The sequence below is a fragment of the Pinus tabuliformis genome, chromosome 2_1 (genome assembly GCF_031772625.1).
Source record: "Pinus tabuliformis cultivar Carrire ecotype Pingquan chromosome 2_1, CPIR1, whole genome shotgun sequence".
In the NCBI taxonomy this organism is placed as follows: domain Eukaryota; kingdom Viridiplantae; phylum Streptophyta; class Pinopsida; order Pinales; family Pinaceae; genus Pinus; species Pinus tabuliformis.
The window spans coordinates 554,606,229-554,678,317 of record NC_142299.1 but is presented as its reverse complement, the minus strand read 5'-3'; the positions used below and the strand labels follow the sequence as shown (position 1 = coordinate 554,678,317).

Here is a 72,089-nt window from a genome sequence, read left to right as displayed (position 1 = left end):
TTTAAGTTAGTTTCACTCATGAAATTTTTATTTTGAGAGATGTGTTTCCTTGGTCATCTACAAAATCAACAATTCAACTCAAGCAAAAAAGAGAACCTTTATTTTTTTACATTTTTATCTTGCCTCTTCTTGGACATAACTCTTTCCTTGTGAATTATAAGTCTAATCTCAAATGTAAGCCTTTAATAAGTTTTCAAGAATGAGAACACAAAAAACCAAATTTTCTTTTATATTACTAAAAATAAATATTTACACTGTCATATGCCACAGCTATGATACATCATTTGACCAAATTTTACTTGTTAGAAGCATCTTCATTTAAAAGGGTACTAATAGAAATTTGCCAAGGCTTATTACAATTCACTTTTGCAATTAGAGGAAACATAAGAACCTTGAAAAGTACATATTTAGCATGTTTAAAAAAGATAGTTGTGTATCTTTTAAACGAATTATACGTTTTCTTTGAAAATTAATTTATTAAATTAAACACAAATATAAATCAAAGGATAAGAACTCAACTCCACATTTGTATTTCTGAAATAGATTTTGATTAAAATAATTGTAAAGAAATTAAATTAACATCAGTTAGTTAAAATAGAGGATTCAAATTTATGTGTAAAATCATTACAGAAAAAGGAAAGAAAGAACACAAAAAATAAACCCATAATAAAAGAATAAAAAACACATTTGAAAATTCTATCCCTATAAAGCATCAATTTCCAGCTAATTAATTTATAAAGTGTAAAATTTCTGGCAGATTATGATAAACGTTTCTCGATATATTTTTTAAATGTATTGTGTTATATATTTTAAATGTATTGAGTAATTGTGCTTGCAAAAATTTTATCATCATAATCATTTGCGATATTATAGTTATTTTTATTATTGAAATGTTTGTTAATTAATAGAAGTTATGATCATTTGTAGAAATAAATGGGATGTTATTAAGTTGAATATCAATTTTCACATAAAATAAGTTAATGCCCAAATTCAACTCATTTAAAGTGTAATTGCTATATATGATATTTATGTTTGGTTAAAACAATTATATAACATATACACAAGATAAACTATAATCAAAATAATTTGAAATTCTACCATAAAACATAAAATTGTAATTAATAACAAGAATATATTAATTATAAATAGTTGTCATTTTAAAATACACACATTGAATAGTGGTGGTTACAAAAAAGAATACATTGTCATTCATGATGTCATGGTCATTTACTAAAATAAGTGAACTTTTATTAAATTTAACATAGATAAGTTATGCAAGCACTCAATTCATTTGAAGTGTAATTCTTGCATTGGATACTATGCATGCTTAAAATCATCACATAATTTATTGGTATAAAGTTAGTCTAATTGTTTTTTTGTGTTCAATAATTTATAGACATACAAACACAAACCAACAAACCAATACATTACATAAAATAAAAACACAAATATTTAAAGTTATACCGTCATAAAACATGTATTTGTAACTAATTGTCAATATATAATGATTATAAAATGATTATAAAATAATTTGATTCTTAAAGATGCATTGAATAATGATACTTACAAAATTGGATGTTGGATTGTAGCAAGTTTAGCAGAGACAACAATTAAAAAATGGAGATTTAGTTGGAATGTTAAAACCAGGAAATAGACAAACTTAATAACAACAATCCAAGTGGAATTAATGATCTACTTATTGCAATCCAATAGTTTGTACAACAATTGGTCGACCAGAGTGAGAAAATTACTGCTGATGAAAATAAATTTCAAGATAGACTCATAGTTCAAGGGAATGAAAATATATCCACTATAATTCAAAAGGCTCATGAAGAATTTTCCCAAGAAAAGAAAGAGTTAGAACAAACATTATATCACAGAGCCCAATATTTTTAATATTTTCCCAATATATTTATCATCAATATGCAATCAGATATAAACTCAATAATTTGTAAATTGAGAATCGTTCTCACGACAGGTAACTCAACCTCGAGAAAAGTCTACCCATGAGAATTAGGTTTTAAAAGAGAAAAATATTAATGCAAACTACATTAGGAGGAATGATAGTGGTTTAGAGAAGGAAGGAGAGTAAAAGTAGAAGATGTCAATGTTATTGATTATTTTCATGGAATTGTTATTAAAGTGCAACAATTAGAACATCAACTATGAGTATGTCAAAAATTGTCATGCTACATATCACTAGCCGACAATGTACAACATTTGTAATGTTTAAAATAATTTGATGCCCCTAAGACATCAATCAGTTGAATTTAAGACATGAATCATAAATTAGGTTGCATACCTCCACCTCCTCCTCCTCTCCTTCACCTCCACCTCCTCAACCACGTCCATCTCCACCACCTTCTCCTCCTCCACCACCTCCACCTCCACCACTTTCTCCTCCTTCTCCTCCTCCACCACCTACACATCCCCCACGAAATCTTCCACCACCACCTCCACCTCCTCCACCACCACCTCCTCCTCCACCACCTACACATCCCACGCCACATCCTCCTCAACCACCTCCACCTCCACCTCCTCCACCACCTCCAACTAATCCCCCTGCCCCTCCACCTCCATCATCAACTCCTCTTTCTCCTCCTCCAACTCCACCTCCTCCTCCACCACCTCCTCTTCCCCCACCTCCACCTCCACCTTCTCTGCCTCATTATCCTCTACCTACACCTCAACCACCTCCACCACCTATGCCTCCCCCTCTTCCTCGTCCTCTGAATCTACCTTCTCCTCCACCACTGCCTCCCCAACAACCTCCTCCACATCCACCATTACTTCCTCTACCTCCACCCCCACCACCACATCCTTTACCTCCACCTCCACCTCCATGTTCAAACTATTGTCTCCACCACCACCATCTCCACCTCCTCCTCCACCTCCTCCTCCTCCTCCATCTCCACCACCACCTCCTTTACCTCCACCTCCACCTCCACCTCCTCCTCCACCATATCCACCTCCTATACCTCCTCCTCCTCCACCTCCACCATCCAACACCTCCTCCTCTAGCTCTAGCTTCCACTCCTCCACCACCACGACCTCCTCCTTCTCCTCCTCCTCCTCCACCTCCTCCTCATCCTCCTCCACATCCACATCCACCTACACCTCCTCCTCCACCTACTCGTCCCCCTCCACCTCCACCTCCACCCCACCGCCTCATCCCCCTCCTCCTCCGCCTCCTCCTCCACCACCTCCTCCACCGCCTCCGCCTCCTCCTCCTCCTCTACCTCCACCACCTTTGCCACCTCTTCCTCCTCCTCCACCACCTCTTCCATCACCTCAACCTCCACCACCTCATCCTCCACCTCCACCATCACTACCACCTCTTCCACCTCCACCTCCACCACCACCTCCCCACCACCTCCACCACCTCCTCCTCCACCACCTCCACCTCCACCTCCTCTACCACCTCCAATGCCTCCCCCTCCCCCTACACCTCTATTGTCAACTCAACTTTCTCCTCCTCCACCTCCACCTCCTCCCCTCCTTTTCCTCCACCTACACCTCAACCATCTCCACCACTTACCTCCCCTTTGCCTCCTCTTTCTAATCTACCTCCTCCACCACCACCACCACCTCCCAACGACCTCCTCCACCTCCTTAACATCCACCACCATTTCCTACCTCCACCTCCACCTTCCACCACCCTCCACACCACCCCTACACCACCTCCACCTCCTCCCTCTCCACCTCCACACCACCTCCTCTACCTCCACCTCCACCACACCATCCCTCTCCACCTCTACCTCTTCTCACCTCCAAACCACCACCTCCTCTCCTCCCTCCTCCTCTCCAACTCCACCTCCACCTCTCCCACCTCCTCCTCTCTCCTCCACCTCCTCCTCCTTCCACCTCCTCCCTCCTACTCCTCCACCTCCACCTCCACCGACACCCTCCTCCTCCTCCTCCTCCTCCTCCTACCTCCTCCTCACCTCCTCCTACTCCACCTCCACCACCTACAACTCCACCTCCTCCATAACTCCCTTCACTACCTCCTCTCCTCCACCTCCAACTCCACCTCCTCCAGAACCTCTACATCCTCCTCCCTCCACCTCCCCTCCCCACCCTCCACTCCCTCTCCTCCTCCTCCAACTCCAAACACAAAACTTCGTAAAACCAAAACACAACCAATCTTCGTAAAACCTCCACTAAGTAAGGTGGAACACCAATAATAATGATATTATAATCTCACATATGTGGACTCAAATGGAATTACAAATATCTTCCTAGTCATTGGACCAAATGATGTTAAGGTGGTTGAAACACAAGATTACTGTTGGTATTCCTTCAATACCTTGGCCGCTAAGATGTACGTCTAATGCATTTGTGTATTTCTAATGTATTGGCACACTAAGATGTATTTTGATACCTTCATTCTATTTCAACTATTTCAACTATTATAACAAAACAGAAGTTATGATTTTCAATATCAAAGTTGAAAGACCTGTGAACATTAAAAGAAATTAAACACACCTCACAACATTTTCCTCTTATATTTAAAAAAAAAAAAAATAATTCTAACTATTTTAAATTTATTTGTGTATTAAAAATTTCAAAAATATATGATATAAGTGTCAAATTCAAATTCTTACATTATTTCTACATGTTTATATTTGAAAATATTAAAAATACATTTCAAAATATAATTTACAAAGTTAAATTTATTTGTATATTAAAAATTTCAAAAATATATAATTTTAGCACCAAATTCCAATTCCAATAAAAAAAAGTTGAATCCATTTTCATATTAAGATATAGTTAAAAAAAAAAGACATCAAAGTGTATCACCCACCCAAAAAACTTTTCGAATCTATAGTTTGACAAACCCCCAAAGAGATGCATGTTTACAAGAATTTATATGAAGTCAAGGTTGTAATCTCCATTTTCAGATCATGATTTTGTGCCTACAAGTATCTATGATTGATGCCTTGTTAACCATAATCCAAAAATTCAGTCCACACTTTGGCCTGATATAGTAATTGAGCCTATATAGTACTTGAGGCTGAATCTTGATGACGAAAGTTTTCAATGTGTTAACAAATCTATAATAGAACACCAAAAATATCAATAAGTATTTCTTATAGTTGCAGAAAAAAAATTATAAACAAGTGATCAACATTTCAAATGTGCAAACAAAATTATCCATAAACTCTATGCATATTTGTAGGAAAATATACACCTTACTTTATTTTCAAAGAAGATGCATAGTTTCAAATGTACAAAGAGAATTATTCACAAACTATAGTTGCATGGTTTCAAGTGTACAAACAGAATTATTCACAAACGATATCTATAGTTGCACAAAAGAATTATAAACCTTACTTTAAAACAACCCTGGAAAAAGAGGCCTGATTTCAAATTTGCAAACAAAATTATCCATAGTTGCCGGAAAAAATTATAAACCCTAGTTTAAAACAAAGTATGGTTTAAAATGTGCAAACAAAATTTTCCAAAACGATATGCATAGTTGCTGAATTTTTCTATTAACAACACTTTAAAACAAGGATTCCGCAAACAAAATTATCAATAAACCAAATCCATAGTTGAGGGAATTTTTTATAATCAAGACTTTAAAACAAAAATAACACAGATCGAAGAAGAAGTAAAACAAAGATCGAAGAAGAAGACGCATGCGTCAAGAATGTTAAGATAAATTGAATGGACAGAAATGGCCTCCTTACCTCCAACGTGATTTGAAGTGGAATTATGAAGTGCTAGCTGCGGTGAGCGTGGATCGAACACACGATCTTCATATATTCGGTCTGAGGCAGTCTCACGCTCTCCAAACAAAGATACAGAGCCGCTCTCCCAACAAAGATAAAGAGGAGCTTGGATCGAACACAGGACCCGACAAAGATATAGAAAAGCGTTGATCGAACAGAGGACCTTTATATATTCATTCTGACCAAACAAAGATACAGAGGCAACAACATTGTGGATCCAACACATGAGGCTCTCCCAACAAAGATACAGATACAGAGGCAACAACATTGTGAGTCGAACACACGACCTTCATATATATCATCTGACTTATATTCAATCTGACTTATGGTCGAACAGATTCATGTAACACGTCTTGAAACAATTGAACACATCTTGAAAAAATTGGCGACAGATTGCCATTTTGAAATCCGCGTTGAACAATGATGAAACGGCTATGAATAAACGGCTCGAATTCGGATTCCTCGGATCCCCGTGGAAAGTGCTAGAACTCCCTTAACTAAATGCTATGGTTCAATCCAAGAAATACTAATTACAACAGCCCAAAAAGGCAAAAAGTTACCCAAAAAGCAAAAATTACCTAAATATAGAATAGGGAATATTAATTAGATTCGTTAAAGGTCTACACACAAAAAGAAAAGTAACATTAAATTAAAAAAAAAAAAACCAAATAATTAACCCTAAAATTTTAAAATGCAAAGTAAAAAATTAAAAGTTAAATTTAAAAACAAAAAGAAAAGTAACTTTAAATAAAAAAACGAAAATAATTAACCTTTAAATTTTAAAATATGCAAAGTAAGAAATTAAAAGTTAAATTTAAAAACAAAAGTTAATTTCTTTTGAGGTAAAAGATTGACAATTTCAAAGTTATAAAGGCTGAATGGTTGATGAGAAAGCAAAAAAAATTAAAAGTTAAATTTTAAAATAATATTTATTTGCTTGTAAAGTAAAAAATTGGTAGTTTCAACATAAAACATAAAATATAGAACCCATTTCTACCTAAATTTTAGCTTGAAATTGGCATATAGTAACCTTGTTATAATAAATAATTTAGAACATACCTCAAATGTGGAGGAACAATAAATTCAATCAAATCTACATGACACATAACCCTATATTGTGCATACAACACTTTGTTCTCAATAACTTTATGGCTTTCTTGAATATGGATAGTAGACTTCAATAAGAGTATTTAAATTTTCCTTTTTGACACCTTTAGATTTTGGTATATGTTGTCAATGGAGATACTTCGTTCGTTGAATATGAGAACCAAATTTATGAAGTTAAAGGGTTTAGTTGGTACCAATTAGTTAAACTTTGAATTGAATATGTAATAGAAAAACAATTTACATGACTCTTAGCATACTTTTGTGTGAGATTTTGTAGGATAAAGCAAATGTGATTACTCCATTATAACTAAAAAGGTATCACACTATTACAAAATCCAAGAAAATTGAAACAAACATAATTTTTTGTTACTTCAAATTATATTCTTGTTTCAATAATTATAATTCCTAATATGGACCAACTAATCTCCAAAATTTGTTGTTCTCAAGCATTACTATGGAGGTGTGAATCACTTATTTTTTCTCTAACCTAGAAATGATTACTTATCTTCAATTTATTCCTAGACATGTCCATAGTGGAACAATCCTTGAAATTATCATTATCTTGCATAACCAAATCCTTTTTCAAATTATTAGAGAAACTCTATTATTACATGGTATATTAACAAAATATAAAATATTGTGCATAATATTTTTATACATGATATCATGATTCTCGGAATGTTATAATAATTAGCTACGCTAATTAATAAATATTTTAGGACAATAATAAATCAAAAATATTTTTTTAATATTAATTATCAATAAGATTATAATAATAATTTATATTTGTTAATATAAATATATTATATACCATTTTGTATTTAGGGAATCTAATTTATAATTTAATATTATTGTATTATGAATCACCCTTAACAAAGAAAAGGAATATTGAAGAACTACAATATTTCACAGGGACCATCATTAAAAATAAAACACTAGATATAAATAATATTATTTCTAATAGAATAAATATTATATAAATATTATTTGCAAATAAATGTACAATATTACTTATGGAGGAATTGGCCTTTTCATTACACTCCACCAATACAATTTCAAGAAATATTGTGATCTTTCATTGACTCAAATTAGCTAGAAAGAATTATGAGAAAAAGGCGATTTTTTTGTCTGTTAGGCTACATGAGAAAAAAAGAAAAGAAAACCTCTAATATCAATTTTTCAAGGATATTTATTTTTTGCATTTTCAATTTTTTCTAACTTTAGCAATAATTGCTAATTTAATATTCTATCCATACCTACGTTGATATGATAAAATAGAGTAGAAATAATTTTTATATGTTATTGTCTATATGCCTTTGCATTATCCTCTTTATAAACACCATCATGCATGCCATTACCAATTTTTTTAATCAGTAACTCAGAGCAATGGATTCCATTGAATGCTTTTCCATTATGATCATGTACCATCAATGGAGAAAGGATTCTATGATGTACCACTGATGAATAAGAATTTTAATCTCTCTCTCTCTCTCTCTCTCTCTCTCTATATATATATATATATATATATATATATATATATATATATATATATACATATGGATGCTAGCATGGATCTTGGTTTCATATTTCAACCAGAGAGGGAGTGTTCAGGTAAACAAAAAGAGCACTAGATCAAACAATTTAACGCCCAATCAATACATTTGTAAGTGGTGGATCAAGTTTCTTAAGCCCTAAGAAAATAGATTTATCAATATATTTAAATTCAAAATTTAGGCATTCCATTGAGCTTTCAAAGTCTTAAAATACACATTTTCAGTACCCCTTATGCAAAATTATTCTACAATAGCCTTTGTACCCTAGTGAAATTAGGCAAAAATTTGTCCTTAGGTGGTGGACCCGATCATGTTGGATTGATGAAGGAATATTCTATCCATTGGCATATGGGTTTTAAATTTTTTAATTCATATCATATTCTTCATCTATTTTCTCTTAAGCATAATGCTTCATTTTTTTTGGAGAAATTTAAAGAGACCAATTGAAAAAGCAATAACAAAAAATTTTCAAAACCAAAAAAAATTCAAAAAAAACCACTATCTTAGTTTACTATTCATGTAATAGTTGATTAGTCAATAGCATAACCCTTTAGAACCGATCTAATTAATGGAAAGTTGTGGATATAAAGTTTACTGAAGTTACATTTAGTACATAAATAACCATAAAACCATGAATATTAATCTCCGTGATTTTTTCCTACAAAATCAGAAGAAAGTATATTGGAGAAATTGAAATTTTATGGGAGATTGAAAAATAGTTCCATGAGCGAAACACATGTGTGAAACCATTTCCATAAAACCCTAATTTTATGAGGTGCAAGGAAATTAGTTTAAATAACAACCTTGTTTTAGAAATTAAGGCAAATCACTTACAAAAATTATGGACTGTAAATGTCAACGTTAATTGATTGTTTGGTCATTATATAAGGATGGGAAGTCTTGCTTCTATGAATTTATTCTTTATTTTATGGGGACCTAATGGTAAAAAATATAAAAAAACTAACTTAATATTTTGGATAATCATCCTTAGTTACTGTTTGGATAAAAATTCAACACCCAATGTTTCGAACCCTCAAATTTCAACTTTCTGAAAAAAAAAAATCTCCCCTAAAGTTTTATATGCATTAATGAAGACTATAAATGAATTCCAAGAGTAATACAAAAGAGAAAGGTTTTCTAGAAAAGGTTAGACTTCAAGAAAAAAATGAAAGCATTGGAGGTTGATTCAATGAACTTAAAGACAACCCCACCCACATGGCTCCTAAAAATTAAAAAATAAAAGATATTTTTCTCCAACAATTAGATACAAAAATTGTAATAACGTGAGTGTAATTTTTAAATCCCAACACCAAAATTATTATAGTTCCCAAAAATTAAACAAAAAATTCAAGAGGGAAAGGAGAGCATGCTCTAGGTATTGGAATGTAAAGCAAATACACAAGCCTAGTATGAAAACTTAAAAAATGGAAAGAAGATTATTGAATACTTAAATGTGGGTTGTTCTCTACAAATTAATCTCAATACCATGATATAAGGGTCACTGAAATAAAGAGCCCATTTTAAACCAAATGAGAGGGGGGAAATGGCTACCATAAATCCTTGTCCTTGAAAATTGGGGTAAATGGAAATTAGTAGCTCCTAATTTTAGGAGATATTTTATTTTTTCCAAGTCTCCCTTAAAATAAGGCATTGCTGACCTCCATACCTAAGTTTCTTATAAAATAATTTTTTGCCTACTATTAATAATTCACAATGATACAAACAAGTATTTCAGTCAAAATTTCAAACCATTTAATTTCATCCAAGGGCTAAATTTCACTGCTAAAATTTTCCACTAAGATTATTTTTTGTTGAAATATGCATGTAAACAAATATTATTGTAAATAATCACAATATAACTTGTAATAAAAGTATAATTTAGTTAATTTTTATGTTTCTTTTAATCTATAAAATGTGATAGATATAATGGGGTACTCCTTTCATAATTATCATGGATTGGATTTTATTTTCACTTCCATCCATTTAATTTATATGGATCCATTTAATTTATATGGCTTCCCTAGTTTGTTAATTTAATGTTAATATTTTATTTTAACTTAAATTGATTATAAATTGCAAAATAGATATGCCTACAATTATGCTAATCAGAAGAATAGATCTTCCATAGTTATAATTTAGTTATTAAGTTGATAACATATATTTAAACCCCATGGAATCTATTTGAACAGTCATAGTCATATTGACATATTTAAGTGCTTAACTTTTACACTAATATTTTTTGTTGTTGCTGTTGAAATATGCATGCACTTTTTTTTTATAAATAATCACAATATAATTTTAAATAAAGTTATAATTTAATTAATGTCTATTTTTTTTTAGTCTATGAAATGTAATAGAAATAAAGGGGTAACCTTTTTGATGGTTATCATGTATTCAAATTTATTTTCCCTTTGATTCATTTAATTTATGTAGCTTTCCTAGTTTGTCTTAATGAATTTTACTGATGTTATGCAAATATTGAATGCATTCCCGTTTATTTCTTTAGAAGTATAATCTGAAGAATACAAATAAAAATATAATGAAACCATTATACACATATTAATGTTTCGCTAACCTCATTAAAAATGAAAGCATCCGTTTGAATGAAGGCGAGATGCGCAAGACACCTTCCACGTGATTTGGAAGAGAATAATATTATAACATCAAAATATAATTTTTTGATGGTTATTGATAAATTAATAAATATATTTTAGGAAAGCAATAAAATATAAGAAAATATACTAAAATAGATATACAATCAATGGAAAAGATAATAATTTTCATTAACAAGGTGATAATTGTTCAATAACACACATTGTTCAGGATAGGTAACACCTACATCACCTCCTATTGCAACTCTTCTACTAAAAATGATCATTTTCTATTATATATGTACAATGAAAAATTCCTTAGTTCACCCTATGATAAAAATAGGCCATGAAGGTTAGTTAAACTTGGACAATGACCATCCATACGAGATATTCTAATGAAATCCTTTCTCGTCTTCTAAAATTATTGTTCTTAAATTCCAATATTAAATTTTCACTCTATTCTCCACTAGTGGAAATGAAAGCTAAAATCTCGTGAATCTAGAATAGATCTCTTCGCATACATAATATCGTAATATTAAATGATAATTAATATCTTGGCCAAGAATATGAAGCATTTTTTAAGAATAAAAGATTCTGTTTTTTTTTTTATTAGCCCCTTAAACAATATTAGTTCTCGTTTTATTGTTTAAGGAACCATTTGTTTGGGAATGATTGGTTTCATCTAATTATCATTGATTTAAAAAGTGTTTGGTTAAATTTAACGTTGTTTCTTTAATAAGAAGCCTTATGTTCTTTTTTTAAGTTTACTTGAGAAACATAGGATATTAGGAATCATATATGGATTTGTTTATTATTTGGGTATTCCACATCTTTTGTGTAATTATTATTAATTTTTTATATATCTAATGGTTTACAGAAAAATTTTAATTTCCAGTTCACTTTCTAGCATAACTTGAGATTCTTCACTTTTTAGCGAATCCACTATTTATCTTGTATTTTATTTCAAAATATTTATTAGGAAACAGAAATATGTTCTACTTGGATATTTGTATGGAAAAGTGACCTATGTTATAGCTTTCACCTATTTGTATTTTATTTCAAAATATTTATTAGGAAACAGAAATATGTTCTACTTGGCTATTTGTATGGAAAAGTGACCTATGTTATGTGACCTATTTGTAAGGGGAGTCTCTAACACTAAACTCACTATCCTACAATAAATTGGTCAAATGATCATGATGGGAAAAATATAGAACTAGGAAAAACACATTGGTGAAATGCTGAATATGAACCGGTATGAATGCGAAATTTCTAGTAAGCCCTAGTTAGTCCTCCATAAATCTTTAAAAATCTTCCAACAGATGGAAAGTACCTCAACACATACAAAAAATGAATCCTCCCTCATCACACATTCAATTGTCCCTAGAAATAATTCAAGTTTGGTATGTTGACTCTTTAGATGTAGACCTGCAAGGGATTTTTTATAAGCCTACAATTAACCAAATATATATAGGATCAGTTAATAATCTAACATAATATTCCAAATTCCAGCACAAGCTTTAAAAGAACAAGGGGATATAATTTTTGTCCTTCTAGATGATGAAAAAGAAGAAGAAAGGGAAGCATAATTATACACAACCATTTAAGTCTGACCTTTTAGTACTTGTGACATAATCTCATAAGAGTATAGCAAGCAAAGACTCACGAAGTTGGAAAATAATAGGGACGTAAACATATACAATAAATGGAAATGGAATATTTCTAGGTACTCAACTAGAAGACACACAACAACAATAGGATATATGCTCAATTGCATGAAACTTTTTGGAGGATATCGTATAAAGGGTAGAAAAGAAAATAAGCCTAGAAAATTAGAACAATTTCTAGAATAATGTTTTGGGCTTGACGTCTTGCAATTTCTTGGACATGGAGAATATGTATTCATTGAAACAAAACTATAGAAAATGATGGTAGTTCATAAAAAACAACAACATAAAAAATCGACTCCAAACAAACTCAACATTGAAAGAAGCTCATCTTAGGCATAGGACCAGGTAATAGAGAGAAGAACATGAAATGGAGATTTGGTTGGAATGTTATAACTATGAAATAGAACAACATAATATAAAAATTCCAATAAGAATTAATGATCCACCTTTTGCAGTGCAATAATTAGTACATAAGTCGGTCGACCACACGTTATATATGCCTATAATTATGCTCATTTCCATAGTTATAAGTTAATTATTAGGTTGATAGAGTATATCTAAATGCCATGGAATATGTTGGAACATTCATAGTAATATTGACATATTTCACTGCTAGAATTTTCCACAAAGATTTTTTGTTGTTTTTGAAATATGCATGCAATTTTTTTTATGTAACATACCTCCATGGCCTACCAGGAAATAACCCCTAATTCCACATAATTTAAAAAAAATCCTTAGTTATAATTAATATTCCCTGTCCTCTTCTTCTAGTTGGACGGTCACATCACGTTCAAGAGATAACCTTATACCATAGACCCATTAATTCCTCTTCATCAAATGATTTGATAAATACAACAACAGTTGGAAAAAAAAAGGAACCCTAGCATGCAAGCATCAAGCCCCGCATGGTATCAATATCCTCTACCCTTAGATATACGATTATAATTTACTTCGTACTTGCTCTGCATGCCTCTATGCCAATAACTTGTCTCCACAATAATAAATCCTAGTTACTATAATGCGTGCAAAAACTTTATAAATTAACTCAGATAATAACATGTAACACTTTCCTCACATCTACTCTTTAATCAGATTGTTCAAAAGTGTTTTCATCCATTTAATAGGCCCTTCTGCTACATAAGGATTCATTAAGAACACATGCATAGTAAGAATCCATCATTTCCATCATAAATATTACTCTTACCTACATTATACTATGATAATCTATGATCATCTACCACTATCTTCCATGTTAGCTAGAGGCTTTATATAACAATAAAATCTCCTTCACTGACATAAGAATATTTCCATTAGATTCATTCTGTATCATACCCATTCATGTGCATAGAAAATAAAATAAACCAAGATTAATAACATATCCGATATTTAACCAAATAAAGTAATCACATGAAGGGAAAGTGAGTGACATACAACCATTCCATGCAAATGAAACCAACTAGATCTCACTTGGAGGGAGGATCACCACCACCCAGCCATGAATCACCTCTAATTCCCCCCGAGCCGAAGATCTTGCCAAGGATTAACTATCTCAATTGATCGATGCACTCGGTAATTAATACCCTCTTTCATGATTTAGTTACCATTAAAAACATCCCACTTTATGGATTTTTTGAATTTCTAGATCTGATCCAGAAAAGCTTGTCTTTATCTCCCACGACGCTTTTCCGCATAAAAGATTTCCTTTATCTCCCCCAAAGATTTTATGTCCAATGAATACTTATCTCCCATCCATCTGATGGATATCCAATCGATTGAAGCTTATCTAGAATCATATCTCGAAGCTTATCATGAAAGATTCATCTCTATCCCATTCCTTATGGGATTTGGCAAGCATCTCTTCTCTCTTGGTGCTCCACCCTCCAAGTGATTTATTTTATTGAAATATTTGATAATACATTTGCTTTTCATATTACATATTACATAGAATTCCTCAGCTTAGGTGTGGAATTATTTAACCCACAAAGGAGGGTATCAAACCTAGCTTTCCTCATCTTAGGTCTACAACCTTTAACACACAAGGGAGGATATTATACCTAGCTTGAACTTGTCTGAGGTTTACAATAATGTAGTACAGAATGGAGGGGTGTTACATACACCACCCCTTATATTTTACACCATCCTCGATGTATCACTGCATCATATCCTCATACATAGGTAATTGGTTTCTAAATCAATAGCTTTCATGGCTTTTCCATCTAATGAAAAATTTCCCATGTACATTTTCCACAAGGAGTGCTCCCATCATCTCTCCTTCCATAGATACAACGGTCTCAAGGAGTGCTCCCAACATCTCTCCTTCCATAGCTACCTGTCACACATTCTTTTCAAACCATTTGTGAGAATTTATCGATGCAAAGTTTAACTATGATAAATATGATAATTTGTTATTATTAAAGCGGCTATTGCTTGTCTCTCTACATACAATACATCAATTAGCATATTTTCCACATTAATGTTCCTGCAAAGTTATAACATATTATTTCACATCATAATATATATTCATCATAATTGTATGTACGCCAAACTGCGATTAACCATAGTTACTTATACCAGACTTACTTTCATTTTTCTAGGTAATCTTGAGGTTTCTTTACCTAGCCATACATCCATCCAATTACTATTGTATACCCTACACACAAGGTATGCTATACATACCAATACACATTTCATTTTAAAACCTTGTAGCATATGTAGTCATACGGTCGCATATGTACTATTGTACATAGTCTAGGTGTGGTACAACCTATAATACCATCCTTATGGTATCACCTACATGACATAAACTTTATCAACATATTTCTCCACCATGTTACTATCATACCAACATTCATTTTTCATGGTTCATCTATGTAATTAAGAACTTTTTTATGTCATGTGTAAGTCAATTCCAGATGTCATGTGGTTACAATATTAGATGCATTTTATTGGATTCATGCATATTTTCATATCAATCATACCTTCTTATTAATGTTCTAAAGTAGATTATTAACCTGTAGTTGTTGAAGTTTAATATTCATGATATCATTAGTTCGCCTCGTATATTTTACTCTTGCATTATTTATGCCTCAAAAATGAGTTGACCATACATAATTCCCTATAGTTATACATAAAGAAAATTTACTACTTACGATCCTACACTCCTTGTAGTTGTAAGTGTTTATGATCTCAAGGTATTGACGTGTTAGTTCATTCTTAACATTAAATAACCCTTTACCAAAGTTGAGTTATCTATTTATGAATTCTTGTTTGGATCACGCAACATTTCCTTATGTTGTCCAGACACCTTACAATTTCCATACAACTATACTTTCAAGGGCACCAAATGCTTTTAAATATTTCAAACATTGTACCTTGTTGGCTAGTGATATGTGTTTTAACAATTATTGATCAACTAGTATTTGATGTCCTAATAGTTGCTCTTTATTACTAAGTCCATGAAAATAATCAATATAGTTGCACTTTATTAACAATTCCTTCTCTAAACCATTGTCTCTACTCGTGTTGTACTTGGGATTAATATTTTTATCCTATAAAACGTAATTCTCATGGGTAGACTTTGCTCAAGGTTGAGTTACTTGTCGGGAGTACAATTCTCAAATTAGAAATTAATGAGTTTATATTTGATCACATTTTTGTGATAAATATTTTGGGAAAATATTAAAAACATTGGGCTCTGTGATATAATGTCTCTTCTAACTCTTCCTTTTCTTAGGAAAATTCTTGGTGGGCCTTTCGAATTATAGTGGATATTTTCATTCCCTTGAACTATCACATTATCCTGAAATTTATTTACATGTGTGAATCATCAATTCTTCTTCGATTTTTGATATTAAGTTTTTCTATTTCTTGTTTCTAACATTCTAACTAAATCTCCCTTTATTGTTGTTGTCTCTACGAAATCTGGCTACTATCCAACATCCTTCTTTTAAATTTTTTCTTGGTTGGTCTCATAGAATTTTCTGGGTCTTCAAATATTTGTTTATATCAAGCATGCCTTAGGTCAAGTTTCTTACTAGATGTTTCTTTTATCCTTTCTTTATTTATGGAGCTCAAGTGTTACCTATAGTTAACTCTACTAGAGGAACTTGTTTGTCAGTTCTAGGTGAGGTTAAGGTAACATCTATTTATAAATTAATTTTCTCAAGAATTTCCTTTAATATATCTTCTGACATAGTATTCTTGTATGGGACTTCCTGAGTATCAGCTTGCTTGGATGACCTTTTACCTTCATAATCATTTTATTCTGCAATTGTTGTGGTAGTCATAAAGGGTGAATTAGAAGTCAATTTGATGTCTAGCGCTCATTTTTTTTTCTCATTGCATTCACTCAATTGTCGTCAGTTCTATGTTTGTGTCGAACTTCCATTTTCTATGCTAACTTTCGTTGAAGTGAATAGTTGATGTTCCTATATTTTCTGATCTACCATCATTTTATATCTTTTTATTTCAATGAATACATATTTGACATGTCCAACTTACTACAAGGTGTCTCGTCCAATAGATGATGCTATAAATTGTTGCAATAATATGCTTATTTTCTATTTTACCCTTTTCTTGGGTATGCTCCAACACTTCTCACGAAATTGAGTCTAACTTTTATAGGTATTGTGGGGTTTTAATTAAATACCATCAGAATTTCTTGTCAATTGGTTTTATATGTTGATGTCTGAATCTGTTTCAAACACTGTGAGTCTTAACTTGCAATTTTCTTAGGAGATTCTATGATAGGTACTTAGATGTAAAATGTAAATGGCTTTGTGTATAATTTTTCTTTCCTTTCTTCTTCTTTTTCAGTGTCTAAAAAGGGTAAAATTATATCCCCCGACACTTCGCAAGCTTGTGGTGGAATTGGGAATATTTTGTTAGCCTATTGACTTAGTTCTATAAACATATGGTCAATTGTAGTCTAATAGAAAATATCTTGTGGATCTATATCTAAAGAGTTTGTTGAGATTTAGTAGCTAGGGAAGTACTTGAAGCCCTAGTGATGGGTGTTTGGATGAAAAAGCACAAAATAAGTGATGTGGAATTGGAACCCAAGCTTGGGGCTTTTCACGTAAATGAATTGGGAAATAACAATTGGACTTTGAGTGATTTGACACTTGGAGGTGTTAGAGGACACTTAGAGGAGAAAAGGGTAGGAAAAGTCACTCAAAATAGAGGTGTCTAATAAGAGATATTAATTTTTATATGTGGTTGGTGGTTAATTTGTCTCGTTGGGCTAAAGTATGTCCCAACGAAAAATTCGGGGAGCCACATGTGTGCATATAAATAGAAGTTAATTGTTGGAGGTTTAGAGCACATCCAAAGTGAAAATTAAATTAGGTATACCTTTGAGATAGATAGTGAACTTGAGGCAACTCGCAAGCTAGAAAGTAAGATGACTTTGGCACAAGACGTGGAGAATTTTCTCTTATGCTTCGGCGTTGATATCCTTGATGAACAATGTTGAAGTTCTAAGGTAAGTTTCAGTGATTTTTTGTGCTATGTTTGTGTTGTGTTTGGATCTCTATTCAGGCCATAGGGAAGTGTTGCTACAACATCAATCTACAGACATAATTTGGAGGTTTGAGAGGGCTTGTAAAATATCTCTAGCTTAGCCATAGTTACTCCATGAAGAAACTTAGCTAAACACTCGTGTCTTCCCTTCTAGAGAACTCAGATCACTTTTTGTTGTGAGACAGAGAATTGTAGGGTATTTTTAGGAGGTTCCTTATGCCCAAACTAATGTTCTAAAAGTCTAGAAAGGAATTCAAAGAAGAGCATGTGTTTGGAGAAGGTAAACATAGTTGGGAATAGCCATTTAGGGTTGTTGGTGTGCCCTAACTAGATCTCAAGAAGCTTAGGTCTTGAGGACAAGAGGAAAAGGAATGTGGTGGAAAGAAAGGCATGTGTATCCTCCTATTGATGCTGATTTTCTAGTTGAATCCGAGGTCCAGGTTGCAAATTTTAGTATTGGAGACATGTTGACTATTGGAGGGAAGCATGAGATTGGACCAAGTTGGCCCTAAATACATCACCATTGAAGTACTACGGCGACTGTTACATGAGGCATAGATTAAAGGAGCTTAAGGTTTGATCAATGAGGAAGAGAAGTTGTACAACCCAATTTCATTGTGGGATAAGGAAGTTCAATTTAATTATTTATTTATTTTCTTTAAAGTTTCATTGTTCATTCATTACCAATATCAATTTATTTGGACAAATTGTCACCATTTTATAATTTTTACTACATTCCACAATCTTTTTTTGTAAATTTCTTTAAGAAGACAGAAAAAAATAATAACAAAATAACCATAATCACACTAGACATTCCTCACAGATAGTCATAGCCATAGCTATCTTGAGGTCTTAGAGAGAGGGAAAAGGCACTCCCTCAAAATAAATAGAAATCTTATTAATAAAAATTGTTATTGCTTAGAAATAATAATATAATTTACATATAAATAAACAAAAAATAAGAAATTATAATTCTGAATCATCTTCATTCTCCATCTCCGTGCAAAAAAAAATATAAAATAGGTATTAGTATTAAGATATAGAGAAAAATAATTACATTGTTAAAATTTTGAAAAATAATTTACAATAAAATGGGAAAAGAATAAAATAAATTATATCACATTATTATATGCAATGAGAAGAATTAAAATGACTTTCACCTAATATTTATAGAGATATTAAATTGAAAATATAAATAACAAAAATTCCAAAAATTTTGAAATAAACTTAAATAAAATTTAAAGAGAGTACTAAATTTTCTTTAACCCTTTTACTAAAATTTAAACTCAAATATAAAATCTACAAACAAAACATTACACGAAGCTATCAACCTAATATCATCAAATAAAAAAAGTTATTATAATGAGATTCGTGAAACAAATTGTTAATATAATATTTAATAAAACAAAAAAAGATAATAGTAGGGGAAACTCACTTTCAATGGCTCAAAACGCATTCTCCATAATGACCAGGGGCAAGTAAACTGTCCCGAAAGTGGAAAATTCCAATTCCTTTGGCCTCATTTCTTGATTCCACCGAAATTCCTTCGGCAATTTTATTTAATTGTTTAAAATCAGCGCGTTGTGGAGCTTTTGATTTTTCTGACAGATGAGGCAATGATTGACGACTTGGCGGTTGAGCGATTGAGCTATTCAGAAAAAGCTTTCCTTTGTGGTCCTGATTCTATTCAGAAAAAGTTTTCCGTTGTGGTCCTGTCTCTATCCGTTACGAAAAAGCTAAAGTAATGATGTTGTGGTCCTGACTCTATTCAGAAAAAGTTTTCGGTTGTGATCCTGACTCTATCCGTTACGAAAAAGCTAAAGTAATGATGTTGTGGTCCTCACTCTATACGTTGAGAGAGTGTTGACGAGAGTAAACGTCAGTAAAAATCCACAAGATATATGTAAATATTTATTTACACCTCCGTAAAAGTCCAGCATACGTACTGTACCTCACCTTGTTGGTTCGCATACATATTGTACCTCACCCTCACCACAATCGGTAATTGGTTATTGTTGGCAACATGAATTGATTTTAATTGTGTGTCACCCTCACCACAATCGGTTATTATTGGCAACATGAATTCGTTTTAACATGTGATTAATTATTATTTTATAAAGTTGTAGTATAAAGTGTTCTATAAACTATTGTCAATTTTATATATATAATTTTTTAAAATTTATATAAATATATATATTCTCATTATTTTAACTTGTATATATATATTTTGCAACAATGTTTTTTAAGTTTTATTTGAAATTTAGGAAATAATTTTCTATTACTGTAAATGTTTTTTTAATTATAATTTAGTAATAAATATTATAATTCAGTAATAAGTAACTAATTTTAAATTTAATTATAATTGTATTTTAGATGGTTTTTTGAAGGTTATATTTTTTTCTAAAACTAATGTATATCTTCTTTGACGTTTGAAATAGTAATATTTTAAAGTAAAGTTTATATATATAGAGAGAAACCATGAATTTTAAAATTTTATTGTAATTAATTTAAACTTTTAATATAAAAACATTTCCAACATAACAATAAATTTAATAATTTAATAATTTCTTTAAATAAACTGATATTAATAATGAATGAACAATGCCACTTAAAAAAATAAATTAATTTATTAGTTAATTAATTTTTTATGGTACATAATTATAACTTGTTATAATATCCCAAAAATATATGGCTATGGATTTTCTTTGTAAGCATCATCACAATTTTTTGTAAGATTGAAAATCACATGTTTTCGTGATTGCTTTTAATCAATATATACTTTTTAACAATACAAATAATCACAACATCACAAGTGACTATGCCCATGATTTTTTTAAAACCACAATCATTCAATGAACATTTAAAAATATATCAAAAGTGGCTCGTGATGTTGATAAAATACAAAAAAAATAAACATAGAATTTAGAAATTAATTTACAAATTGATGTTTATGATCATATAATTTTAAATTTATGTGCTTTTTGTTTATGCTATGTATTTTTTTTTGTTGTGCTCTGTTCACCTTTGGTTGTTTCTTATGATTTTATGTGTATAATATTTTCACACATATGCAATATCATATACAATAATTATTTTTCCAATGTGTAGAATTTGTATACTAGAGTGTTGACATTTAATTTGTAGTTGAATTTAATAAAATGTTATTTTTCCTACAAATGACAACAACATCATGAATGAATTTTAATTTTTGTGAGACTATTCAATAAACATTGTTTTCTAATTAACCATTTTTTATAATTAGATAGAATTTTTATGATAATAGAATTTTAAATGTTTGTGTTTTCATTTTATGTAATGTATGTGTTTGATTGTTTATGTTCTTTTTTGTGTATAAACTTTAGAACACTAGAAAGACTTTCATTAGAATATGTCGTATGGATGGTCATTGCCCAAATTGACTATTGACTTGATACAAGTCACATTTATCATGATTTTACACACATAAAATATATATCCAAGAATTACACTTCCAATTAATTGAGAGTGTATTAAACTATATATGAATTAGCATTTAGTTTAACAAAATTTCATTTATTTTTGCAAATGACCATGGTTTTTTTTTGTAAGTGTCATTATTCGATGCATCTTTGAGAATCAAATTATTTTGTAAGTATTTTTAAATAATATATATTTATAATTAGTTACAATGGATGTTTCATGATGATAGGGTTTTAAATGTTTGTGTTTTTATTTTATCTAATGTATTTACTTGTTTGTCTTTGCTCTTATTTGTGTTTCTATGTCTATGAATTCCAGAACACACAAAAAACTTTCATTATCATATCCTTGATAATGATAAGTTTTAATTAAGTGTTTATTAAAATAATTTACTAAATTGTTATAAACCTTAAACCATATACCCTAAAACCTAATCCCCAAAACCTATACCCTAAACCCCAAGCCCTAAACCTTAAGAATTTTATAATAGTTTAAGAAGAATTTTGTATCTTTTATTTAAGTGTTTATGAAAAGCATTTAATAAAGTGTTATAACCCTAAATCCTAAACCCTAAGAATTTTATAACATTTTAACACGATTTTTGTAACTTTTATTTAAGTGTTGGTTAAAATAATTTACTAAAATGTTATAAACAAAAAACCCTAAACCCCAAACCCCAAACCCTAAAACCTAAAACCTAAACATTTTATGATCTATTGAAAATAACTTTGTAACTTTTATTTAAGTGTATACTAAAATAATTCACTAAGGTGTTATAAAACCTAAACCCTAAACCCTAAACCCTAATCATTTAATACCTTTTTAACAAGTGTTTTGTAACCTTTTTTAAGTGTTTATTAAAAGCTCTTAATAATTTTTTATAAACACTAAACCCTAAACCACAAACCATTAACCCTAAACAATCGACCCTAAACCCTATAAACTAAACCCTAAACACCAAGCATTATATAACAATTTTAAAAGAACTTTGTAACTTTTATTTAAGTGTTTATTAAAAGAATTTACTAAATTGGTATAAATTTTAAACCATACACCCTAAAAACTAAACCCCAAAACGTAAACTCTAAACCCTAAACCTCAAGCCTTAAACCCTAAACCATAAACCCTAAGAATTTTATAACAGTTTAAGAAGAATTTTGTAAATTTTATTTAAGTTTTTATTAAAATAATTTACTAAAGTGTTATAAACCCTAAACCATAAACACAAAACCCTAAACCCTAAACATGAAAACATAAACCCTAAACCCCAAAACGTAAATTGTAAATGCCAAACCCCAAACGCCAAATTTAAACCCTAAACATTGGATGACATTTTAACAATATTTTTGTAACTTTTTTTAAAGTGCTTATTATAAGCATTTACTAAAATGTTATAAACCCTAAATCCTAAACCCCAAGCCCTAAACCCTAAACCATAAACCCTAAGAATTTTATAACACTTTAAGAATAAGTTTGTAAGTTTTACTTATGCATTTATTAAAAGAATTTACTAAAGTGTTATAGACCATAAACCATAAACACAGAACCTTAAACCCTAAACACAAAAACATAAACCCTAAACCCAAAAACCTAAACACTACACCCTAAACCCAAAACCCCAAAGCCTAAACCCTAAACCCTAGCCATTTTATAACATTTAAGAAAAGAATGAAAGTTTTATTTAAGTTTTTATTAAAAGCATTTACCAAAATGTTGTAGACCCTAAGCCGAAAACCCCAAACCTTAAGCCCTAAACCCTAAACCCTATAAACTAAACCCTAACGCATAGGCATTTTATAACATTTTAAAAAGTGTTTCATAATGTTTATTTAAGTGTTTAATAAAATAATTTACTAAATTGTTATAAACCTTAAACCATATACCCTAAAACCTAATCCCCAAAACCTAAACCCTAAACCCTAAGCCCTAAGTCGTAAACCCTAAGAATTTTATAACAGTTTAAGAGAAATTTTGTAACTTCTATTTAAGTGTTGTTAAAATAATTTACTAAACTGTTATAAACCCTAAACCAAAAACACAAAACCTGAAACCCTAAACACAAAATCATAAACCCTAAATGCCAAAACCTAAACCATAAACCCTAAACCCCAAAACCCAAACCTTAAACCCTAAACCCTAAACCATAAACACAAAACCCTAAACCCTAAACACTAAACCCAAAACCCCAAAACTTAAACCATAAACCCTAAACCCCAAAACCCGAACCTAAACCATAAGCATTCAGTGACATTTTAACAAGATTTTTGTAATTTTTTTTGAAGGGTTTATTAAAATAATTTACTAAAATGTTATAAACACTAAACCCTAAGTCTTAAGCATTTTATAACATTTTAAACTCAAAACCCTAAATCCTAAAGCTTAAATTGTAAACCGTAAGTATTTTATAACATTTGAACAAGTGTTTTATTACTTTTTTTTAAAGTCTTTATTAAAAGCATTTACTAAAGTGTTATAAACCCTAAACCCTAAACCATGAGCATTTTATAGAATTTTAAGTCTTAATCCCTAAAGGCTAATCATTTTATAACATTTTAACAAGTGTTTTGTAACTTTTTTTTATGTTCTTATTAAAAGAATTTATCAAAGTGTTATAAATCCCAAACCCTAACCGTAAACCCTGTCCCTAAACACTAACAATTTTATAATGTTTTAAAATACATTTTATAATATTTTATAAGCCCTAAACCCTAAACCCAAAGAATTTTATAACATTTTAACAAGAGTTTCGTAACTTTTATTTAAGTACTTATTAAAATAATTTACTAGTGTTATAAACCCTAAACCCCAAACCTAAACCGTAAACAATAAAACATAAACCCTATAAACTAAACCCTAAACCATATGCATTTTATAACATTTTTAAAATCGTTTTGTAACTTTTATTTAAGTGTTTATTAAAACAATTTACTAAATTGTTATAAACTTTAAACAATATACCCTAAACCATACACCTTAAACCCTAAAGTTTTTATAACATTTTAAAATCTGTTTTGTAATTATTATTTAAGTGTTTATTAAAAGCATTTACCAAAATTTTGTAGACCCTAAACACTTAACCCTAAACCTAAGCCCAAAATCCTAAACTTTAAACCCTAAACCCTAAACCCTAAATCCCAAACCATGAACCCTAAAACTTAGTAATTTTATAACATTTTAAAAATAATTTTGAAACTTTTATTTAAGTGTTTATTAAAAGCATTTAATAAAGTCTTATAAACCCTAAACCCTAGACTCTAAACCCCAAACCCTAAACCCCAAACCATAGCCCCAAAACCCTAAACCTTAAACCCTAAACCCCGAACCGTGAACATTAAACCCTAAACCGTAAGGATTTTATAACTTTTAAGAAGAATCTTGTAATTTTTATTTAAGTGTGTATTAAAAGAATTTACTAAAGTGTTAAAAACCCTGCACCCTAAACTATAAACCACAAACCCTAAACCCTAAACCCTAAACCCTAAAACCTAAATGCTAAACACTAAACTCTAAACCCTAAACCATAAGCCCTAAACTATAAACCCTAAACCCTAAACGCTAAACCCTAATAATCTTATAACATTTTAAAAAGCATATTGTAACTTCTATTTAAGTGTTTATTAAAATCATTTACTAAAGTGTTATAAATCCTAAATCCTAAACCCTAAACCCTAAACACCAAATTCCAAACCATAACCCCAAACCCTAAACTCTAAGCATTTTATAACATCTTAAAAAAAATTAACTTTTATTTAAGTGTTTATTAAGAGGATTTACTAAATCCTTATAAATCCTAGACTCTTAACCCTAAACCCTAAGCAATTTATAACATTTTAAAAAGTGTTTTTTAACTTTTATTTAAGTGTTTTTATAAGAATTTAATAAAGTTTTATAAACCCTAAACCCTAAGCATTTTATAGCATTCTAGAAAGACTTTTGTAACTTTCATTTAAGTTTTTATCAAAATAATTTACTAAGGTGCTATAAACACTAAACCATAAAAGCTAAACCCTAAACTATAAACCCTAAACTGAAAAACCTAAACCCTAAACGCTAAACCCTAAGCCTTTTATAACATTTCAAAAAGTGTTTTGTAACTTTTATTTAAGTGTTTATTAAAACAATTTACTAAAGTGTTATAAACCTTAAACCCTAAACACTAAACCCCAAACTCTAAACCCTATACTTTATACCCTAAAACCTAAACCCTAAGCATTTCATAACATTTTAAAAAGAGTTTTGTAACATTAAACCCTAATCCCTAAAACCTAAACCCTAATTAATTTATAACATTTTAAAGAGTGTTTTGTAAATTTTATTTAACTATAACTTTTATTTTATTAACCTTAAACCATAAACCTGAAATCCTAATCCCTCAAACACTAAAACCTAAACCCTAATCATTTTATAACATTTTAAAAATCATTTTGAACTTTTATTTGGATGTTTATTAAAATAATTTACTAAAGTGTTATAAATCCTAAAACCTAAACCCTAAACCCTAAATGTTATTTTTTTTATATTTTAAAAATCATTTTGTAACATTAGTGTTCTAAATCATAAACCATAAGCCCTAAACCATAAACGCTCAAACCCAAACCCTTAACCTGTAACCCTAAATCCCAAATACTAAACCCCAAACGATAAACCCTAAACACTAAGAATTTTATAACATTTCAGAAAGTGTTCGGTAACTTTTATTTAAGTGTTTATTAAAAGAATTTACCAAAGTGTTATAAAACCTAAACCCCAAACCCCAAACCCTATATCCTAACGCTTAAATCCTAAAGGATAAACCCTAAAATCATTTACTAAGGTCTTATAAATTGTAAACTCTAAACCCTAAATCTTGAAAGCATTTACTAAGGTCTTATAAACTCTAAACCTTAAACCCCAAAACCTAAACCCTAAGCCCTAAACCCCAAACCCTAAAACCTAAGGATTTTATAACATTTTAAAAAGTGTTTTGTAACTTTTAATTAAGTGTTTACTAAAAGCATTTACTAAATTTCTATAAACCCAAACCCATAATCCCTAAACCGTTAACCTTACACACCAAACCCTAAACCCTAAAAAACCCTGAACCCTAATACCCACACCCCCAACCTAAACCATAAACCATTAAAACTTTATAACATTTTAAACCCCAAACCCTAAACCCTAAGTATTTTACAACTTTTTAAGAAGCGTTTGTAACTTGTTCTTAAGTGTTTATTTAAATAATTTACTAAATTGTTATAAAATCTAAACCCTAAGCATTTTATTAGAATTTAGAATGTCTTTTGTAACATTTTAAAACCCTAAACATTTTATATAATTTTAATAAGCGTTTTGTAACTTTTTTTAAGTGCTTGTTAAAAGAATTTACTAAAGTGTTATAAACCCTAAACCCTAAAACCTACACCCTAAGAATTTTATAAAATTTAACAAGAGTTTGTAACCTTTTTTAAAGTGTTTCTTAAAAGAATTTACTAAAGGATCCCTCAAACCTAAACCCTAAGAATTTTATAGCTTTTTAGCAAGTGTTTTGTAACTCTTTTCCATGTGTTTATTAAAAGGATTTACTAAATTTTTATAAACCCTAAACCCTAAACCCTAAACGTTGAGCATTTTGTAACATTTTAAAAAGTGTTTTGTAACTTTTTTTAAGCGTTTATTAAAATAATTTATTGAAGTGTTATAAGACCTAAACCCTAAACCCTAAACCCTTAACACTAAGCATTTATAACATTTCTAAAGAGTTTTGTAACTTTTTGTAAGTGTTTATAAAAAGAATTTCCTAAAGCCTTGTGAACCCTAAATCCTAAACCTTAAGAATTTTATAACATTTTAAACCCTAAACCTAAACCCTAGAATTCAATGACATTTTATCTAGCTTTTTGTAACTTTTTTCAACTGTATATTAAAAGAATTTACTAGAATGTTATAAACCCTAAATCCTAAACCGTAAGTGTTTTACAACATTTTAAACCCAAAAACCTAAACCCTAAAACCTAAACCCTAAGTATTTTATAACATTTGCACAAGCGTTTTCTTACTTTTCTAAAAGTGTTTAATAAAAGCATTTACTAAATTGTTGTAAACCCTAAATCCTAAACCATGAGCATTTTATAGAATTCTAAATCCTAAACCCTAAAGCCTAATAATTTTATAACATTTTAACAAGTGTTTTGTAACTTTTTTTATGTTCTTATTAAAAACATTTAATAAATTGTTATAACCCTAAATTGTTTACTTAAGTTTTTATTAAAATAATTTACTAAGGTGTTATAAGCCATTAACCCTAAACCCTAAACATTAAACCCTAAACCCAAAACCCAAAACCCAAAACCCTAAACCCTAGAAACTAAGCATTTTATGATCTATAAAAATAATTTTGTAACCTTTATTTATGTGTTTATTAAAATAATTTGCTAAGGTGTTATAAAACATAAACCCTAAACCCTAAACCCTAATCCATAGGCATTTTATAACATTTTTAAAAGCATTTTGTAACGTTTAGTTAATTGTTTATTTTATAAACCTTAAACCATACACCCTAAAACCTAAACCCCAAAACCTAAACCCCAAGCCCGAAACCCTAAACCATAAAGCCTAAGAATTTTATAACAATTTAAGAAGGATTTTGTAACTTTGATTTAAGTGTTTATTAAAAGAATTTAGTGAAGTGTTATAAAATATAAACCATAAACACAAAACCCTAAATTCTAAACACAAAAACATAAACCCTAAACCCCAAAACCTAAACCATAAACCCTAAACCCCAAACACCAAACCCTAAACCCTAAACTGTAAACCCTAAAACCCAACTATTTTATAACATTTTAAAACTTGTTTTGTAACTTTCATTTAACTGATTATTAAAAGAATTTACCAAAATGTTGTAGACCCTAAACATTAAACCCAAAACCTTAACCCGAAACCCAAAATTTAAACCCTAAACCCTAAATTCCAAACCCTAAACCCTAAACCCTAATCATTTTATAACATTTTAAAAATTATTTTGAAACTTCTATTTAAGTTTTTATTGAAAGCATTTACGAGGGTCTTATAAACCCTAAACACTAACCTCTAAACCCCAAACCTTAACCCTAAATCATAAACCCTAAACCCCAAACCTTAAACCCTAAACCCTAAACCATGAACATTAAAACCTAAACCCTAAGCATTTTATAGCATTTAAAAAAAATTGTAATTTTTATTTAAGTGCTTATTAAAATAATTTACTATAGTGTTAACCCTAAACTATAAACCATAAACCATAAACCCTAAATGCTAAACCCTAACAATTTTATAACATTTTAAGACATATATTGTAACTTCTATTTAAGTATTTATTAAAATAATTTACTAAAGTGTTACCAACCCTAAACTCTAAACTCTAAACCATAAACCCCAAACCATAAACCATAAAGCCTAAACCCTAAGAAATTTATAACACTTTCAAAAGTGTTTTTTAACTTTTATTTATGTGTATGTTAAAAACATTTACTAAAGTGTTATAAACCCTAAACCCTAAACACTAAAGAATAATAATTTTATAACATTTTAAAAACTATTTGTAACTTTTATTTAAGTGTTTATTAAAAGAAATTACTAAAATGTTATAATCCCTAAATAATGAACCCCAAACCCCAAACCCTAATCCCTAAATAATAAACCCTAACAATTTTACGAGTATCTATAATAATGGAAGACGACACCTAGGTATGTGAGTGTAGAAGGGAGAAAAATGTGGTACATGAGATACCCTTCTTCATAAACGTTTTTCCTTTCATTTATTTTTCTTCATAACTCCTCGAGGCTCCATAGAATGAATGCATTATGTGTAATAAGTAGTATCGGATACCTCCTTATGTGGGGTGGTTCATCCCTACACCGTAAACCATAAACCCTAAACCCCAAATCCTAAACACTAAACCCTAAGCATTTTATAAGATTTTGAAAAGTGTGTTGTAACTTTCATCTAAAGTTTTATAAACCATAATCCCTAAAGCCTAAACCGCAACCGTGTAACCCTAAACGCTATACCCTAAACCCGAAACCCTAAATCCAAAACCCCAAATTCTAAACCCTAAAATCTAAACACTAAACCCTAAACCCTATGCGTTTTATAGCAATTTTAAAAACGTTTTGTAACTTTTATTTAAGTACTTACTAAAAACATTTATGAAAGTGCTATAAACCCTAATCCCTAAACTCTAAACCATAAACCCATGACCCTAAACACCAAACTGTAAGCCCTAAACTCTAAGTATTTTAGACCATTTTAAAATGTGTTTTGTAAATTTTATTTAAATGTTTAGTAAAATCATTTACTAAATTTTTGTAATCCCTAAACCCTAAACACTAAACCCTAAACCCTAGTCTTAAAACCATAAACCCGAAACCCTAAAACCCAAACCCTAAACCCTCAACATTTTATAGCAATTTAAAAATGGTTTTTTCACTTTTATTTAAGTGTTTATTAAAAGAATTTACTAAAGTGTTATAAACCATAAAACATAAACCCTATACCCTAATAATTTTATAACATTTTAAAAAGTGTTTTGTAACTTTCACTTAAGTGTTTATTAAAAGCATTTACTAAAGTGTTATAAACCTTAAAATCTAAACCATAAACCCTAAACCCTAAACCCCAAACCCTAAAGCCTACACACTCAACCCCAAACCCTAAACCCCAAACCCTAAAGCCTACACACTCAACCCCAAGCCCTAAACCCTAAACCAAAAACCCAAAAACCCTAAACCATAAATGCTAAGCATTTTATAACATTTTAAAAAGTGTTTTGTAAATTTTATTTAAGTGTTTATTAAAAACTTTTACAAAAGTGTTATAAACCCTAAATTCAAAATCCTAAACCCTAAACCCCAAATAATAAACCTCAAACCATTAACTCTAAACCATAAACACCAAGTATTTTACAACATTTTAAAGCATTTACTGAGGTGTTATAAACCCTAAACCCTAAATCCTAAATCCTGAATCCTAAGCATTTTATTAAAAGCATTTACTGAGGTGTTATAAACCCTAAACCATGAAGCCTAAAGCCTGAATCCTAAGCATTTTATAACATTTTAAAAAACTTTTTGCAACTTTTATTTAAGTGTTTATTAAAATCATTTACCAAAGTGTTATAAACCCTAAACCCTAAACACTAAAACCTCATGATAACTACAAAGATCCAAATTACTTTTGTAAATACTGAACCTAGTTACATTTTCTTCAACAGTCCTGCTTAACTACGAAGGTATTTATAATGGTACTTGGTCATTCTCAATCTGAACAATTTATCATAAGAAGAATCAGATTGGTAACCCATATGTATAGCATCATAGTAATGAAAATTATTTCCACAGTAAGTCCTTGACTGACAACTCTATCTCTCATTATTTCAGAGCACAATGTTGGAAATACCAATGATTATAGACATGTTAATCATTGTCTCTCAAGGTACATACCCACCCAAGTGTTCACTGAGTATGACCTTATAGGAATATTCTTATCTTTGGCTCCGAGGCCTAAAATAATATAGGTCCTCTTTCCTACTATCAAGTTGGATTCCATACAAATCCTCAAAGAGCCTGGGATGCCAGATGATTACCCAATCCTCTGTTATTTCTTCCAAAGTAAATACAAGAATTTTGTGCTTATATGTGTCTTCATGGCCTTCACCTAGACTTACTATATTTAGTCTTGGTCTAGTGCATGACACATGAAATAGAAAAACACAACTGTCACCCCTTTTTAATAAGGGGTGATGTAATCCAAGCTCCCTCTTAGCGAAGGTGGTGGCGGTGGCAATGAAGGCGAGGTAGAAGGTAGAGGAGGAGGTGGAGGAGGAGATGGAGTAGGAGGAGGCATGGAAGGAGGTGCTAGTAGTGGAGGATGTACAAGAGGAGGATGAGAAGGAAGAGGTGGAGGAAGAGGCAGTGGAAGTGGTGGTGGCATTGTTAATGAAGGATGAGGAGGAGGTCGAGGTGGAGGAGGAGGAGAAGGGGAGGGAGGTGGTGGTGGTGGTGGTGTTGGTGGACACAGAGGAGGAGGAGGAGGGAGAGGAGGAGGAGGAGGTGCAAGTGGTGGTGGAGGTGGAGAAGGAGAAGGAGGTGGAGGGTGTGGTGGAGCTAAAGGAGGAGAAGGAAGAGGATGAGGTCATGTTGTTGGTGGAGAAGGTGGTGGGTGTTGAGTTTTCGGATGAGGAGGCATAGGTGGTGGTGGATGAGGATGTGGAGGTGGAGGAGGAGGAGTAGGAGGAGGTGGACGTTGAGGTGGTGGAGGAGGTGGAGGAAAAGGAGGAGGAGATGGTGGAGGAGGAGGTGGACGTGGAGATCGAGGAGGAGGAGGTGGACATGAAGATGGAGGAGGAGGAGGAGGATGAAGCAGAGGAGGAGGAGGAGTTGTTGGAGGTGGATAAGGGGGAGGAAAAAGTGTAGGTGGAGGAGGAGGAGGTGGTGGATGAGGGGTTGTTGGTGGAGGTGGTTGTGGAGTAGGAGGTGGTGGAGGTATAGGTGGAGGTGGAGGAGGAAGAGGTGAAGGAGGAGGATGACAAGGGTGTAGAGGAGGCGGATGAGGTCAAAGAGGAGGAATAGGAGGAGGATGTGGAAGTGGAGGTGGAGGTGGAGGTGGAGGATGAGTGGAGGATGAGGTGAAGGTGGAGGTGTAGGTTGAGGTGGAGGAGGAGGTGAAGTTGGAGGTGGAGGGTTAGCTGGAGAAGGAGGAGGAGGAAGTAGAGGAGGAGGAGGAGGTGGTGGAGGAGGTGGAGGTGGAGGTGGAGGAGGAGAAGGAGGACGAGGAGGAGGGGTTGGAGGAGGTGGGGGAGGAGTTGGAGGTGGTGGTGGATGAGGAGGAGGAGGAGTAGAAAAAGGTGGAATTGGAGGAGGAGGAGGAGGAGGATTTCGATGATGATGATGAGGAGGTGGATGTGGGCGATTAGATGATGGAGGTGGAGGTGGAGGTTGAGATATGGAAGTTAATTTAATATTGATTTCTTATATTCAAATATTAAATTTTCACTCTCTTCTCCACTATTGGAAATCAAAGCTACAATTTCATGAATCCAGAACTTATCTCTTCACATACATAATATCCTACCATTAAATGATAAGTAATTCATTTAGAAATATTTCCTCTATTCAGAAATATAGTCATTCAAGTTGATGAAATTTCTCTTCTGTTTAGATCTGATACCTTGGCCAAGAATTTGAAGCATTTTTAAAGATAAAAATCTTGCGTTTATTTTGCTTAAAACTTTTGTTTGTCTGTTAAACTCTTATAGTTCTAGTTTTATTGTTCAATGAACCATTTGTTTGAGAATGACTAGTTTCATCTAATTATCATTGATTTTAAAAGCATTGGGTTAAATTTAATGTTGTTTCCTGAATAAGAAGCCTTATTTTCTTCTTCTTATATGTTTACTTGAGAAACATAGTATATTGGGAATCATATATGGGTTTGTTTATTTTTTTATATTCCACATATTTTGTGTAATCATATAGAGTTGACATGAATATCTAATGTGTACTCATATAATATAAATAAAACATACATTATAGTATTGTAAAATTTTGATGGAATCACTTCATTAAACATAATAAGAAGTAAATACATTGTATAAATTGTCCTAATGAATAAAAAGAAATAATTACACTATTGGGGTCATAAGACAACCAAAACTATTTTATCAAAATTAAATATTTTTATTAACGAAGAGAGGGTAAATTCATTGAATTGAAATCGATATACATGCATTTTTTTGAGTGTCGTACATTTTGGGAAAAGAACTCTCTATATAAGGGTTTTATTTAAACTCAAACAACATCAAATTTCCTTGTAGCCAACATCAAGTGAAAATGGAAACCGAAATCACAACCCTATAAAGAGGAAGCTTTTGATAAGTACTTGAAGGCTAGAGCATACGTGGAAAAACTTGCATGAATTTTTACCCCAAAAAAATGTCACAAGATAACCCAAGTTGGTCATAGACTAACCTACACACACAAGAAAGGAATTCCTTTGTTTGAATTGGAATCACTTTGAATTAATTAGGCAAAGAACATTATAGAAGGTTTTGAGATAACTAGAGTCTAACCTTAGTAATATAGATGACACCCTTCAAACCGATGCTTGTTTGTAAACGAAATAACATTAGTATTGTACATATATGCTTGTATAAAGAAAAAAAATATCGAGATGAGAATCAAGTTACGGTTTAATCATAGAGTGAAAATTCTAGAAAGATTGTACAATATCGTAAGGAACTCCATCTATGAAGGGTAGTTCATTTTGAAATCATTTTGAAAAGCAGAAATTACCATGAAATCCTTTGAGGAAACCATAACTAACTAATGATACATCACAACCATAAAGTAAGAAGTAAAAACTTACAATAATATACCCAATATGCAAGAATGGTTATACTATAACAAACGTAAGCGAATATAGAGGAACCGAAGACATTGTGCTGGCTTACCAAAGGATTTCATCCATACCATATTCTACAAGGACTCTTTTTCTAAGAGTGTGAGATGGACATAATTTTTTCACATACATTGCACATAGAATCACATAATCCCAAAACATCAATGTTATGTTTTTGAAAAAACCTCATTGAGAGAACTATATTCAATAGAGTATTGTTCATTCTTTCAACTACTTAGTTTTGTTGAGAATTGTATGGAACTATGCTCTTATGTTGAATCCTGTGCTTGCAGATATATTTTTCATATTCATTAGATTACATTATATTCCATTAATGGTATGAAGAGAGCCAATGTGCGATTATGCTTCATATCCAATCCATACATGAAAATTATTAAACGTTTTAAAAGCTTGAGATTTACCTTTTAGTAAGTACAACCAACGCATTCTGGTGTAATCATCAACATTATATTCTGTACATTTATTTTCATTATCATAATTAAAATGCATAGGACCACACAAACCAAAATATATATGTCGAAATTTTCTACATGAATGAAAGGGCCTTGCTAGTGATTGTGAACAAGGAGAAAATGGCAAAGGATTATGCATAGCTATAGACCCATATAATTAAGAAAGTGTAAAATCCCACATATATTTAGTAGGGTACTCGATTAACATATTTAATGCTTAAAATGGTTAGGCATAACAAAAGGAACGTGTTGAGTTATCGTCCTCTGGGAGTTAAATCACCCTTGACGAGGAAGGGACATGACTAAGTAAATCGAAAAATGAGATAATATTGACGGATAGTCTATGAGATCTTGGTAGAATAAACAATGTTCCAATGTAAATAATACTAATAATTTTCCATGTAGTAGAGAAATTTATTGGGGGTAATATTCCAAGGTTTTTCAAAATAAAAAATAAAAAATAGTTGTCAATTTTGACATTTTTTTAATTTATTTGCTCAAAGTTTATACTTTAAAATTATTTTAAATTAAAAATAATTAGAACTCTCAATATTTTTACGAAAATATCATTAAACATTTAACATTATGGATATTAGGGAGTACTCATGTTAGGCAAGGTTTATAAGCTTTAAAATAAATTTCCATCCTTGAAAGTTTTGCTACTAGATACAACCCTTTGAGAAGAAAGATAAAACATGTCATAGTTGTGAAAAATATACAAAATAATTGACTGACTAAAAGAGAACATGACATGAGGTATTATTGAATAAACCTAACATATGGGGAATAACTAAGAAGGAATAAAGTTGTGGGTCATTTAATGTTTGCATGTTGTGAGGTTTTGTGACAGAGTACTCATGAAAATCCTCAATGCTAAGGGTGTGTACATTTGATGATACCTTGTTATTTGAAAAGATGAAGGACAATTTAGGATGCATAAATGTAATTATATTATAATTTTGTCAAAGAAACATTGTACTCTTCTTTTATTTCGTTAAAGTTTTTTATGCATGTCCAAGTTTATCCAAGTTTATCTATTTTATTATATTTCAATTTATTTTAATGTTTTTCCTAAAATATATTTATTAATTTGTCAATAAGATCAAAAAATATATTTTTTATATTGTATTACCATTCACTTGCAAATCACATGGAAGGCGTCTTGCATATCTACTTGGATATTTGTATGGAAAAATGACCTATGCTCTAGCTTCCTATGTGCTCATTGTAGGGGATCTATTGTCATGGGAACAACATTCCTTGAATGAAATTATCTTTTGAGGGAAAGGCTAAAGGATCAATACATGTAATTAGTGGAGATTGAGAGACTGTTTAGTGTATTATCATTTTTGAAGTTGAAATCCTTTGATGATGCTTATTTTGTAAAATGTTATACTAAGTAATGAACATTTTTCTTTGTGGGTTGTCTTTTTGAACTAAAAAATTGTGGCTTTATATGAGTTTTTTTAATTGATTTTCTTATCAAGTAGGAAATTAACTTTAATTGCATATTTTCTCTTTTAGCCAATCTCATCGAGATTTTTGTGTAATTTCAAAAAATTGTGTATTGATTAACAATTATTAGAATTTTGGTTGAAGAAGAAAACACAATAGTTACTATAATAGTTACACACCAAGTAGTTGAATAACATATAGATGGAAATGAACCACCAAGTCCTAAAGATGTTGGTTTATTTGAAGCGAAGTAATTGGATAACTATTTTTCTTTTAGAGAATCAATCCATAAGAAGGAAAAATGACTTGATGTAATGATTGAATGACAGATTCACCAATAATTTACAAGATTTTATAATTAACTGAATGATTCACTAATATTTTACAAGATTTTAAAATTCATTAAAAGAACCACCAATATTTTACAACATTTTATAATTTAGTAAAATATTCCATAAAATGATGTAGACTAGACAATGATCATTGGTTAGCAGTAGAAAGGAAAACAAGTAATCACATGAAGATAAGGAACAGATGAATAGAAGAGAAATGATGTAGTAGAGAACCAACAAAGTGTCACTTTATATTTAATTGTCAAAACCAATTCAGCCTATCTAACTTAGACTATTGACTCGACTAGAGAGGTGACCGACTTTATAATATCAATTCTGGAATTATTTTGGATGGTCAACTAAGTCTACTAGCCCCTCCAACATCTCCCCTACCCTTAATTCCTTCTTTGTGACAAATAAGGGAAGATTTGGAGTCTTACAAAAATTGTAAAAAATTTGATACACCATAAATAATAATATGTAAATGCTTATAGTGAAATCAAAGTTTTTCCATAAGGATGGTTGGCTAATTAGCAGATCTAGTATCATGGGCAATGAGAACTTCTCGAATTACATCTGAAATATTTAAAATATGAATTCCTCTTCTATTCCCTTCCCTAGGCCACTAGTTGTAACATTCAGCTTCAATTTCCTAATTGTAATGTTGTTGTTCCAAGGAGATACCACATCCTAAAAGCTTAGCTCAAAGAAATTGAATTTATGGTGTGAGAAAGATGATTGATATGATTGTGCTATTGCAGGTGTTGGTATTGAAGTCAAATTGAATGTTGGTTGATAAGTAGTTGGTGCAATCACTTGAATATGTTGATCAAATATAGACCATTTTCATACGAATATAATTTCATGGGCATCAAATTATTTTAAATATTTCAAATATTGTACCTTGTCAGTGAGTGATATGTCCCATGACAATTGTTTATCAACTAGTAATTGATGTTCTAATTGCTACACTTTATTAACAATTCCATGGAAATAATCAATAAAATTGGTACACTCTACTTTTACTCTCTTCCCTTCTCTAAGCCACTCTCTCTCCACCTATTGTAGTTGGGATTAAGACTTTTCTCTTATAAAACCTAATTATCATGGGTATACTTTTCTCAAGGTTGAGTTACCTGTTGGGAGAAGAATTCTCAAATTATAAATTATTGAGTTTATATGTGACTGCATGTGGATAATAAATATATTGGAAAAATATTAAAAATATCAGGCAATGTGATATAATGTTTGTTGTAACTCTTCCTCTTCTTGGGAAAATTCTTTGTGAGCCTTAGGAATTATACTGGATATATTTCCATTCCCTTGAACTATTATTTTATCTTGAAATTTATTTACATGAGTGGTTATTTGCTCACTCTGGTCAACCAATTATTGTACAAACTATTGGATTGCAATAAGTTGATCATAAATTCTACTTGGATAGTTGATATTAAGTTTTCCTATTTTCTGGTTCTAACATTCTAACTAAATCTCCCTTTGTTATTGTTCTCTCTGCTAAATCTTGCTACAATCCAACATCCTTCTTTTAAATTTTTTCTTGGTTGCTCTCATAAAATTTCATAGGGCTTCAAATATTTGTTTATCTCAAGCGTGCCTTAGGTTAGGTTTCTTACTAGGTGTTTATTTTAACCTTTCTTTATTTATGGAGCTCAAGTGTTGGGTGTAGTTGAATCTACTAGAGGAAATTGTTCATTAATTGTAGGTGAGGTTGAGGTAACATCTATTTTCAAATTAATTTTCCCTAGAATTTCCTTTAATATATCTTACGACATAGTATTCTTGTATCGCACTTCTTGGGTATTAGTTTGATTGGATGAGGTTTTATCTTGAAAAAATTATATTCTAAAATTTTTTTGTTACTCACACGGAGTGAATTAGAAGTCAACCTAGGCTAAAGTATACTTGAAGAAAAGATTCATGGAGCCACGTGTGTGCATATAAATACGAGTTAAATGTTGGAGGTTTAGAGCACATCCAAATTGCAGATAAAATTAGGTATACCTTTGAGATAGATAATGAACTTGAGGTAGCTAGCAAGGAGGTTGAATTTGGCACAAGATGTGGAGGAGTTTCTCTTATGTTTTGGTGTGCATATCCTTGATGGAAAAGGTCATAGGTCTAAGGTAAGTTTGTATGATATTTTGTGCTACGTTCGTGTCATGTTTGGATATTATAATTTTATTTTTAAGTACTAATAATATATATTTTTTATTATTTTATATGTATTTTGTGTGTTGTGATTAATATTTTATAAATGTATAAAAGTATTTTATATTCATAATTATTTTATTAATTGAAATACATATTTTTTTTAATTTCAATTTATAACATGCGTAGAAATTAAAATGAAATAAAGAAAATATTTTTTTTTTATCAATTATTTAATATAAATTTAATTAACATATTAAATTTACTTAATCATTAATTTATTCATTGTAATTATTAATAATATCAATATAGAAATTTAAAATAATATATATTATTAATAATTGCTAACCATATATAATATTGTAATAAGAAATATTTAATATAAAATATAATTATGGATAGTTATTATTATTAATGATGTTGATATATAACAATTAGAGATGGTTGTCTTTACTGCAAGTTTGACAACATTTTTGTTGTACCAAATTATTATATAGAATTACATAACTATGGACTAGCATTTTTCTTATACAAATTATTATAACGAATTATAGATGCACCTAAATAGGTCAATATAATCATAATATCTTAATCTATATTAAGGAATATAAAAATATTATTATAATATATTATAAATAATTAACTATATAAATAAACTATCAAATATTATTTATCTTAATTTTTTAATTATATTTTTAATTTTTTAATCATTAATCACTAATTATTTATTAATTTAAAAAAAATGTAAAATCATTGATTTCAAATATATAAATTAAGAAACCATCTCACCATTATGGGAAAAGTGCTCAAAAAACATTCTAGAAAGAAGATGTAAAATCATTGATTTCAAATATATAAATTAAGACACCATCCCAACATTATGGGAAAAGTGCTCGAAAAACATTCTAGAAAGAAGATGTAAAATCATTGATTTCAAATATATAAATTAAGACACCATCCCAACATTATGGGAAAAGTGCTCTAAAAACATTCTAGACAGCTATAGAAGTGACTAAGATAAGATAAGGAAACAAAATAGTAATGGATATATATATATATATATATATATATATATATATATATATATATATATATCGACTTTAAATGTGAAGTGTTTATAATTGATTAGCCAAAGTAGACCATGATGTCAAAGTTGTTTTTATATGGCTGTAATTTAATAATTAAATGATTGATAATTAATTAAAAGGGAAAAAATTATAATTTATTTATTAATATTATAATAAATATATTTATTAATAAAAAAATAAAAATTAGTTATATTTATAAATGTATAGATAAAAATTAAATCTATTGATTATTTTTCTTTTATTTGAGAATTAAGAATCTTAATCCCTAATTTATTAAAGTATATATTATTTCAAAATTGATAATCTTATTTTTTTAAGGAAAGATTAAAGAAACAAATATTTAAAGAAACAATGTATTTGGATATCTATATAATCGAAGGAAAGGAACAAATATTTAAAGAAACAATGTATTTAAAGATAAAAATTAAATCTATTAATTATTTTTCTTTTATAAATGTATTTATAAATGTATAGATAAAAATTAAATTTATTAATTATTTTTCTTTTATAAATGTATTAATGCATTAAATGTATAGATAAAAATTAAATATATTAATTATTTTTCTTTTATAAATGTATAGATAAAAATTAAATCTATTAATTATTTTTCTTTTATTTCAGAATTAAGAATCTTAATCCCTAATTTATTAAAGTATATATTATTTCAAAATTGATGATCTTATTTTTTTAAAGAAACAAAGAAACAATGTATTTGGATATCGACATCAATATGCCAATTGGTGCTGAGGGAAATCAAATTTCAATTAATTAAGAATCTTAATCCCTAATTTATTAAAATATATATTATTTCAAAATTGATAATCTTATTTTTTTTATTAAATTTGATGATAATTAAAAAATAATGGATAAAGAGAAATTCTATATATTTAAAATTATAGATTTAAATGACATTTTATTATATATTTACTTTTATAATTGATAACTTCTTAAAAAAAATAAAAAATTGAACATTGTCTAAAAAAAATTTAAAAATAACTTTTATCTAGAAAACTCAAATATTATAAGTCATAATAATTTTTTTTTTTATATTTTTTTTTAAATATTTATACTTTTCCATTTTCTAACTTCTCTTTTTTAAATGTGTAGTTATAAAACATATCTATAAAATACTTAGATTTCTCTATAAAAAAAAAAATTGTATTATTATTATATTTATTTTTAATTCAGAATAATTTTATAATTGTTTTAATCTGTTTATTATTATTATAGTTTCTTCAATTCAAAATGATTTTAACATTACTCTATACCTTTATATATATATATATATATAGAAACTATTTAAAATTTTTTAATCCAATTTAATTTAAAAGTTTCATATCTAACTACTTTATACATTTTAATTTTTTTTTTACAATTTAAATTCTCATTTATATTAATCAGGTCTTTATTTTTATATCATGTTATATTAGAGATGACATTGCTACTCTATATTCTATATATATATATATATATATATATATATATATATATATATATATATATATATATATATATATATATATATATATAATTATAATTATAATTTTTGTATATTAATATAAATTAATTTCTATTATAATTAATAATTTATTTTTAATAAAAAATAAATATGATAAGAATCAGGGATATTATTGCCTTAACAAAGAATTAATTCTTAAAAATATAACTTGTAATTTATTTTCAATGAAAAAGTAAGTAATTAACGAACATACACTACATTAATGCATGAGTTAACCATATGAATCTGATTATAAGAAATTAAAATTTTAAAATATAACTTGTGTTTTTAAGAAATTAAAATTTTAAAATATAACTTGTGTTTTTAAGGTTTTTAATGTAATTTTTTGGAATTATTTTCGTGGGTTTTCCAGTCTAAGTTTTCTAAAATCTTGCAAGAATTTATTGGAATAGCAAGCTTGATGGTAATCCTTGCAAAATTAAAGTGCTTTACGGGTTTATGAGGGTGCTAAATACATATATACAGTCAAGAAATCAATTTAAATAACATAAATTAAAATTTCACCTCAAATTTTTCTACAAATTCTAACATCTGAAAATCCAAAAAATCACACTAAAAACAACTCATTTTAAAGCTACTACTAAAAATCTAGTGGACAGGTACTAAAAATCTAGTGGACAGGTCTGAACATGTGCGCTACACCTTCTTCATTGATGCCAGAGTTAAGTCGATTAAAAACATGGTGTGACCTGGGTCCTACCGCACACGTCAGCGTACATAAAAATACACCAACACACTGTACGCACCCATGCTACACGGTACAGTCAGCTAAAACGGAGTTTTAATATTATATTATATGGACACACCACCAGGAAGGGACGCATTAAAGATTAACCACAGGGAGCGACAAATTCTGAAATATGACCACGTTGTTCCAGCATGTTGTCCACCGGATTGAGAGTATACAGTTTACCTTTTGTCAAACCCAAAGTGCACTAAAGGAAGGGGCCAGAGATCCAACCAACGGGAGAACAAACGGTTTACATTCCAACAAGGAGTTCAATTCGGATCCGTTTTTTTGGATGGAGTAATGCTGCCAGATGAGGATAACTAACAGGCTTGCAGAACTAATTAATATGGGCAGGCAAATATTAAGCAGATAAACCAACACATCGTACTCACCCGTACCACGTATTTCCGCCCGCCGTACACGCCAGCTAAAATGAATAAACAGAATGGAGAGTGGTTTCCATGAATCTAGTGTGGGTTTTTTTAGAGAGTTAAAGGTCTCAGGTTCAATTCCCTGGCTCCTCCGATGGAGGGATAATACTGTTCTAAATTTGCATAAAAAAGCGTATACAATGGTTTTTAAGAGAGCTAAAGGTCTCAAGTTCAATTCCCAACGCCATGTTTCTTCCGATAGGTTCAATTCCCTGGCTCCTCCGATGGAGGGATAATACTGTTCTAGATTTGCATAAAAAAGCATATACAATGGTTTTTAAGAGAGCTAAAGGTCTCAAGTTCAATTCCCAACGCCATGTTTCTTCCGATAGAGGGATAATGCTGTTCTAGATTTGCATAAAAACAGTGTAGACGATGGCAGTGCGGCCACGTATGTCCGTCCACCGTACACGTCAGCTAAAACGAATAAACAGAATGGAGAGTGGTTTCCACGAATCGAGTGTGGTTTTTTTAGAGAGCTAAAGGTCTCAGGTTCAATTCCCTGGCTCCTTCGATGGAGCGATAATACTGTTCTAGATTTGCATAAAAATAGTGTAGACAATGGTTTTTAAGAGAGTTAAAGGTCTCAAGTTCAATTCCCGAAGCCATGGCTCTTCCGATGGAGGGATAATACTGTTCTAGATTTGCATAAAAACAGTGTAGACAATGGCGGTGCGGCCATGTCTGAGGAAGCCAAGGATTCGGAGATAAAATTGAAAAGGCTAGGTAGAAAACGCTGTAGAAAGAAAAGAAAAGTGTAAACGTAATACCAATGCTCTGCTCTAATTTATTCATAGATTTGAAAATCTTCTACGTTTGAGTCTTCTCCGTTTTGGCTTTACGCTTTAGCTTTCTCATTCAGATTCCATAATTTAATAGAGGAAGTGACTTGTGGAGGAATATCGCAAACCCTACTCCCGTCTTACATATAAAATGTTCGTAAACCCAGTTCCAATTTACGCGAATAAATTTTATTTGAAGATATCCAAAATGCAATTAATGGGTTTCGAATCAAGCAGAATTTGAAGATTGTAAAAACGCCCAAAATGCAACACACCCAAATTTATACCGTAAATGTTATGAACTGTAACAATACAAGCAAAAAGATATTCAAAAGGAAACGCAGGTTACCTTAGGGATATTGCTCCATAGCCGTGACGCTCACTCTGCGGGTTGCACAGTCTCTATATGTTACCAAATAATCTGATAGCAGAGAGAAATAAACAAATAAAGCACCATCAGAAAATAAATAAACAAGAAAACACACCTAACCTAGAAACTCTGCAAATAATTAGGTATCGCAACTGCTATTGATATTAAGAAATCAAATTAAATTTAAACAAATAAACCCAAATCTCCCTTAGCTCATCCATCCAACCAGAAGAGGAATGTAGATTGTCTTGGCCTCTTCAGTTCATCGATCTAGTGACCCAACAGTAACTCTCCCTCGGGACCTTTTCCTCTTTGCTCTGGCTGTCTCTGGCTCTAACTCACAAACGTTAATTTGCCTCACACACACCATGCATAAGCACCATTAACCGAGAAAGTCTGAAAGGTCATCAAAACAAAAACGAGAGAATTAGGTATGGCAATTGCTATTAAGAAATCAAACCAAATTACAAACGGACACAGATATCCCTCACCTCATCCATCCAACCAGAAGAGGAAAGGAGATTGTCTTGGCCGGTTTGGTTCAGCGATCGAACAACCTAGAAATACCTCTGCCCAGGGATCTTGTGGAAGAAATTTTTCCCCTCTTCTGCGCTCTCTCTGGTTCTCACTCGCAGACGTTGATTTCACACACAATCCACAGATAAACACAACAATAAAGATGACATACAGCACAAAAACACAGGCATACCCACACACAGAAAAAGGAACGGACATGCATACCCACACAAAGAAAGGAAAATGGGAGCGCTACACATTCAATCATGAGAAAAACGAGATAAACTCAATGAAATTGGGGCATGAGATATATATAGGGAACCATGCCATCTTTTCTAGCTTTTCCTAACGGCCAGCTTTTATCAAATCCTACGTGGCTCTCTAGTGTCAAGCTTTTTTGCAGTGAATACGCTTTTGAGAAAAGCATAATGATACTGTAGGGTATGGCTCAATTCAAAATTTTAAAATCGTGAGAAGGGTTTAGGATCGATCCGAAACAACGAGTAAATATAGTTTTTATAATCTCTCGATGGTTATAGTATCCTACATAGTGTCGTTCACGCTCTCTCGGAGTTGTACAAGTCCCTTCTAACCAATAAAGAGATACATTAAAAAAGTGATTTCTAAATTAACACGTTAAATATTTTATTTAAAAGATAATAAACTAAGTATTAAGAAAAAATAAGTGCGAATATGAATAAGAATTTATTTTTTTAATTAATATTAATAAAATGTTTCTAAAATTATGGACTTTATTATGTCGTGATGTCAAAATGAGATTATAAAATTATATGGTTTTTAATATTTTAAATTATTATATATATATAAAGTTTTAAGTTTCAATTTATTATCTTTTAATATTTTAAATTATTTTCTTATGGTTTTTAATATTTTAAATTATTATATATAAAGTTTTAAGTTTCAATTTATTGGCCTGGAGTATGCCCTAAAATTGCTTCTGCTTGTCTTCCTTGGACGTAAAGAAACAGGTTAACGGTCCAAGACCCAGAGGCATCTAGCAGGAGTGGAAGCCTGCTCCCTTACGGACCACCAGCGGGTTATTACAGGTGATGAGTCAAATTCAGCAATCACGCATAGCAGCGGGTTATTACAGGTGATGAGTCAAATTCAGCAATCACGGATAGTAGCCAGAGATGGCTGTCCTCATTGTTGATTTGACACCTGAGTTGGTAGGTTTTTCCACTTTGGAAAAAATAATAATAATAATAATAATAATATCTTTTTATTATTTAGTAAAAAGATTGATTCTAAATTTTAGGAGTATAAATTTTGATTTTTTAATTTTAACAAAATATAATTTTTGTTTTTTTTTTTTAATAATTTTTGAATGCTTTTTTTATTATGGATTTTGATGTTGGTGATCATTGTTTATAAGGGATTTGAAGTTTATAATAATTAGGTTAAAAAAATATATATTCATTATATCTCTTTAATGTTCAATAAATATGGTGGTTCTAAATTTTTATCACAAATATAATGATTAATTTTAACTCTTTAATTTAATGATTTTTAAATGTTAATTATTATGTAATCGTAATGGTTGCGTGTGAACACAATTGTGTTAGTGAATTTCCCTTGGGGACACTACACTTCAAGCTACGATTTACATCATAAATATACTCCTAACAGTTAGTTATAAAGAGGCATATAAGTTATTTATTCTTGAATTATTTGACAAATAGATTATTGATGACTTTATTTTAAGCTACTATATCTATCCATGAACAAATCCTTCCGCACTTAGTCATGTTTACATGTTATACAATGAATTTAATTTTATTGTTCTAAATTAACTATTGGCTATTAATTCTTAATAGATTAATCTTATGATAACTAACTATTTAAATAATCATCTTTTAAGAGTAACTCAACAAATTTGTATAAATAAAAGACTACAACATAGGTTACATCCTCATAAAATTCATATATATATCTAAAAGATTAGTTAAGTAGCCTAAACAAGATCTTATTACATGCCAAAAACAAAAAAGACCTTGTCCTAACCCAAAATCACCCAATACTTGTTTACACTATATGTATTCAAGGAAAATTTTAAGGACTAATATTAGTAGGTGGGCTAATTTTCCATGTTTTTTTCAAAAAAAATATTCGCCAATTTTCATTTTTTCTAAAAAAAAATCGCCTAAATTTTATAGTATAAAATTATTTTACCTTCTAAATCGAAAAATATTTATAGAGACAATATAATGAATCTTTGGAAATTTGAATATTTTTAGAAAAATATCACTAAACATTTTACAATTTGCATGTTAGGGATTAATAACATTCGCCAATATTTCTAAATTTTAAGATAAATTTCCATGCTTAAAATTTTCCCTATATGTATTCTATAGTAAATTCCTACTTCATAAAAGTCTTAAAAAATATTTAATTCAACAATTTGCATAATGACTATCAACATCCTCCAAGCCTACACGTTTTGGTATCAACCTCCTAGCTCAAAAGCTCCCTTTCTTAATTGAACTAGTACACGATTTCTTCCTCTTTGATCCCTTCTCTAGGAAAGATTTTTGAGATTCATGGATTTGATACCATTAACTAATTGCATTTTTGAACAATTAATTGTCAAATTCCAAAGGCAACTACTTTTGACTACTACCAGTGCCGGGTATTTTTTTTTTAAAGCCACTAAAGACCCCATGATATGATTTATACTACGTTTGTTGTAATTGGGCTCTCAAGTTCATGAATTTTTGTTTCTAGATTAAAGAGAGATGCTCAGTTGCAAATTAATATGCTCTTTATGGCTTTGTAAAGCTCTCTGAAATTCTTGAAGGTCTCTAGAGTCAAAATGTTTCCCTAAATAATAGTTGTATGCTATCAATAATTTGTGAGCCTTGTGAATAAGAACCTATGTGTTCCACAACTCCTACACACCTTGGTGCCTTCCCTAGCACTAAAATGGAACAAGAGGCACCTCTCAATGTCCCAATTAAACACTTCCCAATAACCACTAAATCAACCTAAGTCCCCCCTAGAATCCAAAAGTTGAATTCTCTACGAGGGAGGCAACTCGCCTAACAAGTCTTGAGCACAAAGAAACAAATTGCAGAATAGAAGAAAGGCAGTCACAACATTTACACAACTTAAGATGTGTGTAAACTTTCCACAACCTTGAAACTTAAATGTGAACATCCCAAGACAAGCCAAATTTATGTGGGGAGGAAAAATAAGAATATGCAAGAGCAATGTTGATGGTATGTAGACACAAGAGTCTTATTGCTTATCATTAATGTTCAAGTGTTTGATGTTTTTTCTGAGATTACATGCCATGTGGTGTACCAAAAATCCATTGGTAATAACCATATGTCGAAGTAACAACAAAATATGTATCAACATACTGACAATAATTAGGGGATAAATTGGTGGGATAATGCAACATTAACCTTAATATCCCCTAATTTTGTTATGAATTGGAATTTTCCCATCAATTTTCCTCTTGATTATGTTTTTGGAAAAGACATGGTAGTATTGAACTTTTATGCCTTCTAATTGTCTACATCAATCTAGATTGATATTAGAAAGTTTCCTAGGGGTACTAGTTATTTGTTCATATGATTAATAATGCTACTAGAGTCACAAATCATGATAATTGAATGCATTCTTATTCTTTTAGCGATTTTAAACCCTTTCCAATGAGCATATTCCTATGCTTTATTATTGGAAGTGATGCCTAATCCCTAAGTGAAACAAGATCTTATCATCTCTCTAGGGTTAATATGACACTCCCCCTCTCCCCCACCCACATAGACATGCCACCTTAGGATTCCCCTTTGATGTTCCATCAAAAAATATAAAATGAGAAAGCTAAGCCTTCATCCAATTTTCAAATTCAAATATAGTTTACTTAAGTTGTAGGAATTTACAGGGTAAGTTCCACAGAAAGAATACCAAAAGGACACCGCTCACAACCAGATCTCAAATCAATACACCAGCATTTTTGACGTGGTTAAAACCCTCAGAGTGCAAGGAGGGAAACAGTCCACGGCCTGTCCCAACGTGGGTACTACAGGCAATTTATTAATCAAAGAATGAAAATTTACACAAGCTTCTCTCATGCACGGATTACCCGAACAATGACCCTCCATGCGCTTTAAATAGAACTCATGGACCAATCGGGTGTCAAGCCACGGATCAAGTGTCGGTAATACCGAGGTGAGAGTGAACCGTCGGATCACTACATATCGTGACCGTCGGATTGTAAGTTACAAAATGTACAACGGTAAAGAAACACACTTTACCTAACTCTAACCTAACTCTATGCTAGACCAAGTTGAACTTAACTATATCCTATGTGTCGGAATATCCTAACATCCCCCCTTAAGAACAACTTGGGATAGGATTGAAGGATTTACAAATATGACACAATAGGAGAAGGAAGGAGGCACTAGAGCCTATCCCCCCTTAGTGACAACTTCCTGAACTCCAAGCATATATCGAAGTTTAGTGAACTTCGCCTCTGTGAGAGCCTTTGTGAAGATGTCTGCAACCTGATCATCTGTTGGACAATATTGCACTTCAAGAACATGGTCATGAATGAGCTTTCTGATGAAGTGCATGTGTAGTTCAATGTGTTTGCTGCGCTGATGCTGGACTGGATCTTTGCATAGCTGAATGGCACTTTGATTATCACACCAAAGTGTGGTTGGATGCTGCTGCTCAAAGCCAAACTCTGATAGGATCTGACGAAGCCACAAGGCTTCCTTACTAGCTTCCACGGCACCACGATACTCTGCTTCTGCTGACGAAAGAGAAATGGCAGCCTGTTTCTTACAAGCCCATGTAATAGGTCCTGAACCAAGAGTGAAGACATAACCGGCAGTAGACTTCCGATCATCAAGGTCACCAGCCCAATGTAATGAATCCCAAACTGTACTGTACCTCGAACATAACGAAGTATTCTTTTAGCTGCTTTCCAATGACTTTCACGGGGGTTTTGCATAAAACGAGCAACAAGGCCAATAGCAAAGGAAAGATCAGGACGAGTATGGGTTAAATACAAGAGTTTGCCGACAAGTTGACGGTATAAGGTAGCATCAACTTCAGGAGAAGTACAAGAGACTGAAAGTTTGACTCGAGACTGAAAGGGAGAAGGGGCTGGCTTACAGTCTTCCATGTGAAAATGACGAAGAATATCACAAGCATACTTGGACTGGGAAAGGAAAATACCCTCTTGGGATTGCAAGACTTGAAGACCGAGAAAATAGTGTAAGTGTCCTAAGTCTGTCATTTCAAATTTCTTCTTAAGGCTGGACTTCACATGGTTTATAAGGTTGGGATCACTACCAGTAAGAATAAGATCATCAACATAAAGAACAAGGATGATAAGAGAGTTGCCCACTTTCTTGGTGTAGACAGTATTGTCAGAATGACACCTAGAAAAGCCAGATTCTAAAAGAAAGCTATACATTTTGGCATACCAAGCCCGAGGAGCTTGCTTGAGGCCATAAAGGGATTTCTTAAGTCGACAAACGAGGCTGGAGTCTGTTTGTATGAAGCCAATGGGTTGTTCCATATAGATTTCTTCCTGCACGTCCCCATGCAAGAAGGCAGATTTAACATCCATTTGATGGACTTCCCATTTTAAAGAGGCAGCAAGGGAAAGAACAAGGCGGATAGAGTTCATTTTGGCAACTGGAGAGAAGGTTTCAGTGTAGTCAATGCCTTCAACCTGTGAAAAGCCCTCAGCAACTAGACGAGCTTTATGTTTATCAACTTTCCCATCTGGTCCATACTTGGTTCTGTAAACCCATTTGCATCTAACAAGTTTGCATCCCTTTGGTAGAGGAACAAGATACCATGTATCATTTGTCATCAATGAATGATATTCTTCATTCATAGCTGCTTCCCAATGTGGATGGCCTGAAGCTTCTGCAAAAGTGTCAGGATCATGATTTACTGGAGCTTGAGCCAGTAAAGAAGAGGCTCTTTCAAACTGAGAACGTGTACGTCGCTGATCTGTAGGATCACCGGCAAGATCACCTGCTGCATCCCGAGTAGCACGGACCCATCTTGGAAGTTGAGGATCCTGAGAAGGTGGGGGAGGATTATCATCCTCGCTTTCATCATCAGAAGAAGAAATGTTTTTAAAGATAGAAGAGATAGGAAGAGGTGGCACATCCGCCGGACTAGGCTCGCAGGCCGATTTATTTTCATCAAATTTTACATCTCTTCTAATGATAACATTTTTGGACTTAAATGGAATAAGTCTATAACCTTTTACATCTTCAGAATATCCAACAAAAGTACATTTCTCACTCTTAGGTTCTAAAGCTTTATGCTTTTCATCTGGAATATGGGCCCATGCTTCACTTCCAAACACACGAAAGTGACTTACATCTGGTTTAATGGAACTCCAAGCTTCTTCTGGAGTGATATTCTCTAGAACCTTAGTAGGAGTGCGATTGATTATATAATTTGCACAATTAATTGCTTCGGCCCAAAAACTAAGACTGAGTCCTTTAGATTGCAGCATACAATTAGCCATTTCCTTTAAGGTGCGATTTTTCCTTTCAGCTACACCATTTTGTTGTGGAGTGTATGGAACAGTATGTTGCATTTGAATTCCATTTTCGGTGCAAAAGTTGATGAATGCGTTTTTAACATATTCTCCACCATTATCAGTTCTTAGCTTAAGAATTTGATGTCCAGATTGTTTTTCAACAAATGCTTTGAAGGCCAAAAAAGTGGTAAATACTTCGCTCTTGAGTTTTAAGAAGTATACCCAAGTGCGTCTGGAGAAATCATCAATGAAAGTTAAGAAGTACTTGCAGCCAGAGAATGAAGCAACAGGAAGAGGACCACATAAATCACTGTGCACAAGCTGTAAAGGGGTTGAGGCGTGCCAAGAGGCACGTTTGTCAAAACTGTCCCGATGATGTTTTCCGAGTACACATCCGGAACAAACACCATCTTTGCAAGATACCATAGGAAGACCTGTCACCATATTTTCTTTACATAGATGCTGAAGGGAGCGATAGTTTAAGTGACCAAACCGCTCATGCCAAAGTTTGCTCACTTCATCATTATGAGCAACAAATACTGAGGGAAGATGGGATGACCCAAAGTTGTGAAACTTATACAACCTTTTGGAATCATCAGCAAGACCAATAGCTAGAATCTGTTTAGGATCTTTTAGATCCTTGATTACAACATCATGAGGTGAAAATTCAACAATTTTACCTTCACCTGAATGAGTTATCTGATAGACAGATAGAAGGTTGCAGGATAAGTTTGGAACACATAATACATCATTGAACTGACCATTGTCTAGATGAACAGTTCCAGTCCCTACAACATTAAGAGATCTATCATCACCAATATATATATTTTTGGTGTTACAATCATTTAAAGAAGAAAACATGGCTTGGTTTTTGGCCATGTGACAAGAGGCTCCAGAATCAATGAGCCACTCATGAGAATGAGAAGAAGAAGAAGATACATTTAATGCATAACCAGACTGAGATGATTGACGATGACATGCAGAAAGTGCCGTTCCGGAAGTTGAAGTTGAAGTAGGCTCCAGATGGATGTTATGTTTCTTCATTGCGGCTTCCAAGGCTTCCATCTTCTTAAAGCATTTAGATTCTAAGTGGCCATCTCGATTACAAAAGTTACAATGTCTATCAGTCTTCTTCCATTTGTTTTTATTGGTCTTATCATTTTGCTGAAATGATCTTTCATTTTGAGGCTGAGATGGTTTAGGACCATTCTTTTGAGGATATGACTTCTTAGGATTCTTTGAATTTGGGTGCTGCTGGGCGGCTAACGCTTTCGTGGAAGAGTTTCCAAGATTAAGATGACCAAGGTGTAAGAGTTTTTCTTGTTCTCTTATTAAGGAATCACAAAAGGAGTCAAAGGAAGGGGCCTTGTATTCTTGTCCTTGACAAATGAAAGCTTCCCTTGTAGAATGGAAAGTGGAAACAAATACAGAGTAGGCTGGTCCTAACTTAGTAAGGATGGAATAAATAAGGTTACCATCATCTTTCTTAACTTTAACACCTTCCAAGAGATATCTAAGGGTCTTGAATTTGGACAAGAAATCTTCAATGCAAGAAAAATTATTAGGATCCAAAGTAAGCAGGTCATTTTCAAGTTGATGGGATCTAATTTCATTTTTAATCCCAAAAACTTTAGCAAGTTTTTCTAATGCTTCATGAGGAGTCTCAAGTCCTGCAATGTGGAATCTAAGATCAGGAGAAATAGACATCCCTATCAAACCACGTGCTTGATCTTGTCTATTTTCCCATTTTGCCGCCTTGTCTTCATCTGTTGGTTTCTTCTCTTGGTTTGTGGCTATTCTGAAGAGACCTTTACTTCTAAGTAAATCTTCCATGTATTCTACCCATTGGAAATAGTTAGTGCTGTCAAGAATGACTTGGCATGAACTTTCCAAAAAAAAAAAACTGAAGCTGAAGATGCTGAAAGTAAGTGTACCAACGGATAGATCTCGAAAAAATAGGCGGTTTTAAAAAAAACAGCTCTGAAAAAGGCTTCCGGATGAAGAAGTTATGGCTTTTTGAAAAAAAACTTGTTGACGTTGCCGGCAAAGTGCGCGAATGTGCGGGAATGAAAAAATCCGCCCCCACAAAATGGAGACTTGAACCCAAGACCTCTACACTCTAAAAATAGCTTTGAACCAATTGATTTATACAAAAAATTTGAGAGAGAGAGAGAGAGAGAGAGGGGGGGGGGGGCTCGGTTTGCGTGCTTGCCTTGAGAAAGCTCTTTTTCCCTACAAAACACAAAACACAAAACCCAACACGAATATGCAAAAAAAAAACGAACCTTGCGGCTCGAAGTTAGCTTTAGCCAAAAAACTAGAAATTTTAAAAAAAAATCTCAAGGTTAGCTTTAGCCGAAAAACTAAATATTTTTCTCAATGTTTCTGATTTTCCGAGATCACACTAAGGTGCAGGGAAAAGAGCATGCGCATGAGAAAAATCCTTCCTTTCTGTTTCTGATTTGCCCAGATCGCACAGAGTCGCAGGGCAAAGAGCATACGCAGAAATGAAAGGTATAGATCCGGTTAAAAAAAAAGGCTAAATAAACTGAGACCGAAATAAGCAGAGAGAAATTAACAGTAAACTGCAAAAAAAAACACTGTATACCTCCCGATCTGAAAAATGACGCAGCTAGGGCTACCGGAAACCTTTTCGCATGAAACGAAAGGGGTTCCTCACTGGAACAGATGCTCCGAATGCAACAGAGCAGTCTTCTCGGCCCGAAAGCAGTCAGAAACAACAGATCTAGGAAACGACAGCCGCATGCAGTTCTACCGGCTTCAGATTTGGATCACCAACGGACGCGGCCCTCAAATAGCTCTGATACCATGTAGGAATTTACAGGGTAAGTTCCACAGAAAGAATACCAAAAGGACACCTCTCACAACCAGATCTCAAATCAATACACCAGTATTTTTGACGTGGTTAAAACCCTCAGAGTGCAAGGAGGGAAACAGTCCACGGCCTGTCCCAACGTGGGTACTACAGGCAATTTATTAATCAAAGAATGAAAATTTACATAAGCTTCTCTCATGCACGGATTACCCAAACAATGACCCTCCATGCGCTTTAAATAGAACTCATGGACCAATCGGGTGTCAAGCCACGGATCAAGTGTCGGTAATACCGAGGTGAGAGTGAACCGTCGGATCACTACATATCGTGACCGTCGGATTCTAAGTTACAAAATGTACAACGGTAAAGAAACACACTTTACCTAACTCTAACCTAACTCTATGCTAGACCAAGTTGAACTTAACTATATCCTATGTGTCGGAATATCCTAACATAAGTTACCAATATGATCTAAAAACTACTTTGGATAGATTTTTACCTTAAATTTGAAATTTCCCAAACCATTCATCTTCATCTATATTGAAACATTTATGAGAGTTTGACATATTTTCCTTTGGAATGATATTCAACTAACACACTCTTCGATTTCATTATCGTAATGGGATATTTAGCTCGTAATGAGAAATGACATAATCCATTTCTAGGCATAGGTATTTTGCTAAATCTAAACAGAAAGTTTTTGAATAATTTTTTTATTCTTGAATGCTCCTTTGTAGGATCTACTTCATGTTGTGAACATTGTTTTCCAAGAATTTGACATACTTATTATGTCATTTAAACCTTTAAATGTCGCTTCACAAACTCTAATGGAATAGTCACACTCAAGAAAGACATGATGAATTGATTCATGTTCTTGAAACAAGGCACATCTAGCAGGGCCTAACGCCTTTGCTTAAGGATATTTTTAGTTTAATAATTTTTCATGAACTAGGAGCTAGAAAAATCTATTTACCTTTGAAATTCCATTTGTATGCCAAATCATCCTCCAAACAGTGGATTTTGGTGGTAGTGTTAGGTTTTGTATCCAAGAGATATAACCTTGTTTGAAACTATAATCAGCAATACCCCAAGGATCTTCAATCTGAAATAGATTTCTCTCTTAATGCACATACTTAAAAGGAAAACAATAGTTAGGAAATAAATTATGAAAATGTGGATAATGCAACTGTATATTCCAATCTTTCCACTAACCTTATTTGTCATCCAATGAGGAGATATTAGCAACAGTTTTTAATATTTTTTCTTACCATCCAATCTCTTAACGGGTGAAGCTCCTGGTAGTTATCCATCATTGGCTTGCCCATTATCTACCTAAATAACTGCCAATTTGTTACCCATTTCCTAGAAACTAATACAATTTAGATTGTATAAGCGAAATTGATGATTTTAATAATTTCCATATTGATGAACCGTTCTTTACTTCTTGAGGGTTTTATAGAAATCTCTTTAGTTTGCATGAGAATTATCTTTTCAAAAGCCTTATTTTCCACCCAAATTTGTTTACTACCCTTTAAGTTCCATGTAGTCCACACGCATTTCATATGTTAGAAATGGTATTGTATGCTTATATCCAAGAGATAATTAAAAATTTTAAGACAATTGTTTGGTAGCTGATTAATTTAGAGAAAATCAAGAAAGAGAAGGATAATGGTCAGATAAACAACTATATTAACCTTGGTGGCCTATCTATTTTACCCATCTCTACCATAAAAATTATCCAATCCCTCAACAAGCTATCACATACTGCATTTCATTTTGAATTCACAAATTAGAGTTTCAATCACATTTCATTTGGAATTTACGAATATAATTAGAATCTAAACCGCAATTCAAGAAGCACTTCTACCGTTCACTGACGCGACATCTTCGTGGAGGGTTCTTCTGGATGGTACAATGCACTAAGTAAATAATTTCAAGGCCACCATTGTTTTCATGGATGATACATCCATCAAGACTGTCATCAATACAAAGCATCACCTCCCTCCTTCACTTGCATCAGAAATCATATATGCAACAACGCAAGTTCATTGTCTTTACGCATTAGATTTTCACAGCAATAGCCAGAGTTTGAATCGCAAGACCAATTGAGGAATTTATTCTCCTCACTTTCATTTCCGCAACATCGATACAAGAACTAACAAATTACACATTCAACCGCACCACAACCTCAGTATGAGCATTAAAAATTTGTGCATTATGAGCATGTGCAGAGGTCGATTGGCATAAGTGAAAGCCACTAACCCTCTCTCTCCCGAATCCCTCCTTTCATAACCTGAATATGCACATTTAGAGCCATCAACCCCCTCCCTCTCCCTGCTTTTACGCTGACACGCCACTGACACAATCAAGAGGAATTCAAGAATGAGAATTAGAATCCCAATACTGGTTCAAGAACCTCGTCTGTGCTCCCACTCCAAGATTTTACGCCGACACACCATTGACACATTGAAATAACAAAAATTTTAAGAGGTTCGAAACTTAAACAGGTGGATCATGAATCTGAGGGTGACATCACATAATCTTAAAAGATATATATATATATATATATATATATATATATATATATATATATATATAACTAGAAGTATAATTCTTTCAATGGAATTTTTTTTTATGAGCATATCTTATTTAAATATTTTGTGTAGTTATATAAAAAAAAAATATTTTTAAATTAAAAAAAAATATATATATATTTAATTCTTACTTTTATGACAATTGTAAAAATTACACATCATATGGAGTTGTAGAATGACCCCCTAGACTCAGTACTATTGGAGTTGTATAAATAATGAGATAGAAATATTTTTACTATTGAAATGTTTTTATTAATCTAAAACAATTTTTTATATAAAAAATAACAGATGTATAAATTATGAAATAAAGGATGGAAATCCTTTTTCTATTGAAAATATTTTTTATGAATGTAAAACATTTTTCTTTTATGAATGGGAGATAACTATAAGACATTCTAATGTGCATTTTTAATATAATACATATTTAATTTTTAAAATTTAATTAATATTGAAATATATAATTTTTTGAAATTAATTATATTTAATTTTTAAATAATATTAACAAAATGTTGTTAATCAAGCTAATGTTATAGTGTTTAGGAAAAATGATTGGAACTTTTTCTATTTAAATTTAGTTGAACTTCTTTGTTGAAAATAAATGATTTTTTTTAGGGTTAGTTTCATCACTGATGGATAGAGTAGTTCAATTGCTAAAGTAAATAATGAATATGTAGTAACTAAGAAATCTTAGATTCAAAAATCGTGATAAAATGGTAAACGTTAGATTGGATGTGAAATTGAGTAAACTACAAGTAGATATCCATCTTAGATATGGATTTAACATGAGCACAGTAAGGTCCAATTTCTTGAGGTGTAATTTTTTTTGAGCCGATATTCTTTAAATGTTTTTAATAGTTATCTAACTTTTTTTTTAGATTGTTTTAAAAAATCTATTGGGGTCTACATGAGCAAAATTCAACTATGATGAGGGAAGGACGGGCTTACACATCATAGTGGATTGTAGAATGAGCCTTTGGGCTCAATGAGATGGGATGTTAAAAAAAACCCAACAAATAAAAATAGTGAAGTGAAAAAGTGGCAATGACTCTGTGGAATAAATAATTAAACTCTATTCACCAAGTGTTTTCCATTAGTTGTAGCATCCAATATCAAAGCCAAATTCGGGAATGAAAAACTTGCTATGGAATTTAACGAAGTGCATGCATCCTCCTACAATAAAACATATGCATGAGAAATAAAATATATGTGTCAATCCATATATGTGGTTTCTTACAACAGATATATTAAACAACCATTTCAAAGAGAAATCTCAAATAGGGAAAAAGTTTTCAAGGGATGTAAGTCTCATTTCTTCAACAACCGTTTCACAAAGAAATCCCCTCCCCGTGCAACCCTATCATGTAATTTTCGGCAATTGTCTAATCCTTTTTTAGAACACCTATGGTATTTACAGGTTGCTTTATTGTGATAGTGATGGATAACGGTGTAATAGCATTGTATGGATGGAGTGGATTTTTTTAAACCAATTTGAAAACGATCATTATCTCATCATTGTGTCATGATTTAGGTAGTGGCTTATGTTTTGAAAGGAGCCATCAATGGAGTGGGTCCTTTTAAAGGAATCTGAAGTGGAGTTGGCAACTACTGAAGTGTTTCCATAGTAATTTAACTTTCTCTCAATTATTTAATTCTCTAACAATATACAATTTTATTGACCAAATAATATTTTATTATTTAAATAGATTTTAAAATAAATTAAAATAGGTTTAGGGTTTAGGGTTTAGGGTTTAGGTTTTAGGGTTTATAAAACTTTAGTAAATGATTTTAATAAACACTTAAATAAAAGATACAAAATGGTTTTCAAAATGTTATAAAATTCTTTGGATTTATGGTTTAGGGTTTGGGGATTAGATTTTAAGGTTTAGGGTTTATAACACTTTTGTAAAAGCTTTTAATAAACACTTAAATAAAATTTACAAAAATCTTTTTAAAATGTTATGAAATGCTTAACATTTACGGTTTAGAGTTTAGGGTTTGGGGTTTAGGGTTTAGGGTTTGTGGTTTAGGTTGTATGGATTAGGGTTTGGGGTTTAGGGTTTAGAGTAGAGTGTTTAAGGTTTATAAAATGTTTAGGGTTTAGGGTTTACGGTTTTGTTGTTTAGGGCTTAGGGTTTAAGGTTTAGCTTTTAAGGTTTATAACACTTTAGTAAATGCTTTTAGTAAACATTTAAATAAAAGTTACTAAACACTTTTTAAAATGTTATAAAATGATTAGGGTATAGGTTTTAGGGTGTAGATTTAGGATTTAGGGTTTAGAGCTTATGGTTTGTAACAATTTAGTAAATTCTTTTAATAAATGCTTAAATGAAAGTTACAAAACCATTTTTAAAATGCTATAAAATTTTGAGGGTTTAGGGTTCGGGTTTTACAGTTTAGGGTTTAGGGTTTTAAGCCTAGGTTTTACAGTTTAGAGTTTAGGCTTTAGGGATTATAAAACTTCAGTAAATGCTTTTAATAAGCATTTAAATAAAATTTACAAAACACCTTTTAAAATGTTTTAAATTAATTAGGGTTTGGGGTTTAGAGTTTAGGGATTAGGGTCACGAGATTATGGTTTAGAGTTTACGGTTTAGGGTTTATATCACTTTAGTAAATTTTTTTAGTAAATGCTTAAATAAAAGTTACAAAACGTTTTTAAAATTTCTATAAAATTCTTAGGGTTTATGGTTTAGTGTTTAGGGTTTAGGATTTAGGGTTTAGGGTGGATGGTTTGAGGTTTATAACACCCTATTAATTGTTTTAATAAGCACTTAAATAAAAGTTACAAAACACTTTTTAAAATGTTATAAAATGCTAAGGGTATAGTGTTTAGGATTTGGGGTTTAGGGTTTATGGTTTAGGGATTGGGTTTTAGGGTTAAGGGTTTAGGCTTTAGGCTTTAGGGTGTAGGGATGAACCACCCGACCTTAACGGGGTATCCGCTGCTACATATTACACATAATACGTTCATCCCATGGAGCCTCGAGGAGTTATGAAGAAAAATAAAAAAGGGAAAAATGTTTATGAAGAAGGGTAGAAAAACAACGGTTGGGGTATCTCATGTACTACATTTTTCTCTCTCCCACAATCACATACATAGGTACGGTCTTCCCTTATTATAGATAGTCATAAATTCTTAGGGTTTATGGTTTAGGGATTAGGGTTTGGCATTTAGGGTCTATGATTTAGGGTTTATAACATTATATTAAATTCTTTTAATAAGCACTTAAATAAAATTTAGAAATAGTTTTTAAAATTTTATAAAATTCTCAGGCTTTAGCATTTAGCGTTTAGGGTTTATAACACTTTAGTAAATGTTTTTAATATACACTTAAATAAAAGTTACAAAACACTCTTTAAAATGATATAAATTAATTAGGGTTTAGGTTTTAGGGATTAGGGTTTAAAGTTTATATACTTTAGTAAATTCTTTTAATAAACATGTAAAATAAGTTACAAAACACTTTTTAAAATGTTATGAAATTCTTAGGGTTAAGTTTATATGGTATAAGATATAGTGTTTAGGGTTTAGGGTTTATAACACTTTAGTAAATTGTTTTAATAAACACTTAAATAAAAGTTAGAAAACACTTTTTGAAATGCTATAAAAGGCTTAAGGTTTAGCATTTAGGGTTTAGGTTTTCCAATTTAAGATTTCTAGTTTAGGGTTTAGTTTTTATGGTTTAGGGTTTATAACACCTTAGTAAATTGTTTTGATAAAAACTTAAGTAAAATTTATAAAACTATTTTTAGAATGCTATAAAATGCTTAGGGTTTAGGGAATATAAGGCTTTAGTAATTTCTTATAATAAAGACTTAAATAAAAGCTAAAAAACACATTTAAAATGTTATAAATTTCTGATTATTTAGGGTTAAGAGTCTAGGGTTTATAAGAAATTAGTAAATCCTCTTAATAAACAATCAAATAAAAGTTAAAAAAATTTAAGATGTTATAAAATGCTTAGGGTTTAGGGTTTATGGTTTGGTGTTTGGTGTTTAGAGTTTAGGGTTTAGGGTTTATAACACTCTACTAAATGATTTTAATAAACACTTAAATAGAAGTTGCAATATGTTTTTTAAAATTTTTTAAAATTATTAGGGTTTAGCATTTATGGTTTATGGTTTAGGGTTTAGGGTTTAGAGTTTAGGGTTTAGGGTTTCAGGTTTAGAGTTTAGGGTTTAGGGTTTAGGAATTCTAGTTTACATTTTAGGGTTGAAGGTTTATACCTCTTTAGTGAATTCTTAAAAAAAAACCTAAATAAAAATTACAAAATGCTTTTTAAAATGTTATAAAATTCTTAGGGTTTAGGGTTTAATGTTCACGGTTTAGGGTTTAGGGTTTAAGGTTTAGGGTTTAGGGTTTAGGGTTTAGGGTTTTGGGTTTGGAGGTTAGGGTTTAGGGTTTATAAGACTTTAGTAAATGTTTTTAATAAACACTTAAATAGAAGTTTCACAATACTTTTTAAAATGTTATTAAATGATTAGGGTTTAGGGTTTAGGGTTTAAGTTTTGGGGTTTTGGGTTTAGGTTTAGGGTCTACAATATTTTGGTCAATGTTTTTAAAATAATTAAATAAAAGTTACAAATAATTTTTAAAATGTTTCAAAATGGTTAGGGATTAGGGTTTATGGTTTAGGGTTTAGGGTTTGGGGTTTGGGGTTTATGGTTTAGGGTTTAAGATTTGGGTTCTAGGGTTTATGTTTTTGTTTTTAGGGTTTAGGATTTTGTGTTTATAGTTTAAGGTTTATAAAACTTTAGTAAATTCTTTCAATAAACACTTATATAAAAGTTACTAAATTCTTCATAAACTGTTATAAAATTCTTAAGGTTTATGGTTTAGGGCTTGGTGTTTCGGGTTTAGGGTTTAGTTTTTGGAGTTTAGGTTTTAGGGTTTCTGGTTTAAGGTTGATAACAATTTGGTAAATTCCATTAATAAACACTTAAATAAAAGTTACATAATGCTTTTAAAAATCTTATAAAATGCCTATGGTTTAGGGTTTAGGGTTTGGGGTTTAGGGTTTACGTTTTAGGGTTTATAAAAATTTAGTAACCATAAATTTATTAAACCTAAAACCCTAAACCCTAAATCCTAAACCATAAAATTTACCACCATCTACAGTTGTACACATGGACTAATGGGCTGGAATGGGACCTACAACTTCCCCTTGAGGGTTAGAAACACATAATAGGGTTATCCAACTATCCATCACAAATATAAGAGAGTGAACACCAACATGACACTTGGTCTAGTTGGATACTTGATGCTGATCATTTTCTGAAGTATTGTTTATGTAACTAACATTAAGTATAGTCCTCTATGAAATATTTAAGTATTGTTTGTTAATTCCTGAATTACATCTGAAATATTTAAAATGTTAATTCCTCTTATTTTCCCTTCCCTAGGTGACCTATTGGAACATTCAACTTCAAATTCCCGAGCGTAATGTTGTTCGGAGGAGAGACCACATCCTAAAATCTTGCATCGAAGAAATTGAATTTATGTTGTCAGAAAGATGACCGAGATGATTATCCTATTGCAGGTGTTGGTGTTGAAGTCATATGGAATGTTGTTTGATAAGTGGTTGGTGCAAGAACTTGAAGATGTTGATCAAATATATACCATTTTCATACAAGTATACTTTCATGGGGATCAAATTATATGAAATATTTCAAATATTGTACCTTGCTGGCTAGTGATATGTACCTTGACAATTGTTGATGAAGTACTAATTGATGTTCTAATTGTTGCACTTTATTAACAATTCCATTAAAATAATTAATGGCATTGGAAGATTATACTTTTACTCTCTTCCCTTCTCTAAACCATTATCTCTCATCCTGTTGTAGTTGGGATTAAGATTTGTCTCCCATAAAACCTAATTCTCATGGGTAGAACTTTCTTGAGGTTGAGCTACCTGTCGAGAGAACAATTCTCAAATTAGAAATTATTTAGTTTATATCTCATTGCATGTGGATGATAAATATATTGGGAAAATAGTAAAAACATTAGGCTCTGTGATATAATTTTTGTTCTAGCTCTTCCTGTTCTTGGAAAAATTCTTGGTGAGCCCTTCCAATTTGAGTGGATATATTTTCACTCCCTTCAACTATCACTTTATCTTGAAATTTATTTACATGAGAAATTATTTGCTCACTCTGGTCGACCAAATGTTGTACAAAATATTATATTGCAATAAGTGGATATTTAATTCTACTTGGATTATTGATATTAAGTTTTTATATTTACTCGTTCTAACATTCTAACTAAATATCCCTTTGTTATTGTTGTCTTTTCTAAATCTTGCTACTATCCAACACCGTTCTTTAAAAAAATTTCTTTGTTGATCACATAAAATTTTCTAGGGCTTCAAATATTTGTGTATCTCAAGCATACCCTAAGTCAACCTTTTTACTAGGTGTTTCTTTTACCATTTCTTTATTTATGGAGCTCAAGTGTTGGGTGTAGTTGACTCTACTAGAGGAACTTCTTCGCTAGTTGTAGGTGAGGTTGAGGTAACGTCTATTTGTAAAATTATTTTTTGCTAGAATTTCCTTTAATATATATTATGACATAGTATTCTTGTATGGGACCTTTTGAATATCAATCTGCTTGGTAATTCAATATGATGTCTAACACTTGTTTTCATTATTTTTTGTTGCATTCACTCAACTCTCATCAGTTCTATGTCTCTTTCGAACTTCCATTTATAACATTTTAAAGAGTTTTTTGTAACTTTTATTTAAGTTTATATTAAAAACATTTACTAAAGTGTTATAAACCCTAAACCGTACACACTAAAGCCTAAGAATTTTATAACATTTTAAAAACTATTTGGAACTTTTATTAAATGCTTCTTAAAATAATTTACTAAAATTTTATAAACCCTAAACCCCAAACCCTAATCACTAAACCATAAACCCTAAGAATTCTATGAGTATCTATAATAAGGGAAGACCACACCTAGGTATGTGAGTGTAGGAGGGAGAAAATTGTGGTACATGAGATGCCTTGACATTTGTTTTTCCATCCTTCTTCATAAACCTATTTCCATTTATTTATTTTTCTTCATAACTCCTTGGGGCTCCACGGGATGAATGCATTATGTGTAATATGTAGTAGTGGATACACCCCCTAGGCTAGGTTGTTCATCCCTAAACCCTAAACCCTTAACCGCAAACCCCAAACACTAATCCATAAGCCCTAAACCCCAAATACTAAACACTAAACCCTAAGAATTTTATAACATTTCAAAAAGTGTTTGTAGCTTTTATTTAAGTGTTTATTAAAACAATTACTAAGGTCTTATTGGCTGCGAGGAAATTTGATGTTGTTCGAGTGTAAATAAACCCTTATCTAGCTAGGGCTTTTCCCAAAAGGGCCCGCACTCAAAACAAGCCATGTATATCAATTTAAATTCAAGGGATTTACCATCTCTTTGTTAATGAAAATATTTAATTATGAGGAAATAGTACAATGTAAATCTTTCTTTTTATTCCTAAGAACAATCATGCAATTTATTTACTTTTTACTACCTGTAATGAAGTGATTCCATCAAAATCTTGCAATACTATACTATCTTTTCTATTTATATTCTATGAGTACACATTAGATATTCATGTGGGCTCTATATATTTTGTTTCTACATAACGATTTTATATAATTTCCTATTACTATCATTTTATTTGAAGAAGAGAATACATAAATTAGGCAAGAGCTGTGTTGAACCCTTGTCATGGGAGTTTGGAAAGGTTGTACTTTAGGTGTTATTATTAATTTACCCAAGACTTCTTGTTCCATGGCCAATTGGCATGATTCCAGTCCTTTGGCCTATAGCAAGCTAAACTAGCGATACATTTATTTTTCTACAAGTTAAACTATGTATAAATTTATTTTTCTTACTTACAATAATTCTTTTCTATAGTAACTTACAACAAACTATATTTTTACAGGTGAATAAGGGTTACTGTGTGTGTTTATATATATTCATCCAAACAAGCTTCTTTAATTTATTATATAATATCCTTTTGCATCACTGCACATATTCAAGTGTATTCCTTTTTTTGTTGGGAAACCCACATAGACTAAAATATACTTATCTAAGATTTTCTTGCTGGAAATAGTTTGAAGGTTATTGCATTTCTCCCAACAAAGAACTATGATTCCATGTAGTTCCCCCAAAGATATAACTCCTACTTCCTAGGAGAACAAATAGTAGTCATTTTCCAATTTACCTTTCCTTGACCCTTAACAGCATCTTGCTACATTCGGGGTATGATAACAATAATTATTTCCCAATATCACTTTATATTTTATCCAACACGTTTTATCTCCAAAAAACCTTTTAAGTGAGTTGCACTCATGAAATTTTTATTTTGAGAGATGTGTTTTCTTGGTCATATACAAAACCAACAATTCAACTGAAGCAAAAAAGAGAATCTTTATTTTTTTGCATTTTTATCTTGCCTCTTCTTGGACATAACTCTTTCCTTGTGAATTATAAGTCTAATCTCACATGTAATAATTTCACCCTATTTGACTTGTTAGCAACATCTTCAATTAAAAGGGTACTAATAGAAATTTGTGAAGGCTTATTACAATTCACTTTTGCAATTAGAGGAAACATAAGAACCTTGAAAAGTACATCTTTAGCATGTTTAAAAAAGATAGTTGTATATCTTTTAAATGAATTATACGTTTTCTTTGAAAATTAATTTATTAAATTAAACACAAATATAAATAAAAGGATAAAAACTCAACTCCACATTTGTATTTCTGAAATATATTTTGATTAAAATAATAATAAACAAATTAAATGAACATAAGTTAGTTAAAATAGAGGATTCAAACTTTTCTTGTCGTTAGATTGATATTATGTGTGTGTAAAATCATTACAGAAAAAGGAAATAAAGAACACAAAAAATAAACCCATAATAAAAGAATAAAAAACACATTTGAAAATTCTATCACTATAAAGCATCAATTTCCAGCTAATTAATTTATAAAGTATAAAATTTCTAGCAGATTATGATAAAAGTTTCTTGGTATATTTTTTAAATGTATTGTGGTATATATTTTAAATGTATTGAGTAATTGTGCTTGCAAAAATTTTATCATCATAATCATTTGTGATATTATAGTTATTTTTATTATTGAAATGTGTGTTAATTAATAGAAGTTATCATCATTTGTAGAAATAAATGGGATGTTATTAAGTTGAATATCATTTAAAGTGTAATTGCTATATATGATATTTATGTTTGGTTAAAACCATTATATAACATATACACAAAAAAAAATATAATAAAAAAGAATTTGAAATTCTACCATAAAACATAAAATTGTAATTAATAATAAGATTATATTAATTAGAAATATTTGTCATTTTAAAATAGACACATTGAATAGTGGTGATTACAAAAAAGAATACATTGTCATTCATGATGTCATGGCCATTTACTAAAATAAGTGAATTTTTATTAAATTTAACATAGATAAGTTATGCAAGAATTCAATTCATTTGAAGTGTAATTCTTGCATTGGATACTATGCATGCTTAAAATCATCACATAATTTATTGTTATAAAGTTAGTCTAATTGTTTTTTTGTGTTCAATAATTTATAGACATACAAACACAAACAAACAAACCAATACATTACATAAAATAAAAACAAAAATATCTAAAGTTCTACCATCATAAAACATGTATTTGTAACTAATTATCAATATATAATGATTAAAAATGATTTTAAAATAATTTGATTCTTAAAGATGCATTGAATAATGACACTTACAAAATTGGATGTTGGATTGTGGCAACTTTAGTAGAGACAACAATTAATAAATGGAGATTTAGTTAGAATGTTAGAACTAGGAAATAGACAAACTTAATAACAACAATCCAAGTGGCATTAATGACCACTTATTGCAATCCAATAGTTTGTACAACAATTGGTCGACCAGAGTGAGAAAGTAACTGCTCATGAAAATAAATTTCAAGATAGACTCATAGTTCAAGGGAATGAAAATATATCCACTATAATTCAAAAGGCTCACGAAGAATTTTCCCAAGAAAAGAAAGAGTTTGAAAAAACATTATATCACAGAGCTCAATATTTCTAATATTTTCCCAATATATTTATCATCGACATGCAATGAGATATAAACTCAATAATTTCTAATTTGAGAATTGTTCTCGCGACAGGTAACTCAACCTCAAGAAAAGTCTACCCATGAGAATTATGTTTTAAAAGAGAAAAATCTTAATGCCAACTACATCAGGAGGAGAGACAGTGGTTTAGAGAAGGGAGGAGAGTAAAAGTAGAATATGACAATGTTATTGATTATTTTCATGGAATTGTTAATAATGTGAAAGAATTAGAACATCAAATACCAGTAGATCAACAATTGCCAGGGTACATATCACTAGCCGACATGGTACAATATTTGTAATATTTAAAATAATTTGATGCCCCTGAAAGTATATTTGTATGAAAATAGTTTATATTTGATCAACATCTTCAAGTGCTTGCACCAACTACTTATCAAACAACATTCCATATGACTTCAACACCAACACCTATAATTGCACAATCATCTCGATCATCTTTCTTACAACATAAATTCAATTTCTTTGAGCCAAGCTTTTATGATGTGGTATCTCTTCGGAACAACAACATCACACTCAGGAAATTGAAGTTGAATGTTCCAATAGGTCTCATAGGGAAGGGAAAATAAGAGGAATCCACATCTTAATATTGCAGGTGTAATTCAAGAAGTTCTAATTTCCCGTGAAACTAGATATGCTAATTAGCCAACCACCCTTATGGACAAACTTGTATTTCATTATAAGCATTTACATTTTTTAATTTATGATGTATCAAATTATATATATATATATATATATATATATATATATATATATATATATATATATATATATATATATATATATATATATATATGTCATTGTATCTTTTGTGATTAGATTCTCAAGTGAATATAATATAAAGTAACACTTTGTTAGTTCTCTGCTACATTGCTTCTCTTCTATTCCTATGTTCCTTATCTTCATGTGATTTCTTGTTTTCCTTTCTACTAGTAACAAATGTTCATTGTATATTATATATCGTTTTTCTGGAATATTTTACTAAAATATAAAATGTTGTAAAATATTGGTGGTTCTTTCAATGAATTTGAAAATCTTGTAAGATCTTAGTGATTCATTTAGTTAATTATAAAATCTTGTAAACTATTGGTTCCCTCATTAAATATTTACATCAAGTTTTCTTTTCCTTCTTATGCATTGATTCACTAATAGAAAAATAGTTATCCAATTCCTTCACTTCAAATAAAACAAAATCTTTAGGATTTCGTGGTTCATCACCATCTATATAAGTTTTTCAACTCCTTGGTGTGTAAATATTATAGTAACTATTGTGATTTATTCTTCAATCAAAACTCTATAATTGTTGATGAATACACAATTTTTTGGAATTACACAAAATGCTCAATGAGATTGAGTAAAAGAAAAAATATGTAATGAAAGTTAATTTCCTATATGATAAAAAAATCAATTAACACAAACTCATATAAAGCCGCAATTTTCGAGTTCAAAAATACATCCCACAAAGAAAAGTGTTCATTACTTAGTATAACATGTTAAAAAATAAGTATCATCAAATTATTTCAACTTCAAAAATGATAATACACTAGAGAGTCTCTCATCCTCCTCTAATTACATGTATTGCTCCTTTAGCATTTCCCTCAAAAGTATACTTTCATTAAAGGAATGTTGTTCCCATGATAATAGATCCCGTACAATGAACACATAGGAAGCTAGCGCATAGGTCATTTTTCCATACAAATAGCCAAGAACAACATATTTCCCTTTACTCATAAATATTTTGAGACAAAATATGAGATAAACAGTGGATTCTCTAAAAGCTGAAGAATCTTAGGTCATGCAAGAAAGTGAACTAGAATTTTTTTTTTTTGCTTAAACCATTAAATATATAAAAAAATCAATAATAATTACACAAAATATGTGGAATACCCAAATAATAATATAAAAATCCATATATTATTCCTAATATACTATGTTTCTCAAGGAAACCTAAAAAAAAAAGAACATATGGCTTCTTATTCAAGAAATAATGTTAACTTTAACCCAATACATTTTAAATAAACGATAATTAGATGAAACGAGGAATTCCCAAAGAAATGGTTCATTTAACAATAAAACAAGAACTATAAGTGTTTAAGGGACTAATAAAAGTTAAAAAAAAAAATCTTGAAAAATGCTTCAAATTCTTGGCCAAGATATTAGATCTAAACATTAAAGAAATTCCATGTACTTGAATGACTATATTTGTGCATAGGGGAAATATTCCTAAATGTATTACTTATAATTTAATGGTAGGATATTATGTATGTCAAGAGATATGTTCTGGATTCATGATAGATATTCCTAAATGTATTACTTATAATTTAATGGTAGGATATTATGTATGTCAAGAGATATGTTCTGGATTCATGATATTGTAGCTTTCATTTTCAACAATGGAGAAGAGAGTGACAAATTAATATTTGAATTTGAGACATGAATCATAAATTAGGTTGCATACCTCTACCTCCTCCTCCTCCTCCTTCTCATCCTAATCCACCTCCTCCTCTCCTTCACCTCCACCTCCTCAACCACGTCCATCTCCACCACCTTCTCCTCCTCCACCACATTCTCCTCCTTCTCCTCCTTCACCACCTACACATCCCCCACGAAATCCTCCACCACCACCTCCTCATCCACCACCTACACATCCCGCACCACCTCCTCCTAAACCACCTCCACCTCCACCTCCTCCACCACCTCCAACTCCTCCCCCTCCCCCTCCACCTCCATCGTCAACTCCTCTTTCTCCTCCTCCACCAGCTTCTCTTCCCCCACCTCCACCTCCACCTCCTCTGCCTCATTATCCTCCACCTACACCTAAACCACCTCCACCACCTATGCCTCCCCCTCTGCCTCCTCTTCTGAATCTGCCTTCTCCTCCACCACCGCCTCCCCAACAACCTCCTCCACCTCCTCCACATCCACCACTACTTCCTCTACCTCCACCTCCACCACCACATCCTCTACCTCCACCTACACCTTCAAATTATTGACTCCACCACCACCACCTCCACCTCCACCTCCTCCTCCTCCTCCACCACCACCACCTCCTTTACCTCCACCTCGACCTCCACCTCCTCCTCCACAATATCCACCTCCTATACCTCCTCCTCATCCTCCTCCACCATCCAACCCCTCCTCTTCTAGCTCTAGCTTCAACTCCTCCACCACCACCACCTCCTTCTCCTCCTCCTCCTCCATCTCCTCCCCATCCTCCTCCACCTCCACCTCCACCTACACCTCCTCCTCGCCCTCCTCGTCCTCCTCCACCTCCACCTCCACCCCACCTCCTCGTCCCCATCCTCCTCCACCTCCTCCTCCTCCTCCTCCCCCCCACCTCCACCTCCACCTCCAACTCACCCTTCACCACCTCCTCTTCCTCCATGTCCAACTCCACCTCCTCTAGAAACTTTGCATCCTCCTCATCCTCCCCCTCCTCCACCTCCACCTCCACCTTCACCTCAACCACCAACACCACCTCCTCCTCCTCCTCCTCCTCGAGCACCTCATCCTCCAACTCCACCTCCACCTTCACCACCACCACCTCCTCTTCCTCCACCTCCTCCATCACCTGCACCTTTTCATTTGCCTCCACCCGCACCTCCCCCTCCTCTGTCACCTTTACTTTTGCCACCTCCTCCTCCTCCACCTCCACCACCACCACCACCTACTCCTCCTCCTCCTCCTCCTCCACCACCACCACCCCCTCCTCCTCCACCACCTCCCAAACCTACACCCCCTCCTCCTCCTCCACAGCCTCCTCCACCACCTCCGTGTCCTCCTCCATCACCTCCTCCACTGCCTCCGCCTCCTCCTCCTCTACCTCCACCACCTTTGCCATCTCTTCCTCCTCCTCGTCCACCACCTCAACCTCCACCACCTCAACTTCCACCACCTCAACCTCCACCTCCACCATCACTACCACCTCTTCCACCTCCACCTCCACCACCACCACCTCCTCCTCCACCACCTACACATCCTCCACCACCGCCTCCTCCACCACCTCCACCTCCACCTCCTCTACCACCTCCAACTCCTCCCCCTCCCCCTCCACCTCCATTGCCAACTCCTCTTTCTCCTCCTCCACCTCCAGCTCCTCCTCAACCACCTCCTCTCCCGCCACCTCCACCTCCACCTCCTTTTCCTCCACCTACACCTCAACCACCTCCACCACCAATGCCTCCCCCTCTTCCTCCTCCACCACCACCTCCCCAATGACCTCCTCCACCTCCTCAACATCTGCCACAACTTCCTCTACATCCACCTCCACCACCACACCCTCTACCTCCACCTCCAGCTCCAATTTCACACTATTGACTCCACTACCACCACCTCCACCAAATCCACCTCCACCTCCTCCTTCTCCTCCACCTCCACCACCACCTCCTCTACCTATACCTCCACCTCCACCTCCCCCTCCAACATATCCACGTCCTATACCTTCTCCTCCTCCACCTCCACCATCCACCCCCTCCTCCTCTAGCTCTAGTTTCAACTCCTCCGCCACCACCTCCTTCTCCTTCTCCTACTCCTCCTCCACCTCCTCCTCATCCTCCTCCACCTCAACCTCCTCCTCCCCCTCCACCTCCTCCTACACCTCCTCCTACTCCTCCTCCACCACCTCCACCTCCACCACCAGCTCTCCCTTCACCACCTCCTCTTCCTCCATGTCCAACTCCACCTCCTCCAGAACCTCTACATCCTCCTCATCCTCCACCTCATCCTCCCCCTCCACCTCCTCCACCTCCACCTCCACCTCCACCTCCACCATGACCACGAACACCACCTCCTCCTCCTCCTCCTCGAACACCTCATCCTCCAACTCCACCTCCACCTTCACCACCACCACTTCCTCTTCCTCCACCTCCTCCACCACCTGTACCTTTGCCTCCAACTCCACCTGCACCTCCCATTCCTCTGTCACCTCTGCTTCTGCCACCTCCTCCTCTTCCTCCACCACCATCACCAACACCACCACCACCACCTGCTCCTCCTCCTCCTCCTCCTCCTCCACCTCCACCTCCCCAACCTACACCCCCTCCTCCTCCTCCACAACCTCCTCCACCACCTCTACCCCCTCCTCCGCCACCTCCTCGACCGCCTCCACCCCCTCCTCCTCTACCTCCACCACCTTCTCCTCCTCCTCCACCTCCAGCTCCTCCACCACCTTAACCTCCACCACCTCAACCTCCACCACCTCCTCCTCCACCTCCACCATCACTACCACCTCTTCCACCTACACCTCCTCCTCCACCATGTCCTGTTGCTCCACCTCCACCTCCTCCACAACCACCTTCACCTCCTCCTCGTCCAACACCTCCACCTCCACCTCCCCCTTGGCCTCCTCATAAAACCTAAGAAAGAAATCAAAATTACATATCATTTCATTCCCTTCATTTATGATAGTTATTGATTCATTCTTTATAGTGATAATAGATATCAATATATATACAATAACATAGCAAGTAACATGTATAACAATTTACAATATAAATAAGTAATTATGAAAACAACAATTTAATTATTTTTTATTTTTTTTGTAAAATTTTTATAGAAAAGTAACACAACTCATATTCTTAATTTCCAAAACTATTTAAGATCAATATACTAATTATAAAAAATATTAAAAAAATAAAATCAAGTAAAAACTCAATACCAATAGACATAAATTCTCCCCTAAGTAACTTAGGGACACAAAACACAACCAAACTTAGTAAAATCAAAACACAACCAAGCTTGGTAAAACCTCCACTAAGTAAGGTGGAACACCAATAATAATGATATTATAATCTCACTTATGTGGACTCAAATGGAACTACAAATATCTTCCTAGTCATTGGACCAAATGACATTAAGGTGGTTGAAACACAAGATTATTGTTGGTATTCCTTCAATAACTTGGCTGCAAAGATGTACATCTAATGCATTGGTGTATTTCTAATGTATTGGCACACTATGATGTATTTTGATACGTTCATTCTATTTCAACTATTATAACAAAACAGAAGCTATGATTTTCAATATCAAAGTTGA

At 32.2% G+C, this 72,089-nt stretch overlaps 1 long non-coding RNA gene across 1 annotated transcript; it reads right to left on the bottom strand.

Annotated features, from left to right (window-relative positions):
- Window positions 1–14,178: 14,178 nt before the first annotated feature.
- LOC149201574 (uncharacterized) lies at window positions 14,179–44,179 on the bottom strand. The gene is made up of 3 exons (XR_016253448.1): window positions 43,891–44,179; window positions 43,379–43,795; window positions 14,179–14,985 (listed from the first exon to the last, which is right to left on the bottom strand). It is a non-coding gene; the product is annotated as an uncharacterized LOC149201574 (long non-coding RNA).
- Between the last annotated feature and the right edge of the window lie 27,910 nt (window positions 44,180–72,089).